The sequence below is a fragment of the Pelophylax lessonae genome (assembly GCF_965119305.1).
Source record: "Pelophylax lessonae genome assembly, chromosome: 6".
Lineage (NCBI taxonomy): Eukaryota > Metazoa > Chordata > Amphibia > Anura > Ranidae > Pelophylax > Pelophylax lessonae.
Window position 1 is genome coordinate 277,568,521 of NC_138773.1, and position 72,089 is coordinate 277,640,609.

A 72,089-nucleotide genomic window follows, 5' to 3' on the forward strand; every position below is an offset into this window, starting at 1 on the left:
ACCACCAAAAGAAAGCTCTATTTGTGGGGGGAAAATGACATAAATTTGGTGTAGGTACAGTGTTGCATGACCGCGCAATTGTCATACAAAATGCAACAGCGCTAAAAGGGGAAAATTGGCCTGGGCAGGAAGGGAGGAAAGTGCCCTGTATTGAAGTGGTTAGAGGAGTGAATTTCCCTATTAAGGTGTAGATTTCCTCTCCCTTCCTGTTGTCTCTCTCCGTTTGTAAGTAGGAGTTGTTTGTAAGTCGGATTTTTGAAACCCGGGGACCGCCTGTAAGTGGTGCAAGGTGACTTAGACCACATTCACACCTTCGCATTTTGGAAAAACACTTCTGCTTGCGTTCCCTGAAACATGCGAAAAAACATCAAAACGCGGATTGCGCTTATGGTGCCATTATTTCTTAATGGCACCTCAAATGTGGCTAGGAGATGCACATTTTGTTGCATGACAAAACATGCTAAAAATGCTGGTGCACTGCCAAAAAAAAAGGCGCAGAAGGTACTTTGGCACATTTACCGCATATAGGACAGCCTGTTCAAGTATATGTACTGCTCTATGTGATCGCAAATACGCAAAATAAAGTGACACGTCACGTGTCGGTGAATGAAGCCTAGGTGGCTAGCACTTCTTCCTTGAAGCACTGGAGTTACTGGTTTTGGATTCTGATCAGAAAACTGCATGGAGTTTGGTTGTTCTTCTTGTGCTTTTTTGGGTTTCCTGTAAAGACATGCTGGTAGGTAAATCTGCCCTAATGTATGCAGGTGAGATAGAAACCTTAGATCAAGGATCCTCAAACTACAGCCCTCCAGCTGTTGCAGAACTACACGTCCCATGAGGCATTGTAAAACTCTGACATTCACAGACATGACTGTAGTTCCTGAACAACTGCAGGGCCATAGTTTGAAGACCTCTGCCTTAGATTGTACGCTCCTGAGGACAGGGACTTGTGTAAATGAAGATACGTGAAGTGCTGTGTAAAGTCTTAGTGCTATACAAATACAGTACATAGGGGGGTAAATGACCAGAAAAACGCACACTGGGGTTGATTTACTAAGGGTCCAATGTACTTTTTTGGGGGTGTGAAGGTGTGCTGTCATCCTATCCAAAATAATTGAGTTATCTGAACACAACACACCTTAATGTATGGTAGCACATTGCATTAACTCAACCTAAAGTGGGGTCTCCAAACTATGGTCCTCCAGTTGTTCAGGAACTACAATTCCCATCATGCCTAGTCATGTCTGTGAATGTCAGAGTTTTACAATACCTCATGAGACGTGTAGTTCCACTCAGTGGCGGCCGGTCGCCCCTGAGGGGGGGGCCGCCCCCCCCCCCCCCCAATCAGAATCTGCAAAGGAAAAAAAAAATTCCATTTAACCACTTAAGCCCCGGAGGATTTGGCTGCTAAAGGACCAGGGGTTTTTTTGCGATTTTTTACTGCGTGACTTTAACGGACAATTGCGCGGTCGTGCGACGCTGTACCTAAACGAATTTGACGTCCTTTTTTTCCCACAAACAGAGCTTTCTTTTGGTGGTATTTGATCACCTGTGCGATTTTTTGATCACGCGCTATAAACAAAAAAAGAGCGTAAATTTTGCAAAAATAACAATATTTTTCACATTTTTTTATATGAAATTCCCCAAAAAAAAAAGTAAAAATCAAAATTTTTTAACATTTTTCGGCCAATTTGTTTTATGCTACCTATGTTTGGTAAAAAAAATCGCAAAAAGCGTATTTTGATTGGTTTGCGCAAAAGTTATCGCGTTTACTAACAAAGAGAAAGATTTTTGTCATTTTTGGTGTTTTTTTTTTTAACGCGTAATGGCGGCGATCTGCGATTTTTTTTTCGGTACTGCGACATTGCGGCGGACAGATCGGACCCTTGACTGACATTTTTGACACTTTTGGGGTTACCAGTGACATTACTGCAGTAATCAGTGCTATACATATGCACTGTTACTGCAAAAATGACACTGGCAGGGAAGGGGTTAACTTTATTGGACAGGGAGGGGTTAAGTGTGTCCTAGGGGCGTGCTTTCTACTGTGTAGGGACATGGCTATTGGTGTAAAAGCAAAGATCAACCGTTCTACATAGTAGAACGGTCAGATCTTTACTTTTACACAGGGAGAACTGACAGGCAGCTTGTTTACACAAGCTGCTCTGTCTTTCTCCCTTCACAGGAGCGATCGCAGTGTGACTGGCGGACATCGAGTCCGCCGGTCACACGCACTGACTTGCCTGTGAACGAGCCGCGGCGGGCGCGCGCCTCGGCAGGCGCGCGCCCGCTCGCTATAGGCTCGCAAGTCAGTGACAGGCGAGTGACGTACCGATACGTCACTCTGCCTGGCCGGGGCTGACCGCCGCAGTATATAGTCGTGCGGCGGTCGGCAACCGGTTAAAGCCCACTATGGGGCGCCGGACCTATTGCTGGCTATGGGGGGGGGGGGGGGGTTTGGCATCCCACGTGGTGCCAGGCAGAGGCGCCGATTGGCGGCCGTTCTAGGTGTCACCGGGGCGCATTGCTCTCCCCACTAGTCCTGTCCTGGCTGTGATTGGTCCAGACACCAGCCTGGACCAATCATTCAGGACATCCCGGTGACGTTGTCGTGGGGGCGGTGCGTGCGTCAGTCACCTTCCCCCCTGCCGTCAGAGCGAGGAGGAGCAGCGGGGTGCGTGGTGGTCAAGACGTCTCTCCAGTCCCGTCTTCAGCAGCACACAGCACAGCAGTTGAGTGAGATAGCCAGAGCCAGCCCAAGAGCAGGTAAGTGATGAAGCAGCCACATAGGGGGAGGAGAGGTTACGCTCACATAGGGGGAGGAGAGGGTGCTCTCACATAGGGGGGAGAGGGTGCACTCACATAGGGGAAGGAGAGGATGCGCTCACATAGGGGTAGGAGAGGATGTGCTCACATAGGGGGAGGAGAGGTTGCGCTCACATAGGGGGAGGAGAGGGTGCGCTCGCATAGGGGGAGGAGAGGGTGTGCTCACATAGGGGGAGGAGAGGGTGCACTCACATAGGGGGAGGAGAGGGTGCACTCACATAGGGGGAGGAGAGGGTGCGCTCACAGAGGCGGAGGAGAGGGTGCACTCACATAGGGGGAAGAGAGGGTGCGCTCACATAGGGGGAGTATGGGGTGTGCTCACATATGGGGAAGAGAGGGTGCACTTACATAGGGGGAGGAGAGGGTGCGCTCACATAGGGGGAGGAGAGAGTGCTCTCACATAGGGGGAGGAGAGGGTGCGCTCACATAAGGGGAGTATGGGGTGTGCTCACACAGGGGGAGGAGAGGGTGCGCTCACATAGGGGGAGGAGAGGGTGTGCTCACATAGGGGGAGGAGAGGGTGCGTTCACATAGGGGGAGGAGAGAATGCGCTCACATAGGGGGAGGAGAGGGTGCGCTCACGTAGGGAGATGAGAGGGTGCGCTCACGTAGGGAGATGAGAGGGTGCGCTCATGTAGGGGGAGGAGAGGGTGCGCTCACATAGGGGGAGAAGAGAGTGCTCTCACATAGGGGGAGGAGAGAGTGCTCTCACATAGGGGGAGGAGAGGGTGCGCCCACTCAAATAGGGGGAGGAGAGGGTGCGTTCATACAGGGGGAGGAGAGGGTGCGCTCACATATGGGGAGGAGAGGGTGCAATCACATAGGGGGAGGAGAGGGTGCGCTCACATAGGGGGAGGAGAGAGTGCTCTCACATAGGGGGAGGAGAGGGTGCGCCCACTCAAATAGGGGGAGGAGAGGGTGCGTTCATACAGGGGGAGGAGAGGGTGCGCTCACATATGGGGAGGAGAGGGTGCGCTCACGTAGGGGGAGGAGAGGGTGCGCTCACATAGGGGGAGGAGAGAGTGCTCTCACATAGAGGGAGGAGAGGGTGCGCCCACTCAAATAGGGGGAGGAGAGGGTGCGTTCATACAGGGGGAGGAGAGGGTGCGCTCACATATGGGGAGGAGAGGGTGCGCTCACGTAGGGGGAAGAGAGGGTGCGCTCACATAGGGGGAGGAGAGGGTGCGCTCACATAGGGGGAGGAGAGAGTGCTCTCAAATAGGGGGAGGAGAGGGTGCGCCCACTCAAATAGGGGGAGGAGAGGGTGCGTTCATACAGGGGGAGGAGAGGGTGCGCTCACATATGGGGAGGAGAGGGTGCGCTCACGTAGGGGGAGGAGAGGGTGCGCTCACATAGGGGGAGGAGAGGGTGCGCTCACATAGGGGGAGGAGAGAGTGCTCTCACATAGGGGGAGGAGAGGGTGCGCCCACTCAAATAGGGGGAGGAGAGGGTGCGTTCATACAGGGGGAGGAGAGGGTGCGCTCACATATGGGGAGGAGAGGGTGCGCTCACGTAGGGGGAGGAGAGGGTGCGCTCACATAGGGGGAGGAGAGAGTGCTCTCACATAGGGGGAGGAGAGGGTGCGCGCACTCAAATAGGGGGAGGAGAGGGTGCGTTCATACAGGGGGAAGAGAGGGTGCGCTCACATATGGGGAGGAGAGGGTGCGCTCACATATGGGGAGGAGAGGGTGCGCTCACATATGGGGAGGAGAGGGTGTGCTCACATGGGGGAGGAGAAGGTGCGCTCACATATGGGGAGGAGGGGGTGCGCTCACATGGGGGAGGAGAGGGTGCGCTCACATGGGGGAGGAGAGCGTGCGTGGTAACTGCAGACAGTCGATGGCCCAGTCATGTGACTTGATAACATAATTTCTCTGAGATGCTAAACGTACCATCCCCCCTCTGGCTGCTATGCAGTATGGCTACAATCAAAATGAGCGCAATATTTCCAAAATCTGGTTGGCCTACAACAGTGTTTCCCAACTTCATTCTTCAAGTACCCCTAATGGGCCATGCTTTGGGTATTTCTCTTGGATAAAATACACTATATTGTCAAAAGTATTGGGACGCCTGACTTTACACCCACATGAACTTTGATGGCATCCCAGTCTTAGTCCGTAGCGTTTACATTTTGAGTTGGCCCACACTTTGCAGCTATAACAGCTTCACCTCTTCTGGGAAGGCTGTCCACAAGGTTTAGGAGTGTCTATGGGAATGTTTGACCTTTCTTCCAGAATTGCATTTGTGAGGTCAGGCACTGATGTTGGACGAGAAGGCCTGGCTCACAGTCTCCGCTCAAATTCATCCCAAAGGTGTTCTATTGGGTTGAGGTCAAGAATCACCCCAAAATCGCTCATCCATGTCTTTATGGACATTGCTTTGTGCACTGGTCCAAATCCTTTGCTGGAGGGGGGATTATGGTGTGGTTTTTTTTTTTCAGAGTTTGGGCTTGGCCCCTTAGTTGTAGTAATGGGATCTCTCAAGGCGTCAGCATACCAAGACATTTTGGACAATTTCATGCTCCCAACTTTGTGGGAATGGTTTGGGGATGGCCCCTTCCTTTCTAACATGACTGCACACCACTGCACAAAGCAAGGTCCATAAGGACATGGAAGAGCAAGCTTGGGGTGGAGGAATTTGACTGGCCTGCACAGAGTCCTGACCTCAACCCGACAGAACACTGCGAGCCAGGCCTCCTCGTACAACATCAGTGCCTGACCTCACAAATGCGCTTCTGCAAGAATGATCAAACATTTCTATAGACACACTCCTAAACCTTGTGGACAGCCTTCCCAAAAGAATTGAAGCTGTTATAGCTGCAATGGATGGGCCAACTCAATACTGAACCCTACGGACTAAGACTGGGATGCCATTAAAGTTCATGTGCGTGTAAAGGCGTCCCAATACAATATAGTGTAGTTCTCATAAATACTGAGCCATAGACAATGATTTAAAGCCCAATTCCAGGCAAGAAAAAAAAAAAAAGATTCCCATGCGGTAGGGGTGAGGAGAAAGTTTATACTCACCAGATCCTTCATTCCACCGGAAAGTGGCACTCCCCCACGGTCCAGCAGTGGACTGTTCCGGGTCCGTGGAGCCCGCTCTGGGCATAATGACGTCAGAAACAGTCCACAACTCAAAAGCACTGGAGTGTGGGGGGGTGCTGGACCGGTCTTGTGCTGGGAGGATCGGAGGATCAGGTTGGTATATCTCCACTCTCCTCTCCCCTAGGCAAAAATGAGCAGTAAACCTGTGTGGTGCAAGCACGGCTCCACTGCATGGGGAAAACTTTTTTTGCCCAGAGTTGGGCTTTAAAGCACCTGTACCAAGTGAAGGAAATCCTGGAAACATGACCTGCTGGGGGTGTTTGAGGACAGGGGATGGGAAGCCCTGATCTCCAGGTATGTAGTGTGAGGGAAGCTGAATCTCTCTTCACTGCACAATCATTTCTAACCCTCTGGGGCTCCTAGACTGCTGTGTAATCTTTATTATAAAGGTGAACCACCCCTGTAAAATGCAGGTAGGTGCTCATAGGACATGAATGGATGTGAAGTGCATTTAGCAAACAGCTTTTCTATACCATGGAGGCGGGATCATCATGGGGGGGGGGGGGGGGTCGGGTGCTGTACATAGCTTCCTGAAAATATCACAGCCCCCCACCTCAGTACTCCTCTTAGGACCCCTCAGCCCCTGATGAAAGCAGTGGGCTGGCTCTCAGGTGGAGTTATGCAAATGTAACCACTTGCTGACCAGTCACGTTGACTGTCCTGCGGCAAAGTGGCTCGTTATCGTCTGGTGACGTAGACCTACGTCACCAGACATTCCCCTCTCTCGGCGGCGTGCGGGTGCCGCCGGAGGCTCGCTCCCGCTGTATTCAGTCACAGCGGGAGTCGGGCCAGGGGAGGATCGTCGGGGAATCGAGTCTGGAGATCCGCCCACTTGTGTAAACAAAGCAGGCGGATCTCCTAAGTGACAGACAGTGACAGATTCAGCATAGCTGCGATCTGTCCCTGTGTCACTCAGTCACCTCCCCCCACACATGTCAGTAAGCACCAGGCATACATTAACCCCTCCCTCTCCAATAAAAATTAAGCCCTTCCCTGCCAGTGTCATTTTTACAGTAACAGTGCATATGTATAGCACTGATTACTGTAGTAATGTCACCGGTACCCCCAAAAGTGTCAAAAATGTCAGTCAAGGGTCCGATCATTTTTTTTTGGGGGGGGGGAATTTTATATAAAAAAAATGTGAAAAATAGTGTTATTTTTTCAAAATTGTCGCTCTTTTTTTGTTTATAGCGCAAAAAGTAAAAATCGCACAGGTGATCACATACCACCAAAAGAAAGCTCTATTTGTGGGGAAAAAAGGACATCAATTTAATTTGGGTACAGCATTGCATGACTGCGCAATTGTCCGTTAAAATAACGCAGTGCCAAATCGCAAAATATGGCCTGGTCAGGAATGGGGTAAAACCTTCCGGTCTTAAAGCGGTTAAAAATACGCTCATTGAGAATTTTTTTGTCAAAGACCTGTAGCTAAATACATTTTGGCCTAAATATATGACAAAATTTGAATATATTGGATATTTTTTAACTGTCAAAGTAGAAAAATATTGTTATTTTTTCAAAATTGTCGCTTTTTTAAATTAATATCGCAAAAAAATGAAAATCGCACAGGTGATCAAATACCACCAAAAGAAAGTTCTGTTTGTGGGAAAAAAAGGACGTAAATTTCGTTTGGGTACGGCGTTGCATGACCGCGCAATTGTCAGTTAAAGTCGCACAGTGCAGAATCGCAAAAAGTGGCCCAGACGTACAGCAGGAAAATCCTCCGGTGGTAAAGTGGTTAAAAACTCTTGATTGGTGGGTGTCAGTCTAGAGGGCTGGGTGTTCCTAGGTAGGATATATTTGCATACAAACTCCCCTAGGTAACACCCACATGTGATGCTCCGCCTCCATAACTGAAATCAAATGAATAAAAGGGGGCGGGCCAAAGACAGTCAGGCTGAGGAGGAAAGGGCTATATAATGCTGGACACCCGCCAGCAAGGAAATAAAGCAGGCTTTATCTAACTTCCAATACACATTGTGACAAGCTCACAGACCCATTTCAGTCCAGGAGAGGATCCGTACAACTGTCCAGCACTGAAGGGAAGGCTGGAGGTTTAGCTTTAAAGTGGTTGTAAACGTTGTAAACACAAACATGTCATACTTGCCTGCTCTGTGTAATGGGTTTGCACAGAGCAGTCCCGATCCTCCTCTTCTGGGGTCCCCCACCGGAGCTCCAGCCCCCCCCCCCCCTCTTCATCGGTGTCCTCATGGAAAGCCGCTTTCCCTGGGTGCACTTATGTGTGCCCGCTCCCGAGTCCCGCGGCGTCCATTGACACAGATGGCAGGACTCGGCCCCACCCTGTCACAATTTTTGATTGACGGCAGTGGGACCCAATGGCTCCTGCTGCTATTAATCTGTCCAATGAGGAGAGAGACAGCGGCGGGAGTCACTGCGCTCTTGCACATTGCTGGATCGGATCAGGTTCAGGTAAGGAAAAGGGGGGTTGGGGGGGGGTGAAGCACAGAAGGCCCTAAAAAAAAGGGCACCTGAAGGCCTCATACATAGGGCGGCGGGTGCTGGAATGATTCCCGCGCCATAGTTATTTCGTCCTCCGTTGCCCCACACTGCTGTCCCTTCCTGCCATTGAAATGAATAGGCCAGTGCAAGGTAATGTGGTGCCCACTGAATGGCAGTATATCTATGGATGTGTCAGGTGGTGGACTGCCAACCAATCAGGTTTAATCAATTTAAATGCATTTGCTAAGTGGGGCCTGTGTGTATAAAGCCTTGCTTGTCAGTAAAGTTGTGGTAATTTGAAAACATTTCTATATATAAATAGGAGGTGTTCCTTGATTGGGGTATAACCGATGCCCACTCTCGATCTTACGTGTACCTACACCCCTTCTCTTAATTCTAAACAAAACACCACTGACAACCGACTTGGAGAAAATTGTGGCCTTGTAGGCCATTTTATTAACAAAACCAAAATACCAAAATAAACATTTTAAACATGAACCATAAATACTCCAGTATCATATCAAGAAAAGGGGTTGTTGGTCTTGGGAGGCACCAAAAATTCCAATTCAAAAACGGTATCAGTATCCAAAAATCCAACGGTCCCCAGCCGCAAAACACCAGCACGGGAACAAACACACTTCACCCCTGATACCACTTCTTTACCACTTCCCGGTTAATCCCCTACTAACCGGGATCCACTAGAGGGCTCCATACCTTGGATGGGTCACCCTATGCACTGACCAAAATCTGTTAACGCCTCCAAAGACCCCCAACCGCCACAGCACACAGGTGTGACACCTTACACCTGTGAGCGCCGCCACACTCGCAGAGCCCGTTGAACACCGTCTTGGATGCCGAGGGCCCACAAGTCGGTGCCCACCGCATTCAGGTGCACCCCATCGCTCCGCAGGTAACGCCACGTGTCAACCTCCAGCTCCCGGTGTCTAACCACCAAACCCCCATTACGGCAAACAAAACGGCCAACCGCCTTGTTCACCTTAATACGGGCCTTATGCAGACTCGCAGCTGACCTCGCAAAACGCCACGAGGTCCGGCCAACGATTTCCGACCAAACAACGACCATATCAGGAAAAGAGGTGCGCAGCCGCAGAAAATCAAACTTGATATCGCGGATCAGGTGGCGCATGGAACGGACACCCAAATCGTTGCCCCCAGCGTGCAGCACCAAGACGCCCGGTGCCCTGTCCAGCCGAGCAAAACGGTGCACTTCCGGCAGGACCTTGCACCAGATCAATCCCGGAACACCAATCCAACGAACAATGGCTTCCCCCCTGGAAAAACCCAATTGACGCCCGTTTGGACGAACCTCCGCCCGCCTAGCCCCCCAGAACACATAAGAATGCCCCAGGATCCACACAAGGCAGGCAGGTCCCTCTGTAAGGAAAACAGCAAGAAACATGACAAATAAAGCCACAGCACACAACACTCACAACAAATGAGGACGAACGTACAGCCTAAAACGGTTAGACTCCCACCTACCAATACGTTTCAGAACAGCGTCATCCACTCCCCACCTGGCGGCCTCAGTAGCCGCCCCGATGCGGAAGGAGTGCGGCGAGTATTCGCCAGGACTGTAACCCAAGGTAGACAAACACCCCCGGAGCACTGCCCGGAACTGAAACCTGGACAAGGACGTCCCGTCCAAATGCACCAGGAAGGAACCCCCAAACGGGGGGCGCGCCCCCAGAAACTCCCGCACCACCGACACGGGGCAAAGGGCAGACCCCTCCACCCGATACAGGCGAATATACTTACCCTTGCCCAACTGGTCGGTCTTGGACTACCTCAGAAAAATCGCCACCGAAGAGCCACAGCAACTCACCTCACCTGCCAAAAGGCCCCCAGGAACCCTCCGGTTGCAACTTACCAGCTCGCCTATACGGAACGCCCCAAAAAAGGCCAAAACAAAAGCCGTTTTGAACAGCAAAGCCTCATACGTGGACGAGCACGTGCAGCCCACCTGCCGCACCAACTCACCCAGCATGCCAAACGAGATCGGGCGACGGCCATCCGGCCGACACGAACCACTCCTATAACCTTTCAAGGCCTGTCGAATCACGAAATCCTTCGTAAAGTCGGGGAGACCCCCCACCTTGAACATAAAAGCTAAGCCCGCCAGCTTGCGGCCGATGGCCGAGGGCGACACCCTTTTTTCAAAATTCAGACACAAGAAATACAGTACCAGTGACGGATAGACCATACTCACCGCACCTGCACCAACCCGCTCCAGAAGGTCCGCCCATTCCCGCCACACCTTCGAATAGGCTGTCCACGTAGCATCACTCAGCGACCTTCTGAGCAGACTCGAGGCGATCCCAACGCAATGCGCCACAGTCCCGGCGGGCAAGGCTCCCCCCGCCGCTCCGCCTCTGGCGCCAGCTCCCGGAATCGGTCCAGCTGAAACCGAGACAAAGCATCAGCCACCGAGTTGTCCACACCGGGCAAGTGAACAGCATACAAGAAAATATTCAACTGTAAACAACGTAAAACCAAATGACGTAACAATCCGATCACCGGTGGAGACGAACCGGAGAGCCGATTGATAACGTGCACCACACCCATGTTGTCACAGTGCAGTCGCACCTTCTTGTCCCTGAACTCCGCCCCCCACAGTTCCACCGCAACCACCACAGGAAAAAGTTCTAACAGAACCAAATTCCGCAAGAATCCCGCCGCCTGCCATGCCGCTGGCCAACGCTCCGCACACCACCGACCTCCGAGGAAGGCGCCAAAACCCGTCGAGCCAGCCGCATCCGTGTACAACTCCAGATCGCGGCTGCTGACCGGGCCCCCTTGCCAGAGCGACCGACCGTTAAAGGACGACAGAAACACATGCCAGACCTGCAAATCCTCCACGTGATCCGCCGTCAGCGTAACAAAATGATGCGGCGACCGGACACCGGCCGTAGCAGCCGACAAACGCCGGCTGAAAACCCTACCCATGGGCAGGATACGACACGTGAAAGCGAGCTTGCCCAACAGAGACTGTAACCGCCGAAGCTGCACTTTCCTCCTCCCGACCAGCCAGCAGATTTCCGCCTGAATGTCCAGCAGCTTGTCCTCCGGAAAGCGACATTCCATGGCCACCGAGTCAATAATGATCCCCAAAAAACGAATCGCAGTCTTCGGGCCCTCAGTCTTGTCCGCCGCCAATGGAATGCCAAAGCGTTCCGCGACATGCTGAACCGTGGCCAACAGCGTGCCGCACAGAGTGGACGAAGGAGGGCCCACACATAGGAAATCATCCAAGTAGTGGATGACCGAATTCACCCCGGCCACGTCCCGCACGACCCATTCCACAAAGGAGCTGAACTGCTCAAAGAATGCGCACGAGATGGAACACCTCATGGGCAAACACAGATCCACATAGAAAGAGCCCAGCCACTGGCAGCCCAACAGCCGAAAACTCTGCGGATGGACGGGAAGCAACCGAAAGGCCGCCTCAATGTCCGTCTTCGCCAGCAGCGCACCCCGCCCGTACTGACGCACCCAAAATATGGCCGCATCAAAGGAAGTATAGGACACCGCACAGGCCTCAGGGTCAATGCCGTCATTGACCGACCCCCCTTTGGGAAAGGACAAGTGATGAATCAGCCGAAACTTACCCGATTCCTTCTTGGGCACCAATCCCAAAGGGGATACCACCAGGTCGACCAAAGGCGGCAGGGCGAAAGGCCCTGCCATGCGGCCCAATGCCACCTCCTTCACCAACTTGTCCGACACCACCCCCGGATTCAGTCGCGTCGACCGCAAGTTGTCCGCCACCGGGGGAACAGCGGTCATAACACACGGAATGACAAACCCCACCGAAAACCCAGATTCCAGCAAACGAGCAGCCGCCCGATCCGGATACCTACTTAGAAAAGGACGCATCCTTTCCACCATCACCGGCGTCTTCCCTCTTCTGCTGAGCGTCTCCGGAACGCGACTTACCTTGTTTAAAACAACGGGAGAGGGGGTGTGCGCCACCGAAGCAGGAGCACTCATGCTTGAAACGGCACGCGGACCCGAACTTGCACGCCCCTTCGTTAAACTGCCAGCAGAAACCCCTACGTTTTGTGGCCGGCTGTCCAGGGGAGTTCTGACCACCGGCCGTCCCTGGAAAAGGGGATGGCGAAGCCCTCGCCGACGTCATGAGGCGCATCCACAGGCTAATGTCCTTATGATCCCAGCGCAACGCAGGGCGAACCGCCTTACGTTGGCGGAATTGCTCGTCATACCGAAGCCAAGCAACCCCACCATACACCCTGTACGCCTCCCCAATCGCATCCAAGTAACAAAAAAAGGCGGAGCAATGCTCCGGCCGTTTCTCCCCCACCACGCTCGCAAAAATGGCGAAGGCCTGCAGCCAGTTACCAAAAGTGCGCGGAATCAACCTATAGCGCCGACGCTCCTCGTCCTCCTTCTTGGTCTCCTCCGGCTTCACCCGATCCAAATTGAACTTTTCCAAAGGAAGCAAAGTGAATATTTCGACATATTCATCCTTCCAAATCTTCTCCCTGACCTCGGGCTTAAGGTGCGCCCCCAAAGGGCCCTCAAAGCACACGTAAACCTCACACTTGGCCGCATCCGCGAGCCGAACAGTATCCGCATCCTTACCTGTAGTCTTGGGGTCCGCGGCCTTGTCCCCCGCCGTCTGCGCCGGCGGCGCCACCACAGCCACCGGAACAGCCGTCCCAGGAGCGGCAGCCACCGACCCAGTCCCAGCCGCGGCCACACTGTCCGCCGCCAGGCCGGGGGGCGGCACCTGGCCCCACGCCGCAGTAGGCGCACCGCCACCCGAGCCATCGAAGCGTTGCACCAAAGAGCGCAGCCCCGCCAGCAGATCCCCCAGTCCAGCCCCCCACTCCAGAAGCAGCGGGGCCTCGTTCCCCCACGGGCGCGGCAGCCGGAGCCCCCGACTCCCGAGGCACCCCCCCAGCCCCCCCGAGCCCATGTCCCGCCAGAGGAGGGGCAGCAGGAGCCCCCGACTCACAAGGCACCCCCATCGCCCCCCCGAACCCCCCCCGGCTAGGCCCCGCCCCCAACCCCCCAGACAGAGCCTGCAACACTGACAAAACAGAGGAAGTGACATGGAAAGACTCACCAAGCCGAGCGGGGCCAGGCCCCGCCGCCGCCGATCCGGCATCCCCCGCTGGCAAAGGATCAAGGACCGCATCGTCTTCAGAGCCCGACAGCTCCCCCTCAGAACGCTCCTCCAGCACCGCAGGCTCCTCCTCCGGACCGCTCCTGAAAGGCATCACGGGGTCAGGCCGACTGCCCTCCCCCCCCTGCCGCCGACCGGCCGCCGCTCCACCGTCTCCTCTTCTGGGCCTCTTCTGGCTAGGCCCCGCACAGCCATCCACCGCCGCTCCCTCCGACCTCTCCAACGCACCGGGCGTGCGCCGATCGGAGCCTCCGGCCGCTCCCTCCGATAGGCCGGCGCCCGCTGGAAGCCGCCTCCCACGCTGAGCCGTCCCGGCCGCACGATCCACACCGGCCGGGACGGCCGAAGATCCGGAAGCCATCCGACGAGCAGGCGGGGTCTGCAAGGATGTGCAAGCGGGACCCCGCCCGGCCGAGCTCCGCCGCTGCAGGGGATTCCTCCCAGAGGCCCCGCCGGCCCCAGCAGGAGAACGCTGGACCGGCGAGCCTGGAGGGTCCACGTGTGGGCTCCCAAGATGGCGCACAGCTCGGGGGGACACAGGAGGGCTGTAACGCTCCGGCGGCCGTGACCGCCGAGCGCGGGAACGCCCGTCCCCCACCGCAGCAGGCTCTCCTTCGAGCAGAGAGGAGACCTGAGCCCGCAACCAGTCAGGCCCCTTCGAGGCGGCCGCCTCCCTGAGCCTGCCCAACAATACATCAAAGTCCTCCATGAAAAGGAACAGCAGGGAACAGCAATGCAGCCGCAGGGGGATTCTTCTTCCTTCCAACGATCCCACGAGGCACTGCTGCAGATTCCAAGCCCCCCCCCCCAGTGATACCAGGCCATTGCCCCACCCCACCTTTTGCTAGCCAATGGCCACCCTTGACCACCGGCCACAGCCCCACCATTAACCCCTCCATTGCCGTGTCCCCTGTTCACCCCCTCATGAGGCCCTACGCCTATTTTTTTTTTTTTTTTTGCTCCGGGCCTGTCTGTATGTGAGCTGCTCCTGCGGTCCCTCCTCACCTCTTACATATAGAGGCGTCATCACAGGTGCCCCTCACAGCCTCCTCCACGGTGTCACTATGCCCAGACATGTCTACTCAGCCACCGCCTCTCACCACAACACTCCGCACCTTGGTGACCTTCTACAGCCTCACACGCCATTGGCAGGCTGGTTTCCATAGCGGGCGCTCCCATTGGTCTCGTCTTTCACAACACCCGCGTTCACCTCATGTCATGCAATGATATTGGATACGCAGCCTAGAGGGCAGTGATGGCGGCGGCCATATTTAGTGAGGGAAAGCAAAAATGCAGTCACATTCTGTGGAGCTGTTATTTACGTTAAAAAAAAAAAAAAGGACACCAATTGATATTAATAAATAGAAGAAAACTTGCACAATGTCAGGTGGTGTACTGCTCACTGCACTAACATGACACTACTTACTGTCCTGCTAGTTTATACCGCCCTGCACCGTTTCCATATATTACACTCATAAAATAAAAACTGTCACTTCATCTCCGGAAGGTTCTCCCCCTTCCTGAGCAAGCCATTTTTTGTGATATGCCACTGCATTGTTTTAACCACTTAAGGACCAGGCCTATTTCTGACACTTGTTTACAAGTTAATATCAGTATTTTTTGCTAGAAAATGACCTAGAACCCCCAAACATTGTATATATTTTTTTAGCAAAGACTCTGGAGAATAAAATGGCGGTCATTGCTATATTTCTTGTCATGCGGTATTTGCGCAGCAGGCTTTCAAACGCATATTTTTTGGAAAAAATATATTTAACTGCATTTAAAAAAAAATACAGTTAAGTTAGCCCAAATTTTTTCTTTAATGTGAAAGATAATGTTACGCCGAGTAAATAGATACCCAACATATAATGCTTTAAAATTGCGGACGCTCATGGAATGGCGACAAACATTGGCACTTAATCACTTTACCACCGGAGGATTTTCCTGCTGTACATCCAGGCCACTTTTTGCGATTCGGCACTGTGCGAATTTAACTGACAATTGCGCGGTCATGCAACGTCGTACCCAAACGAAATTCACAGCCTTTTTTTTCCCACAAACAGAGCTTTCTTTTGCTGGTATTTGATCACCTCTACGCTTTTCTTTTTTTGCGATATTAATAAAAAAATGCGACAATTTAGAAAAAATAACAATATTTTTCTACTTTGACAGTTAAAAAATATCCAATATATTCAATATTTGTCATATATTTAGGCCAAAATGTATTTAGCTACATGTCTTTGACAAAAAAATTCTCAATGAGCGTATTTTTAACCGCTTTAAGACTGGAAGATTTTACCCCATTCCTGACCAGGCCATATTTTGCAATTCGGCACTGCGTTATTTTAACGGACAATTGCGCGGTCGTGCGATGCTGTACCCAAATTAAATGTATGTCCTTTTTTCCCCCACAAATAGAGCATTCTTTTGGTGGTATTTAATGACATGTGCGATTTTTACTTTTTGCGCTATATACAAAAAAAGAGCGACAATTTTGAAAAAAAAATAACAATATTTTTCACATTTTTTTTTATATGAAATTCCCCCCCCCCCCCCCCCCCAAAAAAATGTAAAAATCAAACTTTTTTAACATTTTAGGCCAATTTGTTTTCTGCTACATATTTTTGGTAAAAAAAAATCGCAATAAGCGTATTTTGATTGGTTTGCGCAAAAGTTATCGCAGCTACTAACTACGGGAAATTTATGTAATTTTTATTGCTTTTTTTTTAACTAGTAATGGCGGCGATCTGCGATTTTTTTTTTTGCAGGACTGCGACATTGCGGCAGACAGATCGGACCCTTGACTGACATGTTCGACACTTTTGGGGGTACCAGTGACATTACTACAGTAATCAGTGCTATAAATATGCACTGTTACTGTAAAAATGACACTGGCAGGGAAGGGGTTAACTTTTATTGGTGATCAAGGGGTTAATGTATGCCTGGTGCTTACTAACGTGTGTGGGGGGAGGGGACTGTGTGACACAGGGACAGATCGCAGGTTCAGCTATGCAGAATGGCGATCTGCCTTGTTTACATAGGAAGACTGACGCTCTACCTCTCTCGGAACGATCGCCGGGTTTCTGGTGCTCATCGGAGCCCACTGATTGGCTCCCGCTGTTTTCAAACACAGTGGGAGCGGGGCTCCAGCAGCACGCATGATGTCCCAGAACTGAAGAAAAAAAAACACGTACACGTACGTGATTTTGCACCTAAGGGCCACCCTGCTGCAGTATATGTAGGTGGGGCGGTTCTTAAGCGGTTAATTAAAACAAAAAAACAAATCTTCTGCTACCATAATAGATCTGTATACTGAGAGTACAGGCAGAATTCACAAAGCTAACAAACCAGGACAGGGTCCCTTTACCCCCTTAAGGATAAGGCCTATTTCTGACACTTGTTTACAAGTTAAAATCAGTATTTTTTGCTATAAAATTACTTAGAACCCCCAAACATTATATATATATATATATATATATATATATATATATATATATATATATATATATTAGCAGAGACCCTAAAGAATAAAATGGAGATAATTGCAATACTTTATATCACACCGTATTTGCCCCACAGTCTTACAAGCACAATTTTTTGGGAAAAAATACACTTTTTTGAATAAAAAAATATAAAGACGGTAAAGTTAGCTCAATTGTTTTCTATAATGTGAAAGATAATGTTACGCCGAGTAAATTGATACCTAACATGTCATGCTTTAAAATTACACACGTTCGTGGAATGGCGACACATACCTAAAAATCTAAAAACCTAAAAAGGCGACGATTTAAACATTTATACAGGTTACCAGTTTAGAGTTACAGAGGAGGTCCAGTACCAGAATTATTGCTCTCACTCTAACAATTGTGGCGATACCTCACATGTGTGGTTTGAACACGGTTTACATATGTCGGGGCGACTTGTGTATGCATTTGTTTCTGCACGCGAGCTTGGAGGGACAGGGCGCTTTAAAAAAATTTGTAATTTTTTTTTTACTTTTTAATTTTACACTGTCCCTTTAAAAAAAAAGTTTTAATCACTTTTATTCCTACTCCAAGGAATGTAAACATCCCTTGTAATAGAAAAAAGGAAGGCCATCTTTAATGTGAGATCTGGGGTCATAAAGACCTCAGATCTAACATTTACACTTAAAAGCAATATAAAAAAAAAAATATTAAAAAAAAAAAAATTGGCCCTTTAAGGACACTGGGTGGAAGCGATGTTTGACGTTGCTCCGGTCCTCCAAGGGCATAGAGTTGAATGGGAAGTGGTGGGAGGGCACCTCTCCTGCCTCCCATAAAAGGGATCCTGTGGCAAATCTGCAGCTGGGACCACTTTTATGTTAAAGCGGACCACTTGCTGTGTAAAAAAACACCAGGGTTATGGCAGTTATCTGCTGCCTAAATGCCAGTATTTAACAGCAAAGTAGCGACGTAAATACAAGGCGGGTGATCCGGAAGTGGTTAAGAAAAAATGGCAGTTATTTTTTTCTGAGTATAGGAAGAATTAAAAAAATAAATAAATAAATTCTCTAAGTGTATTGCATCTGTATACTGAGTGTAAAGCCAGAATTAAAAAAGATAAAGAAAAAACATCAGTTTTTTTCTTGCTGAGTACCAGGATATTAAAAAAAAAACAAAAAAAACTAACTTCTGCTAGCGTATTGGATCTGTATACTGAGTTTACAGGAAGAACTTACAAAGCTCACAAATAAGGACAGGGTCCCTTTAAGAAAAAACGTCAGTTATTTTTTGCTGAGTCATGGGTGGGAGGAGCCTAGGAGCCTATATAAGCCAGTTCTGGGAAGGATCCTGGCAGAAACAGAGCGCTCACTGTACTTGTACAGACCTGTTTCTACTCTGGCGATTGTGTTATTGCAATTCTATTCTAGCAATTTCATTCACATTGATTTCTTAGCGATTTCATTGTGACAATCTCAGAGCCTTCATTATTCTACATAATGAAGTTATTTCAGCGCAAACGAGTTGTTTATCATATGAACACCAATGATAAACAGACACATATGGAAGGGGAGATCATTGAACAGCTGGCAGATCCCCCAACCAAGATGCCCACAAAACTGAAGAGTTTTCGGGCTTTCCTACGCGGCTGCATTAGAGCGGCTGCTGGATGTTTTTACGGATTTGGACCAAATCAGACAGAAGACTCTATGGGTAAGTATTGTGGATATTTATAGATACATGGTGGCTGAAACCCTTTCATGGTATTCTTTGTTCTCATGTATGACGAGTCACATTCAGGCAGAATTCACAAAGCTAACAAACCAAGACAAATTGTCAGTTATTTTCTTACTGAGTACAAGGAGATTTTAAAAAAAAATCCTGTTATTGTATAATATCTGTATACGGAGTGTACAAGCAGAATTCACAAAGCTAACAAACCAGGACAGGTTCCTTTATAACAAAATGTCAGTTATTTTTTGCTGAGTACAAGGAGATTAAAAAAAAAGAAAAGAAAACATTCTTTAACTGTATTGGATCTGTATACTGAGTGTACAGCCAGAATTTAAAAAGCTAACAAAGAAAAAACAACAATTATTTTTTTGCTGAGTACAAGGAGATTAAAAAAATACTTCTGCTAGCGTATTGGATCTGTATACTGATTGTACAGGCAGAATTCTCAAAGCTCACAAATAAGGACAGGGTCCCTTTAAGAAAAAACGTCAGTTATTTTTTGCTGAGTCATGGGTGGGAGGAGCCTAGGAGCCTATATAAGCCAGTTCTGGGAAGGATCCTGGCAGAAACAGAGCGCTCACTGTACTTGTACAGACCTGTTTCTACTCTGGCGATTGTGTTATTGCAATTCTATTCTAGCAATTTCATTCACATTGATTTCTTTGCGATTTCATTGTGACAATCTCAGAGCCTTCATTATTCTACATAATGAAGTTATTTCAGCGCAAACGAGTTGTTTATCATATGAACACCAATGATAAACAGACACATATGGAAGGGGAGATCATTGAACAGCTGGCAGATCCCCCAAGCAAGATGCCCACAAAACTGAAGAGTTTTCGGGCTTTCCTACGCGGCTGCATTAGAGCGGCTGCTGGATGTTTTTACGGATTTGGACCAAATCAGACAGAAGACTCTATGGGTAAGTATTGTGGATATTTATAGATACATGGTGGCTGAAACCCTTTCATGGTATCCTTTGTTCTCATGTATGACGAGTCACATTCAGGCAGAATTCACAAAGCTAACAAACCAAGACAAATTGTCAGTTATTTTCTTACTGAGTACAAGGAGATTTTAAAAAAAAAATCCTGTTATTGTATAATATCTGTATACGGAGTGTACAAGCAGAATTCACAAAGCTAACAAACCAGGACAGGTTCCTTTATAACAAAATGTCAGTTATTTTTTGCTGAGTACAAGGAGATTAAAAAAAAAAAAAAAAAAAGAAAACATTCTTTAACTGTATTGGATCTGTATACTGAGTGTACAGCCAGAATTTAAAAAGCTAACAAAGAAAAAACAACAATTATTTTTTTGCTGAGTACAAGGAGATTAAAAAAATACTTCTGCTAGCGTATTGGATCTGTATACTGATTGTACAGGCAGAATTCTCAAAGCTCACAAATAAGGACAGGGTCCCTTTAAGAAAAAACGTCAGTTATTTTTTGCTGAGTCATGGGTGGGTGGAGCCTAGGAGCCTATATAAGCCAGTTCTGGGAAGGATCCTGGCAGAAACAGAGCGCTCACTGTACTTGTACAGACCTGTTTCTACTCTGGCGATTGTGTTATTGCAATTCTATTCTAGCAATTTCATTCACATTGATTTCTTTGCGATTTCATTGTGACAATCTCAGAGCCTTCATTATTCTACATAATGAAGTTATTTCAGCGCAAACGAGTTGTTTATCATATGAACACCAATGATAAACAGACACATATGGAAGGGGAGATCATTGAACAGCTGGCAGATCCCCCAAGCAAGATGCCCACAAAACTGAAGAGTTTTCGGGCTTTCCTACGCGGCTGCATTAGAGCGGCTGCTGGATGTTTTTACGGATTTGGACCAAATCAGACAGAAGACTCTATGGGTAAGTATTGTGGATATTTATAGATACATGGTGGCTGAAACCCTTTCATGGTATCCTTTGTTCTCATGTATGACGAGTCACATTCAGGCAGAATTCACAAAGCTAACAAACCAAGACAAATTGTCAGTTATTTTTTTACTGAGTACAAGGAGATTTAAAAAAAAATCCTGTTATTGTATAATATCTGTATACGGAGTGTACAAGCAGAATTCACAAAGCTAGCAAACCAGGACAGGTTCCTTTATAACAAAATGTCAGTTATTTTTTGCTGAGTACAAGGAGATTAAAAAAAAAAAAAAAAAAGAAAACATTCTTTAACTGTATTGGATCTGTATACTGAGTGTACAGCCAGAATTTAAAAAGCTAACAAAGAAAAAACAACAATTATTTTTTTGCTGAGTACAAGGAGATTAAAAAAATACTTCTGCTAGCGTATTGGATCTGTATACTGATTGTACAGGCAGAATTCTCAAAGCTCACAAATAAGGACAGGGTCCCTTTAAGAAAAAACGTCAGTTATTTTTTGCTGAGTCATGGGTGGGAGGAGCCTAGGAGCCTATATAAGCCAGTTCTGGGAAGGATCCTGGCAGAAACAGAGCGCTCACTGTACTTGTACAGACCTGTTTCTACTCTGGCGATTGTGTTATTGCAATTCTATTCTAGCAATTTCATTCACATTGATTTCTTTGCGATTTCATTGTGACAATCTCAGAGCCTTCATTATTCTACATAATGAAGTTATTTCAGCGCAAACGAGTTGTTTATCATATGAACACCAATGATAAACAGACACATATGGAAGGGGAGATCATTGAACAGCTGGCAGATCCCCCAACCAAGATGCCCACAAAACTGAAGAGTTTTCGGGCTTTCCTACGCGGCTGCATTAGAGCGGCTGCTGGATGTTTTTACGGATTTGGACCAAATCAGACAGAAGACTCTATGGGTAAGTATTGTGGATATTTATAGATACATGGTGGCTGAAACCCTTTCATGGTATCCTTTGTTCTCATGTATGACGAGTCACATTCAGGCAGAATTCACAAAGCTAACAAACCAAGACAGGGTCCCTTTGAGAAAAAATGTCAGTTATTTTTTTACTGAGTACAGGGAGATTTAAAATAAAATCCTGTTATTGTATAATATCTGTATACGGAGTGTACAAGCAGAATTCACAAAGCTAATAAAACAGGTCAGGTTCCTTTATAACAAAATGTCAGTTATTTTTTGCTGAGTACAAGGAGATTAAAAAAAAAAAGAAAACATTATTTAACTGTATTGGATCTGTATACTGAGTGTACAGCCAAAATTTAAAAAGCTAACAAAGAAAAAACAACAGTTATTTTTTTGCTGAGTACAAGGAGATTAAAAAAATACTTCTGCTAGCGTATTGGATCTGTATACTGATTATACAGGCAGAATTCTCAAAGCTCACAAATAAGGACAGGGTCCCTTTAAGAAAAAACGTCAGTTATTTTTTGCTGAGTCATGGGTGGGAGGAGCCTAGGAGCCTATATAAGCCAGTTCTGGGAAGGATCCTGGCAGAAACAGAGCGCTCACTGTACTTGTACAGACCTGTTTCTACTCTGGCGATTGTGTTATTGCAATTCTATTCTAGCAATTTCATTCACATTGATTTCTTTGCGATTTCATTGTGACAATCTCAGAGCCTTCATTATTCTACATAATGAAGTTATTTCAGCGCAAACGAGTTGTTTATCATATGAACACCAATGATAAACAGACACATATGGAAGGGGAGATCATTGAACAGCTGGCAGATCCCCCAAGCAAGATGCCCACAAAACTGAAGAGTTTTCGGGCTTTCCTACGCGGCTGCATTAGAGCGGCTGCTGGATGTTTTTACAGATTTGGACCAAATCAGACAGAAGACTCTATGGGTAAGTATTGTGGATATTTATAGATACATGGTAGCTGAAACCCTTTCATGGTATCCTTTGTTCTCATGTATGACGAGTCACATTCAGGCAGAATTCACAAAGCTAACAAACCAAGACAAATTGTCAGTTATTTTTTTACTGAGTACAAGGAGATTTAAAAAAAAATCCTGTTATTGTATAATATCTGTATACGGAGTGTACAAGCAGAATTCACAAAGCTAGCAAACCAGGACAGGTTCCTTTATAACAAAATGTCAGTTATTTTTTGCTGAGTACAAGGAGATTAAAAAAAAAAAAAAAAAAAGAAAACATTCTTTAACTGTATTGGATCTGTATACTGAGTTTACAGCCAGAATTTAAAAAGCTAACAAAGAAAAAACAACAATTATTTTTTTGCTGAGTACAAGGAGATTAAAAAAATACTTCTGCTAGCGTATTGGATCTGTATACTGATTGTACAGGCAGAATTCTCAAAGCTCACAAATAAGGACAGGGTCCCTTTAAGAAAAAACGTCAGTTATTTTTTGCTGAGTCATGGGTGGGAGGAGCCTAGGAGCCTATATAAGCCAGTTCTGGGAAGGATCCTGGCAGAAACAGAGCGCTCACTGTACTTGTACAGACCTGTTTCTACTCTGGCGATTGTGTTATTGCAATTCTATTCTAGCAATTTCATTCACATTGATTTCTTTGCGATTTCATTGTGACAATCTCAGAGCCTTCATTATTCTACATAATGAAGTTATTTCAGCGCAAACGAGTTGTTTATCATATGAACACCAATGATAAACAGACACATATGGAAGGGGAGATCATTGAACAGCTGGCAGATCCCCCAACCAAGATGCCCACAAAACTGAAGAGTTTTCGGGCTTTCCTACGTGGCTGCATTAGAGCGGCTGCTGGATGTTTTTACAGATTTGGACCAAATCAGACAGAAGACTCTATGGGTAAGTATTGTGGATATTTATAGATACATGGTGGCTGAAACCCTTTCATGGTATCCTTTATTCTCATGTATGAGGAGTCACATTCAGGCAGAATTCACAAAGCTAACAAACCAAGACAGGGTCCCTTTGAGAAAAAATGTCAGTTATTTTTTTACTGAGTACAGGGAGATTTAAAATAAAATCCTGTTATTGTATAATATCTGTATACGGAGTGTACAAGCTGAATTCACAAAGCTAATAAAACAGGTCAGGTTCCTTTATAACAAAATGTCAGTTATTTTTTGCTGAGTACAAGGAGATTAAAAAAAAAAAAGAAAACATTATTTAACTGTATTGGATCTGTATACTGAGTGTACAGCCAAAATTTAAAAAGCTAACAAAGAAAAAACAACAGTTATTTTTTTGCTGAGTACAAGGAGATTAAAAAAATACTTCTGCTAGCGTATTGGATCTGTATACTGATTATACAGGCAGAATTCTCAAAGCTCACAAATAAGGACAGGGTCCCTTTAAGAAAAAACGTCAGTTATTTTTTGCTGAGTCATGGGTGGGAGGAGCCTAGGAGCCTATATAAGCCAGTTCTGGGAAGGATCCTGGCAGAAACAGAGCGCTCACTGTACTTGTACAGACCTGTTTCTACTCTGGCGATTGTGTTATTGCAATTCTATTCTAGCAATTTCATTCACATTGATTTCTTTGCGATTTCATTGTGACAATCTCAGAGCCTTCATTATTCTACATAATGAAGTTATTTCAGCGCAAACGAGTTGTTTATCATATGAACACCAATGATAAACAGACACATATGGAAGGGGAGATCATTGAACAGCTGGAAGATCCCCCAACCAAGATGCCCACAAAACTGAAGAGTTTTCGGGCTTTCCTACGCGGCTGCATTAGAGCGGCTGCTGGATGTTTTTACGGATTTGGACCAAATCAGACAGAAGACTCTATGGGTAAGTATTGTGGATATTTATAGATACATGACGGCTGAAACCCTTTCATGGTATTCTTTGTTCTCATGTATGACGGGTCACATTCAGGCAGAATTCACAAAGCTAACAAACCAAGACAGGGTCCCTTTGAGAACAAGGAGATTTAAAAAAAAATCCTGTTATTGTACAATATCTGTATACGAAGTGTACAAGCAGAATTCACAAAGCTAGCAAACCAGGACAGGTTCCTTTATAACAAAATGTCAGTTATTTTTTGCTGAGTACAAGGAGATTAAAAAAAAAAAAAAAAACATTTTTTAACTGTATTGGATCTGTATACTGAGTGTACAGCCAGAATTTAAAAAGCTAACAAAGAAAAAACAATCTCCTTGCTGAGTACAAGGAGATTAAAAAATACTTCTGCTAGCGTATTGGATCTGTATACTGATTATACAAGCAGAATTTTCAAAGCTCACAAATAAGGACAGGGTCCCTTTAAGAAAAAACGTCAGTTATTTTTTGCTGAGTCATGGGTGGGAGGAGCCTAGGGGCCTATATAAGCCTCTGAAAGGCAATCCTCCAGATCGCTACCGCAAATGTGAAAGAAACCTAAACGCTGACTTACATCATCCATTTCACACTCACCACTACCCAGAACACCGCTTCCCAGCCACTTCCCATGTTACCCCTTCCAACTTATATCACTGACCAACCATTTCCCAACCCACAGATATCATTCATCAGCCAATTCCCACCCCCCAGCATACATACATACCACAGGCCTCTCCATACCTTCTGCTGACAGGCATCACTCCTAGCTACTTCCTACCCCCAGCTGACAGACATTATTCTATAGGCTCCTTTCACACGGACGTTCCAATCTGCTCCGCTGTTTTTCACGTGGACCCAATATGAACCTCCATTCTTCTCTATGGAGCGGCGGGTGTAAACGGATGGGGATCCAGTCACACTTTCTGAGCAGCATTGCCAGTTGACAAAGCCCTTGCTTTTGTACTCAAATATACATGTATTTGTCATTTGTCTTAGTCGGTCTGATGATTCACAATAGGGATCGACCGATTATCGGCAAAGCTGATTATCGGAGGGCCGGTATTCACTTTTGCCAATATATATCGATATCGGCCCCGGAATGGCCGATATTCCAAATATTGCTCATATAAGGTTAAAATGATGTCACATAGCATAATTCCATTTAGAATTGTTATTAAATATGCCACTCACATAATGTACAAAAGATATAAGCAATACCACATTAGCAGATCTGCATCTCTCACCCACTTGCCGTAAGTGATACCGCTCCGTTCGGCATCCACTCAGTACCGCTCCGTCCCTCACCCGCTACATCTCCCACCCTCCTGATATCGAACCCAATGTGGAATTGCTTATATCTTTTGTATATTATGTGAGTGGCATATTCAATAACATTTCTAAACAGAATTATGCTATGTGACATCATTTTACCCCTACATGAGCATCGCCACCTAATGCTTGGAGGGGGAGAAGACTAGTCTCGGACCCTGATATAGGATGTACAAAATATCGGCCCATATTGGCCGATACCGATACGTTGTGACCAATATATCGGTATCAGTATTGGCCCTGAAAAAAACATATCAGTCTATCCCTAATTCACAAACCCCTGCCACAATGCACAACCAGGGAGGTGACATCACTACTTCCTGATGCAACTATGCAACTTCCTTTTTGATTGGCCCACTCATTTAACAATGAAAGGTCTGAAAATACTTGTTGGTGGCTTCTTGACTTCTGACTTTGAGAAACTATCACAATCAGTGGATTGGGATAAGTGCCAGGCAAACCAGCATTTTTTTATGAACAATAGCTGCCCCTGTGATTATCAAAATATATGGAGTGGCGCTGAATCTGTTTCAATTTGCAACCAAAATAGGGTGCTCAAATATACATATAGAAATGAATATACATATAACAATGGAATAGCTGCCCCTATGTCCCTGTCGTGTCGGGTTTATTTCTTGTCCCTGGCACTGGAGTTTTCAACTTATCTCTCTATAATTTGATGTTGTATAAAGAAAAATAGATCAAATGAAGGTTAAGGTGCTAAATCCAAATCCTCTTTTTTATTGCAGATATGTACGGAATTTACGACAGACACAGCTCACACGGCAGGCTTGCCGCAGTGATCGAGTCTGAATGTAAACTCCCCATCGAGACTTCACCAACATGTGATGTTCACATTGAGCATTCACCAGAGAGTGGGATTGGGATATCAGCCACAAGTGATATTCCCATTGAGATTTTACCAAGAAGTGACATTGAGATTGAGACTTCACCAAAAAGTGACATTGAGATTGAGACTTCACCAAAAAGTGACATTGAGACTTCACCAAAAAGTGACATTGAGATTGAGACTTCACCAAAAAATGACATTGAGATTGAGACTTCAACAAAAAGTGACATTGAGATTGAGACACCCCTCAGCACTGGGGAGATTGTCCCAATGACATTGGATGGCTTCAGATTCCATCGCTTCCTCGGAGCCGGTAGTTTTGGAAAGGTAAGTGGTCAGATCTTTTCCCTGATTTAAAATGTTCAGATAGAGTGGGTCGGGTTTTATCACTGTCTGGGGCTCCGTTGGAGAAATTTCCCCTCACTTCCTGTCCTGCTGATGATGATTTCACCAGATAGGAAGAATCTGAAATAAGGGTACAGACAGAAATCCCCTCCCCCCTACTCCACTGCAGAAAAGTATTTTTTATTTCTGTGTATGTGGCTGCTGCAGACCTGGGCATACACTTTAGTCCCGGTTCACACTATAGCGATGACAGACATATGATTCGGAGCGCACTGCTCTTAAAATCACATGCGATGTCTGTGCGATGTGAATTCAGCCATACAGATTGTATGGATGAATTTGCATCAGATTCGGACACAACATGCTCAGGACCTTTTTTGGGTCCGCAGTAGAATCAGATTGAATGGTGGTTCACACCAATGCGATCCGATTCATGTCCGAACTGACAGTTTGCACTGCTATATGCAAACTGATCTGTAGGTGTCGTTAACTTTGTATTGACACCCCCAGCAATTGACATACGGCAGTGTGAACTGCCTGCGATTTAAATGCGATGAGGGAACCCGTAATAGATTCGCAGGGTTCCCGCATAGCATGTGTGAACCGGCACTAAAAGCCCAATTCATATTTTTATTTAACTCTAAGGGTCCTTTCACACGGTCCGCCTCCGTAGGCGGATCTGTGTTGCTCAGCTGGGATCGATCCGCGATCCCCGCTGAGCCGGGCGGATGACAGCTCCGTCTCCGCTCGCAGAGCGGAGAGGGAGGTGTCTCAGCACCCGCTGCCCTCTATGGGGGATCGGAGGAGAGCGGACCGCTTGTCCGCTCTCATCAGATCCGCTCCGCTCCGATTACTGAACGGATGGAAAAATAGGGTTTCCATCCGTCCAGATTTCAGCACAGGATCGGATGCGGATGGCAGCGGGTGTCAGCGGAGGTGTCTCCGCTGACACCCGCTGCCCCATAGAGCTGCATGGAGGATCCGATCAGATCCGCCTAAAAAACTGACAGGCGGATCTGATCGGACCGCCCGTGTGAAAGAGTCCTAACTCTAAACACATTCCAGGTGCATCAAAATAAAAGGTTTTACAGTTACTTTTTTTTATAAAGCAGCTAAAGCCAAAGTAGAAAAGCCTGTCCTCTGCTAACATGCAGCAGAGTGGGGTATTTGCTCTTTGTTGGGAAGCAGTGATCCCTCTACAGTGGTTTAACACGCCCCCTGATAAGTCCAGGCTAGAGTTCTCCAATCAGCAAAGCTCATGTTCCATACTGGGGGGGGGGGGGTGCACCCATAGATGAAATATTAACCACTTAAGCCCCGGAGGATTTGGCTGCTCAAAGACCAGGCCCTATTTTGCGATTCGGCACTGCGTGATTTTAACAGGCAATTGCACGGTCGTGCGACGCTGTACCCAAATTAAATTGACGTCCTTTTTTTCCCACAAACAGAGCTTTCTTTTGGTGGTATTTGATCACCTGTGCAATTTTAATTTTTTGCGCTATAAACAAAAAAAGAGCGACAATTTAGAAAAAAATATTTTTCACATTTTTTTATATGAAATTCTCAAAAAAAATGTAAAAATCAAATTTTTTTAACATTTTAGGGCAATTTGTTTTCTGCTACATATTCTTGGTAAAAAAAATCACAAAAGCGTATTTTTATTGGTTTGCGCAAAAGTTATTGCGTTTACTATCTACGGGAAAGATTTATGTCATTTTTATTGTTTTTTTTTTTTTTTTTACTAGTAATGGCGGCGATCTGCGATTTTTTTTGCGGGACTGTGACATTGTGGCGGACAGATCGGACCCCTGACTGACATTTTTGACACTTTTGGGGGTACCAGTGACATTACTACAGTAATCAGTGCTATAAATATGCACTGTTGCTGTAAAAATGACACTGGCAGGGAAGGGGTTAACTTTATTGGTGATCAAGGGGTTAAGTGTGTCCCTAGGGGCGTGATTCTAACTGTTAGGGGGCGTGGCTAGTGAAGTAATAACAGAGACATACGATCCTACATAGCAGGATTGCATAGCCTCTGTCATTACTTCAAGGAGAATAACAGACGGCTGTGTTTCTCCCTCTCCTGTGGGAGATCGCGAGTGGCCGGCAGACATCGGAGCCGCCGATCACACACGCTGGCTGGGCAGGGAACGAGCGGGGGGGGGGGGGTGGCGCGCCACTGGCGACGTGCGTTTGCCCCCTACAGGCTCGTGGGCGAGCGACGTAGTATTACGTCACTATGCCCAGGAGAGGCTGACAGCCGCAGTAAATAGTCGTGCGGCAGTCGGCAAGTGGTTAAACAATGTTAATGAACTTCTGTACTTGTCAGCTATAATTCTCTAATTCTCTCTCCTTCTGTCTATTCTAGGTGGTTTTGGCATCACACACTTCCACCGATGAACTGCTGGCTCTCAAAATCATGACCAAGGACAACTATTACGTCAAGGAGATCCTCAATGAGAGCCGAATTCTGCAGGAAGTTCATACCAGCCGATTCTGCATCAATGTATATGGTGCCTTCCAGACAGAGGTAAGTGACTCCTTCTACTTATTTTGTGGGAGAGGTCGGTGTGAAATGGTTAGCCTCTCAAATTACTGCTACTGGAGGACACCTACCTTTCTCACAACCTACCCAAGATTGCAGAGGGATTCCAGAGCAAATCATTTCTAACTTTGATATTTCTTTCTTCTGTGCAGGACAATGTATTCTTCGCCATGGAATACCTGAGTGGTGGAGACCTGATGGGATTCTTATTGGAAAGAGCACCACTAGATATCGCAACAACAAGGTAAGACAATGGATACCATAATAACAGGGATGGAGGTAGAACATGGTACTCTGGAAAGATCACATTAAAGTGTAGGCTTGTCCTAGATATGAAATAGATAAGATAATGGGGTACCATGATAACAGGGATGAAGGTAAAACATAGTACTAGAGATAGATCAAATCAACGTGTAGGCTTTTCCTAGATATGAGATAAGTAAGACAATAGGGTACCATGATAATAGGGATGGAGGTAGAACATAGTACTTACATAGATCACATTAAAGTGTAGGCTTGTCCTAAATATGAGATCACAGAGAGAAGGTAGAAAGTAGGTCTAATAGGTCCTTGCATAACATCATTTTTATTAAAGTTAGTTTGTTAATGTAAAACATTTTTTGTAATTTTGGATGGAGCGGGGAAGCTTTTTTGTATTGCTTCCTGTTTTGGCCTTACATAAGCTGGCCATAGATGGATTCAAATTCAGCCAGTTGAGCAGGGAACAACTGAATTTCCATCCATCTTTGGGCAGGCTGGTTGTACTGAAGTTGAATGACTCCTGTACAACCAGCCTGTCGGGTTTTTTTCATGCTATAGTCACCGGCAGTGATCATTGTATTCTGACTGCTGGGAAACCTCCCGCTGTCAAAATACAGAAGCTCCACAGAAGGAATTCATCAACACTGACTGTGCTGATGAGGGAATTGAGCAATTTTTTCCCCTACAAAATTGCTTAATGTATGGCCGGCTATACAAGTTAAAAGAAACTGTACAATCACATTCAATTATATTTGGACATTTTTACTATCACGAAAAACAATTTATGAGAATTTAGCACGTGTATTTGCTACAAATTCATCAGTGATTTTAAATATTCATATAAACCACTTCTGTGTAGTGTGATAAATTCTGCTGTTATTGGCAGAATTTCAACATGATTTGGTTATAGCACGCATACATGACTGTTACTGACAATTGAAGCGTTAGGGTAAATTTTTTGTTATTTTTTGGCTTAGATTACCATACATAATGCTTACCATCAATCTTTTCTGTCTCCCCATCAGATTCCTCACTGCAGAGATCATTTGTGGCCTGCAGTTCCTTCATGGTCGTGGGATTGTACACCGCGATCTCAAACCAGATAACATTTTGATGGATAGCGTTGGACACGTGAGAATCGGCGACTTTGGCTTATCAGCAATAGGTGTGAGCCCTATTTACAAGGCCCTTTATGACTCGGTCGGCACTCCAAGGTACAGGGCACCAGAGGTAAGTATTGATTGGATCGTTTTGGTTTTTCTTTCTTCTTATCAGTAAAATAATCACTAACCACTTGCCGACCAGCTGCCGCAGTTATACGGTGGCAGGTCAGCAGGTTTCCACGAATGACCGTAAGGTGGTCTGCGGGAGCCATCGTGGGCGCCCACTCACCACCGGGGAAGCCAATCCATGGGGCCAGGGGCCACTATTGTCGCCGGGCACCCGTAATCGCTTCCCGTAAAGAGAGAACAGCGATCTGCTCTTGTAAACACAGCAGATCGTTGTTCTCTCTGGTATCAATGCAGAGCTCCAGTGTTCCTCCTATTTTGGAACACAGGTCTCTGTATTGATTCAATTAACCCCCCCACAGGTGGAAAACACCCCATAGGCTCAAACTTAACCCTTTGATTGCCCCTGGGTTAACCCCTTCCCTGCCAGTGCCATTATTACAGTAACAATGCATTATTTTTGCACTGATTGCTGTAGTAATGCCACTGGTCCCCCCAAAAGTGTAAAAAATGTCAGTTAGGGGTCTGATCTGTCCTCCACAGTGTCACAGTCCCGCTAAAAATTGCTGATCACTGCCATTACTAGGAAAAAAAATAAAATAAATAAAAATGACAAAAATCTTTCCTCTAGTTTGTAGACGCGATAACCTTTGCGCAATACAATCGCAATTGGCCTAAAATTATGAGAATAGTTATATAGCAGAATGTGAAGAATATTAGTTTTTTTTTTTTAGAATTGTCACTCTTTTTTTTGTTTATAGCGCATAAAAAAAAAATTGTGCAGAAGAAAGCTCTATTTGTGGGAAAAAAAGGACATCAATTTTATTTGGGTAAAGCGGCGCATGACCGCGCAATTTTCCATTAAAAATATACCACAGTGCCGAATCACAAAAAATGGCCTGGTTATTAACCACTTTAGCCCCGGAAGATTTGGCTGCTCAAAGACCAGGCCCTATTTTGCGATTCGGCACTGCCTGACTTTAACGGACAATTGCGCGGTCGTGCGACACTGTACCCAAACAAAATTGACGTCCTTATTTTCCCCACAAACAGAGCTTTCTTTTGGGGGTATTTGATCACCTCTGCGATTTTTATTTTTTGAGCTATAAACAAAAAAATGCGACAATTTTGAAAAAATATTAATATTTTTCACATTTTTTATATGAAATTCTCAAAAAAAAATTTAAAAATCTAAATTTTTTAACATTTTAGGCCAATTTGTTTTCTGCTACATATTTTTGGTTATAAAAAAATCGCAATAATCATATTTTGATTGGTTTGCGCAAAAGTTATTGCGTTTACTAACTACGGGAAAGATTTATGTAATTTTTGTTGTTTTTATTTTAACTAGTAATGGCGACGATCTGCGATTTTTTTCTGCTGGACTGCGACATTGCGGCTGACAGATCGGACCCTTGACTGACATTTTTGACACTTTTGGGAGTACCAATGACATTACTACAGTAATCAGTGCTATAAATATGCACTGTTACTGTAAAAATGACACTGGCAGGGACGGACTTAAGGGGTTAAGTGTGTCCCTAGGGGCGTGATTCTAACTGTGGGGGGGGGCGTGGCTTGTGATGTAATCACAAGAGACATGCGATCCTACATAGCAGGATTGCATAGCCTCTGTGATTACTTTAGTCAGAATGACAGATGGCTGTGTTTACATCAGCCATCTGTCCTTCTCTCACTGCAGCGGAAGATCGCGAGTGGCCAGTGATCGTCCCCTAGCTCCTCCCAGGCTAGCGCCGTACATGTACGGCACTTTGCCTGGGAGCCCCAGACTGCCACCGTACAACTGCGGCGGGCGGTCGGCAAGCAGTTAAGGGAGAAAATCTTCCAGTCCAGAAGTGGTTAATGACCGTTCTATTCTTTTTGATATTTCCACAGATCTATTTGGAGCAACCATATGGATATCCCGCTGACTATTTCTCCCTGGGAGTTATAGTCTATATGATGGCGACTGGAAATTACCCATTTATGGGCTTAGACAAGAACATGCTTGCATGCTCCATCCTCAACAACCGTCCACATTTCCCTGAAGATTTTGATATGGATCTCAAGAACCTCATAGGCAACATAGTAAGTAAACATCATCTGTAGCCAGCAAAAAAATGGCTATTCCATTATTATTTTAAAAAACAGAATTGCAGAGTTATTTTCTATTTACCATTAATAACCTATTTTTTTTTTGTTGTTACAGCTCCTATGTGAATGGCAAGCTATGAGAGCAATGCTTTGTGAAAATCTGCGAAGCCACCCATTCTTTATGACCATAGACTGGGTGGAACTGGAGGCTGGGGAAGTAAGCCCGCCATTTACTATGAAGATGGTAAGTATAGGAACCACATATGGGTCCTTGGCAGTGCACTGTCCAATGTTCTGCATTCTATATTCTCCCAGCACCTGAGTGTGCATAACCATTTCAAATAGAAAGGCCATCATTGTACATATTCCAATACTAATGTTTCTTCTCTTTACAGTGCCCACCAATTGACCTAACGACAGAGATGGAAATGGAGGGAATAATTTCTCCTCCCAAAGAACAAAAGGAGCCTGAACTTACAGAAGAAGATCCGGAGCTTTATTGTGGATTCTCTTTCACCAACAGCAAGTGGGGGGAAGTACAAAGACCATAGGTGTCATCAGTTTCCCCTGCAGAAGAACCCCTGATCATCAAAAGCCAACATTGAAAAGACAGTTAAGGTAGGTTTTTAACTTACTGACTGAGGACTGAATTTTGCACACTTGATTCATATACATATATACCTAGAAGAATCCTAGAAGAAGCACCTTTATCTGTTGCAGTAGGATATTATGTCTCTAGGAGCCGACTTTTGTCCCTTCATAAAATCATATTTTGGGAACAGTGTACCAGCTTATCGTAACATATTCTTAGCGTTCATGAACATCCACACAGATTTGTAAATGGCAGCTTTGTAAACATTTCTACCTTTCTCTCTTCTCTTTAATAGATCTGCATTAGAGGATCTCTTTGTCATATCCTCACTGGAGCGTCCTCTACATCTTTACTTTACTGAAGGAGTCCCATCAGCACCTGTCTCCAAGAGAGCAATGCCACACAAATCTGCATTAGAGGATCTCTTTGGCAAATCATCACTGGAGTGTCCTCTACATCTTTACTTTACTGAAGGAGTATCATCAGCACCTGTCTCTAAGAGAGCAATGCCACATATCTGCATTAGAGAATCTCTTTGTCAAATCATCACTGGAGCATCCTCTACATCTTTACTTTACCGAAGGAGTCTCATCAGCACCTGTCTCCAAGAGAGCAATGCCACAAGCTCTCTTCTTACAGGATTGTCACAATTTCTTTCTGCAGGTGTGTGTTGGACCGGCTATAAGGGGAGGTTGGAGGCCGGTAGACTTTTTTTCCCGCAGGTGTGTGTTGGACCGGCTATAAGGGGAGGTTGGAGGCCGGTAGACCTTTTTTCCCGCAGGTGTGTGTTGGACCGGCTATAAGGGGAGGTTGGAGGCTGGTAGACTCTTTTTACCCGCAGGTGTGTGTTGGACCGGCTATAAGGGGAGGTTGGAGGCCAGTAGACTTTCCTTTCCCATAGGTGTGTGTTGGACCGGCTATAAGGGGAGGTTGGAGGCCGGTGGACTTTTCTTTCCCACAGGTGTGTGTTGGATCAGCTATAAGGGGAGGTTGGAGGCTGATAGACTCTTTTTACCCGCAGGTGTGTGTTGGACCGGCTATAAGGGGAGGATGGAGGCCGGTGGACTTTTCTTTCCCATAGGTGTGTGTTGGACCGGCTATAAGGGGAGGTTGGAGGCCGGTAGACTTTTCTTTCCCATAGGTGTGTGTTGGACCGGCTATAAGGGGAGGTTGGAGGCCGGTAGGCTTTTCTTTCCCACAGGTGTGTGTTGGATCGGCTATAAGGGGAGGTTGGAGGCCAGTTTTTATTTTATTTTTTGGCTAGATGGGTGTGGAGCCAGCAAAAAAACACTGACTTGAATATTGTTCCAAGTTGGGAGTGCTATGTGGCTTTACATACGATTGCAAATATATGAAACCAAAACCTCTGTTTTTTTAACAAATGTTTAAAAATAGTTTAGACTTTCAGCTTATTTGTTGCTTGTGTCACAATTTAGAAACAATGTTAGAGTAGAGTTAGGGACCGCACTTTGCAGGGGGGCCTTGACGTGGCAGTGCGGCTTCACATATATTTGAAAATATGCACAACGTTAACCTAACACAAATTTTGGAAACAGTTTAGACTTTTTCCTTATTTTGCTGGCTAGCTGGTAAGTATGCTGGAGGATTTTATGTATTGGATTGTTCTGTAAACTGCCCTGCCCATGTCCACCTTACTTCAAAGGATAAGTCCAGGCAAAACCTAACGCTAAACCTGCTCTGTGCCACATTCTAACCCTAAACTATCTAACCCTGTAAAGCAAAAATCATTGTACTTACCTATTCTGCACCCGATCCGGTCTGGTCTCCAGCGACTGAAGCTGTGTGCAGGAGAGGATCGACAACGGCTGTGAAATGAATGGTAAGTGACGTCACCCATAGACTTACTATAGGGCTTCAGTTGTCGAGTACCCTCTCCTGCACCCGCCTCCACACTGAAACCGCTGCTGACAGTTCAGCGTGGGACCGGACCGGATCGGGTGCAGAATAGTTAAGTAAATGGATTTTTGCTTTACAGAGTTAGATAGATTAGGTTGAGAATGTGGCACAGAGCAGGTTTAGAGTTAGTTAGGCTTTGCCTGGACTTATCCTTTAAGCACCCAATCACACTTTTGTGCTTTACTGCAATGTAGGCTGACACAAGTTACATGCGTTATCGTGTTGCAGTGCCCTCCACTGTCATTGGTACCCCAACACACTTCTGCCACATATGCATTGTGGTATACCACATTGCACATCCATTGTGCTGTGCTGAGTCAGAAGAAATGGTGCGTGTCTAATTTTTTGTCTATTCTGGTGTGTTGGCAGCCCATTCAATTCAATACAATGCACCAGAACAAGCAGTTGCAAATCCAGTCTTGTAGCTAGTAAAAAATTGTTCAGAGGTGCAACTCTGGCAGCTCTTAGGTTACAGAAGACATTCATTCACAGTGACTGGAGTGACAGGAGGGTGAAAAGGAAGATAAGTCGACAGGTTGTTTTGCCCTACATGGTGAAGTCACAGAAAAACAGTAAAGAAGATTGTATGGGATTTTTCGTTTTTCCCCATTTTCCCCAAACTTACCTAGGTGGATGCAGCATCTGTCCCCCAGCGCCTCCACAATGAGAAATGAGTGATCGAACACAACCGATTGCTCGGTTCTCACAGCTCCTCAAGCAGAGAGCTGCTGACTGTCATTCAGCAGCACTCTGCTCTGCCCCCTCCTCGCTCATTGGAGCGCTGGGCTGTGAAGAGGCAGGGAAGGCTGGCTCAGGCTCTCAGCAGCATCGCTAAAAGACTGACCTGGGTGTCAGTCCAGGCACCTGGCATTCCATGCATTAAGATGAAAAGCCTTCTCGGTGCAGCAGCCCCCCCCCCCAATACTTACCTGAGCCCCACCTCGATCCAGTGATGTTGCACGAGATGCTGCCCAATGACAACTTCGGCTGCCCAACGACATTTTCGGCCTTTGTGTCTCAGCCAATCCCTCCTGATTGGCTGAGACACAGCAGCCGGTGCAATTGGCTCCTGCTGCTGTCTATCAAAGTCAGTGAGCTAATGAGGAGAGAAAGGAGGCGGAGTTGAGCCATGGCTCCATGTCTGAATGGGCACACAGAGCTGCGGCTGGGGATCGGGTGCCGCCACAGCAAACTGCTTGCTGTGGGGGCACTCGGCAAGAGGGAGGGGCCAGAAGCACTGGTGAGAAACCAAAGAGGAAGGCTCTGGGATACTCTGCAAAACCACTGCACTGAGCAGGTAAGTATGACATGTTTGTTATTTAATAAACAAAAAAAAAACAAGACTTTAACCACTTAAAGACCAGTCGCCGCATATATACTGCGGCAGGCTGGCTCTCCTGTGCAAACCAACGTATGGGTACGTCAGCTCGCAGGAACGGGTCTCATCGCCCGCCCGCTCTCTAGCCCTGGAGCGAAGCAACGGGTCCGGCAGGCGTGATGGCCACCGGGAACCCGGCGCTCGCTGCAGGGACTGACAGAAGGTGGTGTGCCGTTGTAAAAACGGCACACTGCTCATCTGTCACTGATTGAAACAGGGCTCCTGTGTTCCTGTTATTTCCATCCACCAAGTCTGGCCCCCACACAGTTAGAATCACCCCCTTGGTACACATTTAACCCTTTGATCGCCCCTGGTGTTAACCCCTTCCCTGCCAGTGTCATTATTATAGTAACAGTGCATATTTTTAGCACTGATTACTGTAGTAATGTCACTGGTCCCCCAAAAAGTGTCAAAAATGTCAGTTAGGGGGCCGATCTGTCCACTGCAATGTTGCTGCCATTACTAGTAAAAAATAAATAAATAAAAATGACATAAATCATTCCCCTAGTTTGTAGATGCGCAAACCAATAAAAATACACTTAATGGGATTTTTTTTTACAAAAAATTGGTGGAAAAATACACATTAGCCAAAAAATGATGAAAAAAATTAGATTTTTAAATTTTTTTTATTGCGAATGTTATATAGCAGAAAGTGAAAAATACATTTTTTTTTTCAAAATCGCCGCTCTTTTTTTGTTTATAGCGCATTATCAAAAAAATGCGGATGTGATCAAATACCACCAAAAGAAAGCTGTTTGTGGGGAAAAAAAGGACATCAATTTTATCTTGGTACAGCGTCGCACGACCGCGCAGTTATCAGTTAAAGTAACGCAGTGCCGAATCGCAAAAAATGGCCTGGTCATTAAAGAGGTTGTAAACCCACTTGTATAACTTTTACCTATAGGTAAGCCTATATTAAGGCTTACCTATAGGTGCTATAAATATCTCCCAAACCTCAAACTTGCACCGTTTAGGAGATATTTACAGTGCAAACTGCCGATGACGTCATCGGCGCAGGCGCTCTGAGGGAACGGCCACCCATGCCGTTCCTTCAGAGCTCAGTGCCGTGAACGGCGGCTCCCGCGCGCAGGCGCGGGAGTGATGTAATCGCGCCTCCGGCCGATCAGATGGCCGGAGGATGCAAACCCGGAAGCAGGACGGCAGGACATGTCGCCGTCCTGTCGCTGAGGTGGCGGCACGGCGGGGACTTCGTTTTAAGGTAAGTACTACATAATGAGCTAGTATGCGATGCATACTAGCTCATTATGCCTTTCTCTTTACAGGGCTTTTTTTTTCTCGTTTTTTTTTTCGACTTTACTTCCTCTTTAAGGGGGCAAATCCTTCCAGTCCAGAAGTGGTTAATATCTCTTTAAGGGTACATTCACATTGGAGGTGGGTTTGAAATCGTGGAATGAGATATACACTATGAGGTATATATCCTCGCGCCTCTGGAAGGTGTAGGATATAAAATGATAATAAATAAATAGATTTACACACCTGTACTCTATCGGTGTCCACCATCAAGTGGATATAGGAGGAGTCCCCTGTAGTGCATTTGCACATCTTTCCCAGCAAGGAGTGTTGTCTCCAAGGGTTAGAAAGGCTGGATTCATCTCTTTTTCATGGATAGTGTAGGACCCACTGATAATGGGGTACTTTGACGCAGTAGTGGGCTTGAGCACGATATGGCCATATGGTGGGACCAAATCCCCATTTTTATTTATGGATTGTCTTCAGATTTGGTAGTAATTTCTTTTGCATTTGCGCGCTATTCTTTTTTAATATACATGTCTTTTGGTTCATAGCTGCAGCAGCTTTAGAAATACATGGGTATGCTCCCCCAAATTTTTTGCCTGTTTATTATGTATTCGGTCTGACCAGACTATCGAGGTTAAGCAGCCCTCCCCACCCCCCCACACACACCTGTACTCAATCAGTGTCCACCATCAAGTGGATATAGGAGGAGTCCCCTGTAGTGCATTTGCACATCTTTCCCAGCAAGGAGTATTATCTCCAAGGGTTAGAAAGGCTGGATTCATCTCTTTTTCATGGATAGTGTAGGACCCACTGATAATGGGGTACTTTGACGCAGTAGTGGGCTTGAGCACGATATGGCCATATGGTGGGACCAAATCCCCATTTTTATTTATGGATTGTCTTCAGATTTGGTAGTAATTTCTTTTGCATTTGCGCGCTATTCTTTTTTAATATACATGTCTTTTGGTTCATAGCTGCAGCAGCTTTAGAAATACATGGGTATGCTCCCCCAAATTTTTTGCCTGTTTATTATATATATATTTATGTATTGAGGTCGGCAAGGGGCTATAAGGCAGCCTTGTTCAGCCTCTTTAGGGAGAAACCCCTAAATAGAGCCAGATTTAGACTTTATGGGGCACAGGGAACTTCAGGTTCTGGGGGCCCCTCATACACAGAGTCGGTTTACATTCTCAATGACAGTCACACAGTTTAAAAATGCATGACACAACATAATTTTGAGGTCATGTATGCAAACACACAGTCAATGCACTCCATCTGTGGTTCTCTTGAGCTGCCAAAATTCCTTTTTAAAATGATACGATATACCAGTCCAGTTTACAGATGATAGGCGACAAAATATCAATTCCCAAGATGCATTAAATAAAATAAAGTGATTTTTATTATGATGTATGTTATATCATTTTTTATAATCTGTTATATTGTTTTATACTAGGAGCCAGAAGAGGACCCCTTCTGTCAGGAGGTCCAGGACAGGTGCCCCCACTTATAAATCCAGCACTTCCCCTAAACAAATGTCTTAGGGAGCCCTTACCTAATCCTTTTCATTGGAGGGTCAGTTGGAAAAATGTTCCTTACATTGGTGGTCAGTAGGAAGAATGCAACCCTACAGTGGTGTTCAAAATGCGACCCTTGCGGAGAGTGAAAATGATAATTGTTTTTTTGCCACTGGCTTTGCCAAGTGTCAATGGTCCTGCATCTATGCTGGAACCATCAAATGGGAGGTCATTCAGCCACAGCTCAATGAATCCCCCAAAAATCTCTGGAGGAACCCTGGTACAGAATGGTTGCTATAGGGTGTCACTTGAGTGACAAATCAGGTTTGCTTGGGCTGCTGACATCACATCCAATATGTTGGTGTCCAGCAGTCTCAGGGCTTTCTAAACAAGGAAGGCTTTTACAGGTAAATACCATCTTTATCATTATATAAACATACATATAATCTTATGGAAAGATTTGTCTACGTTAAGGACGGTTCTACTTAGTTACTATACATCTCTGCATGTACATACTGGCTGGTAGACTATGCTGGGATTTGTAGTTCCACATCAACTACAAATTCATTGCTTGGAAAAGGCAGATTCAAACATTTAGGTTCCCCCAAATGCAGTATTATTACACTACATTGCTTACCTTTACAAGTATTTTCTTTTGTTTTTTTGTAAGTAAATCTCCACGTTTATTGTTGAATATAATTGTCACCCAAGCCATTTCATAATTAGCTTACTTCATTCTCTGTGACAGTGGTGGCCCTCTTCAATATTTCACAGAACTCTGTCTGTTAATCAGGACAAACTTGGGACAGGCTCATTGAAATATTGTTAAAAAAAAAACCTTTCAGCCAGCCTTGACACCTCCTCTTGAGGAACATCTAAAAGATAAGAAATACTTAAAATATCTTGAGCACAAATAACAAAAAAAACATATAGTGGGGTTTTCTCGAATTGATCGGAAATACGCTTTAAAGCGTAACTCCACTTTTGTTGAGAAAAAAACATTCCCCTCTGGGTGATCTCTGTACATTATTACAAGGATTTTAACAAACTTTGTTGCAGATTCCTACCTTTTGTTATTTTGAAGAAATCATTGTTTGTTCCTCTGTTCTCCTGTGCTAAATGGGTCTAATGGGAGTGGTTTCATAATTATCATTCAGCTGTGGCAGCTGCAGGGCTCTAATGAGAAAAGCTGCTGGACCTACATCTCTTTAGACGTGTTCCTATTGGGAGTATCTCACCAAAAATGTAATTTCTGTTGCAGGGGATGCCACAAATCTGACTTGTATCTTAGGCAGACTTCTGGGAAAATTGGTGAGCCAATCACACAGGCAGGAAATTATGTTTCTGGGGTGTGGTCAGTATACATTCTGTGTACAGAACAGTTCCAGGTAGCCATATTGTATTGCATTTTCAGAAAATTACAACAGCTGCAGATTGAAAAGTAAAGGTCATTGTTAATAACATTCAATTACAATGTGATTTGTGTCGCAATTGTATACGTTATAAATTTTTTCCCCATGAAAGTGGAGTTACCCTTTAACCACTTACCGCATATCGACGTACCCATACGTCAGGTAACTTTGCGGGGTTATACCAGGATGATGCCTCTAGCTAGAGGCATCATCCCGGTACCATGGTTTCAAGCCGACGGTCGGCTTTCCGTCAGTAACGACCGATGTGGCTCGGGAGCCGCTCGATCGTTACCTGGGTGAGCGGGAGGGGACGTCCCCCCCCCCTCCCGCCACCTTCCGTGGCTTTGCTCGGGGCTCCCGTCCACCGGCTGGATGGAGTCCCGATGAATGCCGGAAATGGCATCGATCGGGTCTCCAATGACGTAACCTGGAGGCGGCGTCCATGACGTCACTTCCGGGTTACTGTGCTGCAAAAGGCGGCAAATTTGAAATGTGATTTTTCTAATTTTTTCCAAAAAAATGGCGTTTTAAAGACCGCTGCGCAAATACCGCGTGACAAAAAATTTTGCAATGACTGACATTTTATTCTCCAGAGTCTTTGCTAAAAATATATATATAATGTTTGGGGGTTCTAAGTAGTTTTCTAGGAAAAAATACTGGTTTTAACTTGTAAACAAAAAGTGTCCGAAATAGGGCTGGGGCTTAAGTGGTTAAGCTGCAAAGGCAGCAAAGGGGGGTTTACATACTTAATGCTGTGGCCACGATGCTTTTCATTGTGGTACACCAAAAATCCACCCTGCTGTCGTGTTTGGTGGGCTGCAACACCCCCTGAACTCAACCTTTTAAATTGAATGAGGGCGTCCTGCAACTGCATGCAGTGCACACAGTTATGACACTTAGAAGTTAATCTTTTACATAAAATAGATTAAATGTAACATTTTTTGCAGGTAAAAAAATGTGCATTCAAAACATGAGCCTGGAAAGCACTGCACCCGCAATCAGCAGATCACAGGTACAACGTCAGGCTCCGGCACACACTGCCTACTGTAAGTGCAGAGCTGTAGGCGAGTGAATGAACCACGGGTGTGCTGGGAAGCTCATCCACAGCTCATTTAAACTACAAGTATGTCTGCCACAGTGACTGATGGTACTTGTCATTTATTCATTCACAGGAAACTATGAATGAATGATGTAGCGGTGTGGGCGGAGTCCCACACAGCCACGCTACTTTTAAAAAGTGACAGCGAGTGGTGCGGGTAGAGTAACCCCCTCACACTGCCAAAGGGAGGGGGGAGTCGGGGGTGGGGGGGGGGTGCAGGAGCTGAAACATGTTACATGTTCCGCCCTAAAAGCACGTGGAAAATGTAACATGTTCCATAGGTGTTATTACTTAATCAATACATATATTGCTTTTTTAAGGGCTAACAAGCCCTGCATTTGGTGTTATTGTCATGCAAAAGTGGACAAAAAATATAATAAAACTAACAAAAACTCACCTTTTTTACTTTAATTAATGTTAGTTTAATTCAAATGGTGTTACTATACAGTAGATAAAACGTATAATACTTTTTCATAGTGTATCCTGTTTAAAATGACACTGACGTAATGATTCTGGTGTAAAGCATTACAAAATGGTTTACAAACAACCCCCGTCTCCCCGCGCCAACCCCCCCCCCCCCCCCCGTCCCCCCTTCTTTTTTTTTTTTGTTATAAAATTTAAAGTATTAAACTCAAAAGCAAGTTATTTTATTGCAGCTTGCCATTTCTTAGATGTGATGGCTGCATTCGTTTTTCTATTTTCATCTGATGATTCAGCCAGTAAATCTGTTGGTTTTCAAAAGAACAGAAATGAGACAGACCATTTAACACTGAGAGGGGTGCTTACAATGATCAGCTCTTATTTATTTATGTAAAACCTTTATCCCAAAAGTAGAAAAAAAAAACAGCTGTAACTACCTAAATTTGCTAGTGTTTTTAAATCTACTGGTAAATCTAACACTTCCCTCCTCCCAGACTGAGACAGATTAGGGCAAACTAAAAGCTAATTAGGAGTTAAACAGAATCAAATTGAAAAACACAATGTTTTTCTTGACATGTTGATTTAAGTTACATTGTGTACTAATGAAAGCGCATTCCTCTGCAAATAAATAAAACAGTATAAACACAAAAGTAACATTAACATTGTTATCTCCTTCATCAGAGCAGTGTTTATAAACACTGCATTACAGGGTCTGTTTTTTTTTTTTTTTTGTTAAAAGCAGCAGCAGCTATTACAGCTGTGTTAACCCAGCAAGTCCTGGCTGTCACTTTGACAGCTAAGACTTGCTGACAAATGTGCAGAGGTAATCGTACTGGGGCAAAAGGACAGAGTATACTACACCTACCCAGCAAACTTTTATTAACCACTTGAGGACCGGAAGGTTTTGCCCCCTTAATGACCAGGCCATTTTTGCGATTCAGCATTCTGTTATTTTAACTGACAATTGGTTGTGCAACACTATACCCTAACAAAATTGATGTCCTTTTTCCCCCACAAATAGAGCTTTTCTTTTGGTTGTATTTGATCACCTGTGCAATTTTCATTTATTGCGCCATAAGCAAAAAAAGAGCGACAATTCTAAAAAATATATATATATATATATATATATATATATATATTTAACTTTCTGCCATATAACATTCCCAAAAAAAAAAAAATTGAAAATCTAATTTTTTCATCCTTTTAGACCAATTTGTATTCTGCCGGCATATTTTTGGTAAAAAAAAATCGCAATGAGCGTATTTTGATTGGTTTGCACAGAAGTTATCGTGTCCACAAACTAGAGGAAAGATTTATATAATTTTCATTTATTTATTATTTTTTACTAGTAATAATGATCTGTGATTTTTAGTGGGACCGCGACATTGTGGCGGATAGGTCGGACCCCTAACTGACATTTTTGAAACTTTTGGGGGGGACCAGTGACATTACTACAGTAATCAGTGTTAAAAATATGCACTGTCATTGTAATAATGACACTGGCAGGGAAGGGGTTAACCCAGGGGCCATCAAAAGGTTAAGTGTGAGCCTAGGGGAGTGTTTTATAACTGTGAGGTGGAGGGATTTGGGGAATCAACACAGAGACCTGTGATCCTAAATAGGAGGATCACAGGCGCTATGTGTTCATTCCAGAGAGAACAATGGTCTGCTGTATTTACAACAGCAAACTATCGTTCTCTCTCCATGGGGAGTGATCGCGGGTGCCCGGTGGCAATCATGGCCGCCGCCCCCCCTGGATCGGCTTCCCCGCTGCCTAATGGGGGCGGGCACGCACCCCCAGGAGCGCTCCCTCGAACTGCCATACAGGTACAGCGGTTCGCACAGCCGAGCCAGCCTGTGCAGTATATTGTGCCGGGCGGTCGACAAGTGATTTTAAAGGTTATTTATTTTAAAGAATAAACATGTTATGCTTAACTGCTCTGTGCAATAGTTTTGCACATAGCATCCCCAATCCTCCTCTTCTTCTCTGTGTGCCACCAAAGGAAGTTCCTTCCTATGGTGGCACGCTTTCCGGCTCAATCCTGACCCGCATTGTGTGTGTGTGTGTCTATTAACATACACAGTGAGGCTTGGCTCCACCACTGAGCCCTCATCACTGGATTTTATTGACAGAAACGGGAACCAACAGCAGGAGAGAGTAGAGCCTCTGATTTTGGGCACTGTGCTGGATCAGGATCGGGCTCAGGTAAGTATTTAGGGGGTACAAAGAGCAAATGACTCCTGCGCTTGAGGGGTGGCCTTGCGACGGTATCCTGAAAATGCGATTAGGTTGAATTGTAGTAAATTCACGCTGTGCTGCCACTCTCAATGGGTCGTGGTAACCCAAAGCAGATACTAGAAAAGAGAATGGACAGAGGGCGCACCAGCCTAGCGCATTATCTTTAAAATAATTTATTGTAATAGACATGTATACACATTATACTCACAAAAGGATTATGAAACATGGGCAATAATCAATGAGGGACGACCAGGGGTCTCTACTGTGCATCCTCAGCTGCCGCAGGCCATGGAAGGATGTGGACCTCAAAAATAATTTTTACGCGTTTCGGGGTGTTCCCCCTTCATCAGAGCTCTTTTTTCCCCCCTTCATCAGAGCATTTTTTTGGAGGTCTACATCCTTCCATGGCCTGCGGCAGCTGAGGATGCCCAGTAGAGACCCCTGGTGGTCCCTCATTGCTTATTGCCCGCGTTTCATAATCCTTTTGTGAGTATAATGTGTATACATGTCTATTACAATAAATTGTTTTAAAGATAATGCGCTAGGCTGGTGCGCCCTCTGTCCATTTCTCTTTTCAAGTATTTAGGGGGGGCTTGGGAGGAGCTGCACATCAAATGATGTTTTACCTTAATGCAGAGAATTAGGTAAGGTAAAAATAACATAAAGCCTTTTTTGCAGTGTTGCGTGCCCAGTGTACACAATTGGTTAAAAATATTTGTTTGTGCTTCCCAGATGGTCAGCAGTGTCTATAGCATATGAGATTAACTTACCAGAAAGTCTACAAATAAAAGAACAATCATATATAAACATAGAAAAGATTCTAAAGAATTGCAATTTCATTTACATCAGTTTATTTTCATTACTGCACCAGCTTTTCATCATGTGCCCTTCTGCTAATAAAAGCAATAAACTCTTCCTTTTTGGGTCATCTCAAATAAATTTCTGAGGAACACGCATCAAAAAAATCAATGACTATTGATTTTGGTGAAACAGACAAATTGGTGTACTATTATCCTCATCTAACATTTCTGACAATCAAACCAGTCATCATCATGAAGCTGTGCTCATCAGCCTCTCCAATGTCTTTTATTTTGTTAGTAAAATGACTGTTATTTAATGTGTTATTGAATTAAAACACAATTTTCAAACAGGACTAATCTATCATTAAATGGAAAAACTGTGTGCATTTTTTTTTTTTTTTTACAGTACAGCCTAAGTCTCTTTACAGTATGTGGGTTATATTTTGGAAGTGATTTATATGTTGTTTGAGCAATCCTTTGGAATATTTTAAGCACAGGCTCAGAGGAATGTTCTATTTTTTTTTTCTTTTATATTTTCTTTTAAAAGGAAGACCAATTTATTAATTGGGTTGGCACAAGTTATAACAATTTCTAGCATGCATTACTTGCCAAAATGACTCTATTCAGAGGTATCCTTTTCCGTTGAAATAATTAGTACATAATTCAGCTGAGAGTCTTAAAGGGTAACTCCAGTTTTGTGGAAAAAATATAGAAAATAAAAAAATCAAATAAATAAATAAATACCAGCAAATGCAGTTGCTACATAAGCTATTTTGTAATTTACTGTAATGTTACCTTTCCTTATTAATCTGGGGCCGCCGTAATCTGAAAAATTAAATGCAATATGTCAGCCGGGAAGCGCTCTCTACATCACTTTCTACTGATTTTTCTGGAAGTCTTCTCTAAGTTCTCTTACACACGGATTGGCCAATCAGGTAGACAGTCCAAGGTATTTAGTAAGAGGTATGGTTTGATGGTCATTTTTTTTGTCATCATGCATTTCCTTTCATATTACCCATGCACTCTCCTGTGTGCCTCCCTGGTTTTTTCTATTGGGTGCCATGGTCCCTTCCACCATTCCTGGATCAGACATCAAGCAGTGGTCACCAATTGGAGATGCAATCTCAGATCGAATCTCAAGCTGATCTTTTACAGATCACAAGTTGTTTGGCACCCACTCCTGAGGAAGTGAATTTTATTCACGAAACGCGTTGAGATAAGGGATGCCTTTTTTTGCAATACAAACAATCTGGCTTTGTATAGGAGGAACTATGTCAGCCTATATATTATATCAGCTTATGTATATGTTATATTGTCTGTAATATATGCTGTTATGCACGTTGACTGGCTTGAGAACAATTTGTTATATGTATGTGTTAAGGTCAAACCAATATCATCCATGTATCATGCCTCATATAAAGTCCCATGGTAAAAAAATTTTCCTGATCGGGGCTGTCAGTTTTTCAGAAGGACCTGATCGGATTATCCATTGCTCTCTAAAGACATGTGTCAATTGACACCCCCAACATCCAATCTGAAAAGAGACAGATGGGAATCCATTCCCCATCCATCTGGCAGATCAGATGACAGTCATATGGAAATACACAGGTGGTCCGTTTCCATCTGACAGCCCATAGAGTACAGTGGGCCAATACAGAACGGACACAAACCTGTCATCTGCCTGCTCAACGGGTATCAGCAGAGAGATCCCCTGCTGAGAAAGTGAATCCGCAGCAGACTCCGCCAGTATGAAAGGCGGCCTAAGATACAACTAAAATTTTAGGCATCCTCAGCAATAGAAATTTCATTTTTAGTATGATGATAATCCCCAACGGTTTATTAGTCCTAAAGGGATGCAGATACTGCAACTGTTCTCATCAGAACCCTGAGAGTGCATCAGGAGGTTATAACGAACCAGTCACTTCTATTCAGAATCAGCATCCAAAGGACGTGGTGAAACAGTTATTTCTTCTTCTGAGCAGAAACAGGTGTGAGTCTGCTACTGAGTTTGTTAAAATCCTTGAAAAGTACATTTATCACCCAGAGGGGATTGTTGTTTCTCAACAAAAGTGGATTTACTCAATAAAGAGACACTGTCACATACTCAAATGCTTTATGCAAAGGATCTGCTGGCAAAGACATAGAATGCTTACCTCTCCTGCCGATCAGTGCTGTTTAGGTAAACTGTAGAGAACTGGTCCCTCAAAGTCTGTTGAAACCAAAGTTTCCTGGATTATCGTTCTCCAAGGTCCCCCTGCAGCACTCACTGGTTTATCCTGCTGATGTCACATCACTACTCCCTTTCTGCAGTAACCCTAGGTTCACATTTCTGCGTGTGGCTGCGGGTGCAAGAATCACAGTGATTCCCACACCCGCAACCACCCACAGTGAAAACATACTGCTCTGCGGAAATGCATGGGGTTGCCATTTATTCTGAATGGTACCCCTACACATGTAAAATTGCAGTGCAATCGCAGAACCATGAGGAAATTGCATGGTCAAAAAGACCATGCAATTTCCCTGCCCCCACATTTTTGAAAAGGTGCATACACCTTTTTTTTTTATGGAAAATGAAGCATGAAAGCCCATTAAAATGAATAGGATGATGTGAACCTGGGATAACGCTCAGTTCACACTTATGCAGAAACTCACTACAGTTCATTTAACAGGGTTTTCTATGGGACATGTTCATATCTATGCTTTTCTCAGCCACTGCGTTTTCGGAAAGGGGCAGGGACTTTTTTAGATGCAAAACGGTGCTTTTTTTTGCTTTTTTTGTTTCAATAGACTTCAATGGAGAAGGTGCAAAAAAGCATACGGTGCTTCAAATCAAATTGGCCAAAAACAAAACTATAACAACTGCAAAACGCAAACCTCACAGCAAAAAACACTGCAGAATCAAATCAAAAGCAAATTGCATAGGTGTGAACTGAGCCAAACACAAGGTCAAAAGGAGAAACCAGCGGTAGGAGACCCCGTAGATCAAAAATCCCGTAAGTGTTGGTTATTTGGTTAACTTTGGGGGACTAGTTCTGTGCAATGGTAGAATGTTGAGCAGCATTGAGTTGTCCCAGTGCCAAGAAAGGAACATATCTTGTCTTTAAAGTAATGAACTCTTTAACCCCCTATGGACCCCCCCCCGCAGATATACTGCAGAAGGGCAGCCCTCCTGCTCAAAATCGTGTACCTGAGCGTGATTTCGTGCACAGGTTATGGGGTGTGGGCTCACCCTGCTGGCGACCTGCTCTCACTGTGATTGGACACAGTGGGAGCCAATCAGTGGATCTAGTGGTCGCGATGTCCCCCAGGACCAGCCGATCATTCACAAGAGAGGCAGAATGGCGCTCTGCCTATGTAAACAAGGCAGACCACCATACTGTCAGAGAGGAACACTTAACCCTTTGATTGCCCCTGATGTTATCCTTATCATTAGTACAGTGATTGTACATTTTTTTTAGCAGTGAACACTGTATTGGTGTCACTGGTCCATAAAAAAAAGTATCAGTTAGTTGTCCAATTTGTCCGCCGCAATGTTGCAGTCCTGCTAAAAATCACCAATCACCGCCATTACTAGAAAAAATAAATAAATAAATAAAAATTCCATAAAAATATCTCATAGTTTGTAGACGTGATAACTTTTGTGCAAATGTTATGCTAATAAAAAAACATTTGCGCAAACCAATCAATATACACTTATTGTAATTTTTTTTTTTTTTTACCAAAAATATGTAGCAGAATACATATTGGCCTAAATCTATGAATACATTAGATCTTTTAAATTTTTTTTAATGGGTATGTTTTATAGCATAAAATAAAAAATATATATATATATTTTATTTTTAAATTGTCGGGTTTTTTGTTTATAGCGCAAAATATAAAAACTGCAGAGGTGATCAAACACCACCAAAAGAAAGCTCTATTTGTGGAAATAAAAGGACATACATTTGGGTACAGCGTCGCATTTTCGCGCAATTGTCAGTTAAATTAATGCAGTGCTGTATCGCAAAAAATGACCTGGTCTGGTTCTTGGGTGGAAGTGGTTAGGCTGTTTATTTTAAACTGGATTATTCTGTACAGTTACAACTCTGCATGAATAAATTACTGACATGTCACAATACACAGCAACAGTATACAGTATTTGTAAAAAAAATAAACTGTACCTTTTATTAAATAAATAATTAATTCAGTAAAACTGAATAAACATAATTATTCAACAATCTCAATGACTCTGGTGTGGCTGCTCATGAGAAGCAAGGCTTCCCTTCTGTGGGTATTCAGAATGTGACTCAATGCTTAAAGTGGAAGTTAACCCTAATACTAAAATCTCTAAATCTACAGGCATCAACAATCTAAGTCTAACCTATCTAGCCCTGTAAAGAAGAAATCAGTATATATACCTTTTATGAAGCCACTCCGGTCTGGTCTCCAGTGGCAGTAGCTCTGTGCAGGACACAGCCTACAGTGGCTAGGAAATGCCAGGGAAGTGATTTTACCCATAGAGTTACTATGGGGCTTCCATTGTCGGTTGTATCTCTTGCACCCACCTCCACAGAGAAGCCACCGCTGACAGCTCAGCGTAGGACCAGAACGGAGCGGCTTCAGAAAAAGGTATGTATACTGATTTCTTCTTTACAGGACTAGATAGGTTAGTCTTAGATTGTTAATGCCAGTAGATTTAGAGATTTTAGTATTAAGGTGAACTTCTACTTTAAAAACACAACACGAGTGCCAGGCCAAATGGTGAAAGAGCCTAAGCCACTTTCATGACTGATCATATAAGCACATAAGAGGGCCGATGCATTTCAGCAGCCATTGAACTCTCCCTTCATCAGGACCTGAATATGTTTTTAGGGCTTAAAGTATAAGAAAGTTAATTTGGATAGAGTGGAGAGGTCTAAGAAAAGAGGTCTATGCTAAGAAAAAACTAGCTTTTATTGCTGCCTGTGTGTGTGTTTCCCCTTACTTCCTGGCCTAGGTGGTACCAATACCCGAGCAGTATATAAGGAGAAATCTCTTCCAAACAGGAAATTTAAAGGATACTAGAGGGTCTAACTTTTCCCACCTCTGTTTAAAAATAAACCAGAAAAAGGGAATACTTCTCCTTTAAAGATCTCCTAATTCTCCACTCCTTTTCTGCACCATGCCAGATTCTAATGACTGTTAAAATAGACTTAAAATCAAAGAAATACAGAAAAGAGCACCAGATCAAAACCACAGTGGCGTCACTAGGGTTGCTTGTCACCCAGTGCGGTAAAACATGGTGCCACAACCCCAAAAAAATGTTTTCCTGTTCTCTAAAAAGTGCACCAAAGATGTAGCATGCAGGATTGTTGGTGCGGCTTAACAAAATGAAAAAAAAAGAGCAACCTAATAGAAATCTATAGGACTGCAGCAATAACTTCAGGTAGGAAAACCCCCTTTACATTACACAGCCCTGCACCTCTGGCTCCCTTTACATTGTACAGCCCCACATCTCTGGCTCCCTTTACATAACACAGCCTCGCACCTTTGGCTCCCTTTCCATTACACAGCCCCACACCTCTGGCTCTGTTTACATTACACAGCCTCGCACCTCTGGCTCCCTCTACATTACACACCCCACACCTCTGGCTCCCTTTACTTTACACAGACCCACACCTCTGGTTCCCTTTACATTACACATCCCTGTACCTCATAGTCCTGCATCTCTTTCTCACTTTAAATTACCCAGCCCCGCACCTCTGGTTCCCTTTTCATTACACAGACCTGCACCTCTGGCTCGTTTTACATTACAAAGCCCCGCACCTCTGGCTCTCTTTATATTACACAGCCCTGCACCTCTGGTTCCCTTTTCATTACACAGCCCACACCTTTGGCTCCCTTTACATTACACAGCCCCTGCATCTCTGGACCCCTTTACATTACATAGTCCTGCACCTCTGGTTCCTTTTACATTACACCAGTGGTTCTTAACCTTGTTGGAGGTGCTGAACCCCACCAGTTTCATATGCGCATTCACCGAACCCTTCTTAATTGAAAAAATAAAATATGATTTTTTCAAATTCAAAACATAGGTATATATTTAGATATATATTTATACATAGGTGCACAATATGAACAAAACCATTAAAAAACAAAACCATAAAAAAAAAAAAAAAAAAAAAAAAAGGCTCCATAGCTCAGGGGTTAGAGCACTGGTCTTGTAAACCAGGGGTCGCGAGTTCAAATCTCGCTGGGGCCTCCCTGCAAGTGTTGGCGACTGTATCTCAAAAAACAAAACCATTAAGAACAAAGAACAAAACCATTAAAACATGGGGTGTCAGGAGGGCACACACTGGGTTGGGAGGGCATACCATGGGGTGTCAGGAGAGAACACACTGAGGGGGGAGGTGTTGGGAGGGCATACTATGGGGTATCAGGAGGGCACACACTGGGGGGGGGGGCTGGGAGGACATACCATGGGGTGTCAGGAGGGAACACACTGGGGGGAGGTGTTGGGAGGGCATTCCATGGGGTATCAGGAGGACATACACTGGGGGGGGGGTTTTGGGAGGGCATACCATGGGGTATCAGGAGGGCACACACTGGGGGGGTTGGGAGGACATAGCATGGGGTGTCAAGAGGGAACACACTTTGGGGAGGTGTTTGGAGGGCATACCATGGGGTGTTAGGAGGGCACACATTGGGGGGAGGTGTTGGGAGAGCATTCCATGGGGTATCAGGAGGGCACACACCAGGGGGTATTCACAATGCTTTATTGAGCTAAATGAAAAGGACATGCATTTCCATCTGTCAGCTAACAGCACCTCTATGCTAAGCTGCAGTAACTCAGCAAACGTAGCATAGAGGTGCTTGTAAACGAATCCACCATGTACAGCTAGCTGAGCCTACCTCCAGGAACATTCACTCGGCTCCCTCTGCTCAGCTGCTCACACTTCCCTCTTCCAGGCAGGCGCGATCTCCGTGGTCAGGTACATCCCCATCCCGCCCACTCACGCAGCAAGCAGCCTGCAGGAGATAGGCTGGAAACCTGCTGGGGGAGGTACAGGGGGCGGAGTGTCAAGTGTCTATGTGTAATGGCTGTGAGTTGTCCCGACCGCAGCTCTGATTTCCCGAGGTGCGCTTGGCCTCACAATCAGTAATATTTTCTCGGGGGGAGCAATTGCCCCTTTGTCCCCCCCCCCCACCGAACCCCGGAGACTGACTCACCGAACCCCTGGGGTTCGATCGAACCCAGGTTAAGAACCACTGCATTACACAGTCCCGTACCTCTGGTTCCCTCTACATTACATAGACCTGCACCTCTGGCTCCCTTTACATTACACAGCCCCGCACCTTGGGTTCCCTTTACATTACACAGCTCTGCACTTTTGGCTCCCTTTACATTACACAACCCCTGCATCTCTGGAACCATTTACATTACACAGCCCCTTGCACATTACACAGCCCCCACACCTCTGAACCCCTTTACATTACACAGCCAACTGCAACTCTGGACCCCTTTACATTACACAGCCTCCTGCACCTCTGGACCCCTTTGCATTACAAAGTCTGCGCAGCTCTGGATCCCTTTATATTACACAGCCCACACATCTCTGGATCCCTTTACATTACACAGCTCCTGCAGCTCTGGACCGCTGCACATTACACAGCCCCACAGCTCTGGACCCCACCTAATTACACAGCTCCCTCCCCCGCAGCTCTGCATCCCTGCACATTACCCAGCCCCCCTGCAGCTTTGGACCCCTTTACATTACACATCCTCTGTAGCTCTGGACCCCTGCACATTACACAGCTCCCTCCCCATGCAGCTCTGGTCCCCTGCACATTACACAGTCCCCCCTGCAGCTCTGGACCCCTTTACATTACACAGCCCCCTGTAGCTTTGGACCCCTGCACATTACACAGCCCCCCTGCAGCTCTGGACACCTGCACATTACACAGCCCCCCCCCACAGATCTGAAATCCCCTGCCCATCACATAGCCCCCCCCCCCCCCAAAGCTCTGGACCCCTGCACATTGCACAGCACCCTGCACATTACACAGCCCCCTCACAGCTCTGAATCCCTATACATTACACAGCCCCCGCAGCTCTGGACCCCTACACATTACACAACCCCCCTGCAGTTCTGCCCCTTCATACCTTATTCAGGTATGCAGAGTGGAAGACAGAGCAGCGCTAAACAGAGGGCAGGAGCTGCTGGAGTTAATTTTTTATACTAACAAGCTAATGATGGGTTGCTAGGACTGCTTAGCAACCAATCACCTGCTGGTGAACTTAGAAAGTTAACTCCTGCAGTTCCTGTACTCCATTGAGCACTGCTCTATCTCTCTCCCCTGCTGTACAGGAGGGTTTTCATTTTCATGCTCTGCTCTGCTGTGTTAGTGAGCAGCGGTGGCAATCCAGCAGCTGGACCTTGGTGTCACCCCTCTGCTGGGTGCAGTCCGCACCCCCATCGTCAACACCGTATCTTGGCCTAGGCCAACAAGTCCCAGGCCTAGGGTAGGTGGGGGGGCGACAAAAAAAGCCACCCCCGCATGAAAAAAACAGCCTCCTCCTGACTCCTGCATGAAAAGAGTCCCCACCACTTGTGCTACACTTGCGCATGAAAAAAGCAGCCTCCTCACGGCTCCTGCACGAATAGAGTCACCACCGCTTTCGCTACACTTTTACAGTTACATACTGTAGTTACATAGTTAGTCAGGTTGAAAAAAGACACAAGTCCATCTAGCTCAACCAATAAAAAAAAAAAAACAGTAATGAAAACCCAACCATACAATCCCATATACACAATCTTATACCCGCAGTTAATCCAGAGGAAGGCGATAAAACCCCAGCAAAGCATTATCCGATTTGCTACAGCAGGGGAAAAAAAATTCCTTCCTGATCCCCTGAGAGGCAATCGGACATTCCCTGGATCAACTTTATCTAAAAATATTAGTACCCACTTATATTAAGTACACCCAGGAAAGAATCCAGGCCTTTTTTAAAGCAATCTAGTGAGCTAGCTGGAACCACCTCTGGAGGGAGTCTATTCCAAATTTTCACAGCTTTCACAGAAGAAACCTTTTCGTATTTGGAGACGAAATCTGTTTTCCTCTAGACGTAAAAATTCCCCCCTGTCCTCTGTATTCACTACAGACCCCTTATGTGTTTATACATGTTGATCATATCCCCCCTTAATCTCCTCTTCTCAAGAGAGAATAAATTCAGTTCCTCTAATCTTTTCTCATAGCTGAACCCGTCCATGCCTCTTATCAGTTTGGGTGCCCTTCTCTGCACTTGCTCCAGTTCCCCGATATCCTTTTTAAGAACTGGTGCCCAAAACTGAACTGCATATTCCAGATGAGGTCTTAAAAATGATTTGTACAGGAGTAAAATGATATCTCTCTCTCTGGAGTCCATGCCTCTGTTAATACAAGAATGGACACACGTTTGTTCACTGGGCACGAAAAAGAGCTGCACACCGGTGTTATACTGAAAATTTGTCTTTTGATATTGATCATTTGCATATATTTTGGAAAGGAGTGAGAGGTCTGAGTTGGGTTAATTTGTGTGACTTGATTTATAGATTAAAAGAAGTTTGGCCAGCCCCATCCGTATTGATATTCCACTTGGGAGGGAATGATGTGGGAGTTTTGAAGTCATTAGATTTATTATTCAAGATTAAAAAGGATCTATATAATTTCAAGTTAATTTTTCCGAATTGTACAATGGTGTTTTCGGAAATTGTTCCTCGTTTGAAATGGTTGTCTTCAATGGAATTTAAGCCCTTGGAGAGGACCAGGAGGAGAGTAAATCATGCAATGGCAAAATTTATGCCATTGGTTGGTGGTTTTGCTTTCCGACACGTGGACCTTGAAGGTGGTTTCCCTGGCCTTTACAGGCAGGATGGAATCCATTTATCTGATATAGGTCTAGATATACTCAATTTAGGGTTTCAAAATAGCATAGAAATGGCCGCGGTGGTGGGGGGGCCGGCACAAGTTTGCAACTAGTCCCGGCGTTTGGGGGACTTTGGTGGTTTTAAATATGTTTATTTTCGCTCGAGTTCTGGGACTGAGCGATACAGATTTATGTTTTATAATTTTGTTGGAATTGAAAATTATTTGATGGAATTTTGAATAAATAATTATTTAATTTTTCCTGACAGACTCCATGGCAGCACACGTATGGGTAGGCTCCGCCTCCTCTCCTACCCTATAGGACCCCACTCCCATAAATTTTTGCTCCAAGCCAGGAGCCGTGTTCCTTTTTTGTCCTCCTTCCGCAAGAGAAGTCTTACCTTATAGGATGCGTTTTCTTACATACCTGGTGGCGTGTGGCTTTCCTGGATGATGCCTTTCTACCTTAGTCCAGCAATCTCAGTACTACTGGGTGGACCCGGGCAATTTGAAATGATGCCGGAAGATGCCATAAATCCTGAATGAGAGGTGGGCTGCATCGCTTGGCCAAACGTCCTTGCTACTAGCGGGAGGCCCTTATGCCCTGACGCACACGCTAGTCTCCGGTTGAGGAGCGTTCCAGGTCCTTCTGTCGGTATTGGTGGTAATGTATTGCTTACTTTATACTTTATATCATTTTGCTTCCTGGTTAGTATGGCGGCTGGAGCGCTCCTGCGTTCCAGGCCGTCGCTCTCGGCTCCTCCCCCTGCCTCCTGATTCCCAGTTGGGTGTTCATTGTGAGGCTTGGTTCCTAAGTGGTCTGCGCTTGTGCGCACGCCACTTCCGGTCCTCCATGACGCGGTGGCGTCGGGGGGGGCGTGGCTTTACGGCTCCCGGGAAATTTAAACAGCTGATGGAGCTGTCATTCTTGGGATGTCTGTGGGCTTTTGCGGCGGCCTCCCCACGCTGTGTCTCTGCCTGTGTTTGGTAAGTCCTGTGCTGGGTCAGTCCTGCTTGAATGGGGGAGGGGAAAGGCGGCTATGGGAAGGTAAGATTGAGTTCTTACATCCTTCCTATTGCAGCTTATCTCGCTGTGATTTGCAATGGATGCCTCACCGCCCCCCGGTGGCCAGTCCCTGCGCAACAGGTGAGCTTTAGCTTTTAACTCTCGCTTGTCTGCCAGCTGGCTTACTGTAGCCTGAGCTTTTCTTTCCTTTGTTTTCAGCCCTTTTAGGTCTGACCAACGTCCTGCATCGGGATCAAAGGATAGATCACCTTCAGGCCATCACCATGCATCATCCAAATCCAGGCACCATAGATCCAGATCTAGGTCTAGGCGCCATGATGATTGTCCAAGCCGGTCTTCCCGACATGCTGACCGCCCCGCACACAAATCTTGCTGGGGTTGTAGGGCTGTAGTCCCTGAGGATAGATCCTTGTGTGATGCCTGCTATTCTCGGGCAATCAAGGAAAAACAAGTCCCAGATCCACCAGTGGAAACCCTGGTCAGGCGGATCGTGCAAGAATCCTTAAGGGGTTGGGATTCCAACCGGCTGTCTGGGCATACAACTGATACTCCAGTTCTCCCTCAGAGGGAAGACGTAGAGCCAGGCACTTCCCAGCCGAGTCGCTTCTCGGATTCCTCTGAAAGTGAGGATGACCTAGAAGACCAAAGTTCAGGTTTTGATTTTGCCATGATCTCTCCGCTAGTAAGAGCGGTAAAAGAGGCGTTAAAATGGGAAGAGCCAGCAGACTCCCCAGCAAAACAGAAGAAATACTTTAAACATCTCAAGAAAGAACGGGATCATTTCCCTTTTCTGAATGAGCTGGGGGAAATCATTACAGACGAATGGCATGGAGTTGAAAGAAAGAATTCCTTATCGTCCAAATTTTCCAGGTTATATCCTTTTAAGACCGACAAAGTGAAGCATCTTGATTCTGCACCTACAATAGACGCAGCCTTGATGAGGCTAGTCAAACACGTTACCCTACCTTTGGAAGATTCCGTCTCATTTAAAGATGGTCTGGATAGACGAATTGATACGGATCTCAAAAAGATCTATCTGTTAGCTGGTATGACCTGCAAGCCAGCCCTAGCCCTTGCAGCCACATCCAAAGCTATGGAGGCTTGGGTAGATAACGTGGAGACCACACTGAAAGGTGTCTCAGAAGAAGCAGCCAGAAGCTCGGCTGTGTATGAACTAAGGTTAGCAACGGCCTTTTTGGGAGAGGCTTCCATTGATATCATTCGCCTGGTGGCGCGGGTCATGCTCTCTTCTGTCACGGCCAAACGTGCTTTATGGTTAAGTCCCTGGCTGGCCGATCCTGCTTCCAAACAAGCCTGGTGCAGGATTCCGTTTGAGGGTGCGTCCCTTTTTGGCAACAAGCTGGACAGTGCCATTACCCGTGCCACTGGTGGTAAATCAGGTTTCCTCCCTCAGGATCGCCGTTTGTTTGACCGCAGAAGATTTCAGCACAAACCAAGTTCGGATCGATCCAGAGAAGCTCGATCTTACAGGCCTGGACGTGAGTTCAGAAAGAATTGGAAAAGATCTCAACCTACAGGTCAGAAGTTCAACAAGGGAACACCTTCTAGTGGTCGGGAGACCACAAAGTCTTTTTGATATCAGGCCTGCTCAAGCGTTGCGAGTAGGCGCTCGTCTACGTCAGTTTGCGCACGTTTGGGCAGCCTCGATTACGGACCAGTGGACCGTCAAGACTGTGTCTCATGGTCACGTTTGGTCTTTCAAAGAAACTCCAATTCTGCGGTTCATCCCTACGGCTCTACCTCGTGTGGAAGAAAAGAAGTCAATTCTTCTGTCATACGTAGATTCCCTGATCTCTCAAGGTGCTGTCATCCCAGTTCCGGCCGAAGAAAGGTTTCAAGGCCTTTATTCACCTCTATTCATGGTGCTAAAGAAAAACGGTTCTTGGAGACCGGTCATAGACCTGACTCATCTGAACTCTTTCATAAAGAAAGAGAGGTTCAGGATGGAGACACTCTTCTCTATCCGCCAAGTGGTGCAACCAGAAGATTGGATGATCTCCATAGATCTAAAAGATGCCTATTTCCATGTCCCAGTGGCAGCAGAACTACAAAAGTTTCTTCGCTTTGCTGTGGGTCAAGTGCATCTCCAGTTTACCTGTCTCCCTTTCGGGCTTACCACCTCACCTCGAGTCTTTTCAAAGGTCTTACTGGCTATTGTAGCTCTGATCAGATCGAAAGGGATCCGACTGTTTCACTACTTAGACGATCTGCTTCTTCTTTCTCAAGACCAAGCACAGATTCTGCAACACAGATCTCAGGTAATCTCCACCCTTCAAGAATTCGGGTGGCTCTTGAATCTGGAGAAAAGCCATCTGGATCCGTCAAAATCCTTGATCTTCCTGGGGGCACTCTTCAACACCTCCAGAGGCACCATCTCTCTTCCAGTGGAGAAGATTCCGGTGATCCGCAGCAGAATACAACCGGCAATGTCAACTCCTTATCTTCGGGCATCACAGTGTCTGAAAATAATAGGGACCATGGTCTCCACGGCCCCCATGGTCAAGTGGGCACAGTGGAGGATGAGGCCCTTTCAAATCGGTTTCCTCCGCCAATGGAGCTCTGGGAATCCAGACACTCCTGTACGGATAACATCCTCTATGAGGACGAGTCTGTCTTGGTGGCTACAACGGGAAAATCTCCTGAATTGTCATTCGATCGTTCCCGTTCCTTGGATCGTTGTGACATCGGATGCCAGCCAGACGGGCTGGGGTGCGCACTGCCTGTCAGAGGTGGCCCAGGGCAGGTGGGACTTTCCCACCCTCGGGTTGGTCTCAAATGTCCTGGAGCTTCGGGCAGCTTTTCGTGCCATCATGGCTTTCCGTCACTTGGTGAAAGGGTCCTCGGTCCTTCTACGGCTAGACAATACGACGGCAGTCGCATATATCAAGAGGCAAGGGGGCACCCGCAGTTCCTCCCTTCTGGAAGAAGTGAAACCGATCATGGCATGGGCCCAACGGAATCTTGCCAATCTATCAGCTGCTTATCTTCCAGGAGTCCAGAACGTTCAGGCAGATTTTCTGTCAAGAACCAATCTAGACAACAACGAATGGTCTCTTCATCCAGAAACCTTCAAGTGGGTCATCTCTCTGGGGATTCTTCCGGAAGTAGACCTGTTTGCCTCTCCAAACAATGCCAAACTGACGAAATTCTACTCGAGATGGCGTTATCCCCAAGCCTACGGGGTAGATGCTCTGACGGACCACTGGAAGTTCCACAAAGCATATGCTTTTCCCCCGGTCCCAGTGATATTCAAGTTCCTGCAGAGACTCAGGAGAGAGAGGGTAGAAATCATAGCAATTCTTCCGTTTTGGCCAAGGAGGCCCTGGTTTCCTCTGCTGCTCCAACTGAGCTTTCGGGATCCTGTTCCCCTGCCATTCAGGTCGGACCTTCTATCTCAGGGTCCAGTGCTGCATCTATGCCCAGCGCAGTTACATCTCATGGCATGGTCCTTGAGAGGGAAAGACTAAAAGCTCTTGGCTGTCCAAGTGCGGCAATGTCCACAATGATGAGTGCCAGGAGACCGGGCACCAACAAAGTCTACGAGAGGATCTGGTCTAAGTTTGAGGATTACATGTCTAATGAGTCCGATTTCATCACTAATCCTAAGATCCATCACATTCTGGGGTTCCTCCAGACAGGCTTAGACCTATCTCTGGCTGTTGGCTCTCTCAGAGTACAGATCTCAGCAATCTCTGCCTTCACGGGGACCTCATGGGCAAAACATCCTCTGGTCCGGCAGTTTTTCAGAGGTGCGTCAAGAAAGAGACCTCCCAGGAAACCCAGGTTCCCCAAATGGGACCTTCCACTAGTCCTTGAGTTTCTCTCAACAACAGTTTTGGAACATGGAGATTCCTTCTTCCTTAAGAATCTGTCTATGAAGACGGCCTTTTTAGTAGCCATCACATCGGCTAAACGTGTCTCTGAAATTAGTGATCTAGGTTGCAAAGAACCTTTTCTGACATTTTTTCCTGATCGGGTTGTCCTGGTCCCTATGCTAGGGTCCAATCCGAAGGTAAATTCAGTTTTTCATGTCAACCAAGAGATTGTTTTACCTACATTCAAGTCTCAAGATGACCAGAGTACCCATCCGTTGGATGTGGGCGAAGTCCTTCAAACATACTTGAAGTTCACAGCTTCCTTTCGCAAGTCAGACTATCTATTTGTTCTCTTTTATGGAAAGAACAGAGGCAAGAGGGCTTCTTCCAGAACAATTTCTAGCTGGATAGTTCAGACCATCCAGTGGGCATATAGAGCCAAGGGACTGGCTCCTCCGGAAGTGGTGACGGCTCATTCCACCAGAGGGATTTCTACGTCTTGGGCGGCTTCCCTTCATGTTGCACCAGATGTCATTTGCAGAGCGGCCTCATGGTCCTCAATTAACACTTTCCTGTCACACTATTGTGTTGAACCTGCTTCTTTATCCTCAGTTGATTTTGGTTTAAAGATTTTGTCTGTTGACGGTGCAAATTAAACCTATTTCTGTTTGACCAGCAGTTGCCCACCCGGGTGTGTATGGCTAGTTATTTCCCATACGTGTGCTGCCATGGAGTCTGTCAGGAAAACGGAAAATTTATATCAATACTTACCGTAATTTTCCTTTCCTGATAGAACTCCATGGCAGCAGGAGTTCCCTCCCATCTGCTGGAGTAGTCTATATATGGAACACGGCTCCTGGCTTGGAGCAAAAATTTATGGGAGTGGGGTCCTATAGGGTAGGAGAGGAGGCGGAGCCTACCCATACGTGTGCTGCCATGGAGTTCTATCAGGAAAGGAAAATTACGGTAAGTATTGATATAAATTTTCCGTTATTTATAACCAATAAAGTGCCGCGGCCATTTATTTATGCCAAAAAATTAATTTGTGTTTGTTTTTATTTATAGTATTAGTTTAGTTATATTATAGAAAAATACATCCTCCTGGCCCATGGTAAGAGGGCACAAGTAATAGGTGCCCTCGCACATGGGACAGGGGATGTTTAAAAAAAAAAAAAAAAAAATTTTGTGTCAGAATTTATTTAATTTATAAGACACTGTCCCTTTAAATGTAATGAGCATGGTTTTGGCGGGCTGCACAGCAGCGCGCTCCCCTCTAGAAGGTTCTGACCCAAGGCTTTATTAAGGGGTCTCTGAGGTAATCCCCCTCAGTTAGGAAGTGACTGCCTGGCGAGCTCCCCTCCCCCCCACCCGTCGCTGGCACTTTATGTGGTAGAGTCACCCTTGGATCTAAGGGGGGACTTTGGTGGTTTTAAATATGTTTATTTTCGCTCGAGTTCTGGGACTGAGCGATACAGATTTATGTTTTATAATTTTGTTGGAATTGAAAATTATTTGATGGAATTTTGAATAAATAATTATTTAATTTATTTATAACCAATAAAGTGCCGCGGCCATTTATTTATGCCAAAAAATTAATTTGTGTTTGTTTTTATTTATAGTATTAGTTTAGTTATATTATAGAAAAATACATCCTCCTGGCCCATGGTCTGTCCCGGAATCATTGAACAGAGAAGAGAGAGAAGTACCGGGGGGGGGGGGGTGGTGTACGATGTTAGTTCACCTTTTCACTTTTTCTATAAAGGTGAACGATCATTTTAAATGTTTGCTGCCATTGCTGAGCAGTCTGTAGTGCAAAACCTCTAGCTGTGTCACAGAAAGCCATGGATGGTTCTAAGCTCAGTTTAGTAATACTTGATCCAGGATGCTAAAGCTGGCCATACACTACATACATCGTGGCCTGGTTTCTGATGAACTGGTTTTTATTTGCACAGTGGGTAGCCCTGAGTGCCCCTTACCTCCCGGCATCCCTCGATTGAAAAGTTGCAGGAGACAGGTGGAAAAGCGGAGGTCGTAGACCTCTTACATTCGGTCGAATGCCGGTACTGTTCAGGTACTTTGACAGTTGGTAGGGCCGGCTGTCATAATACAGTAGATATAGCGCAGATCTGTAGACCGAACAAAATATAAAACTATCAGTGTATGAACCAGCTTAATCGTTTCACTGCTGTCCAATGTACAGTGATCAATATGGTGACATATTCCCTGAAAGCTTAAGCTGGCCATGCACTAGCCGAAAAGTCGTTTGAACACATTTTTCGAAAAACCAAAAATCGGCCGTGAGAGCAGATGATTGTGCCATCATGTAATGACCGAATTTTGAATGATAACTCGTTCAATGGACGTTTTCCGTTCAGTTTGTCACATATGCCGAGTGCAAACAGTTTGGCCAAGAAACACAATAACCTTTCAATTTATCGTTCGTTCAGCAGAATTTTACAAACTGTTCCTTCGATTCTTCAGCTCTAAAAAGTTAAAAACGATTTTCTATTTGTGCCTATTAACTGGACAAAAAACTAACGATCGGACCAAATGACAGATTTTCAAACGATTTTTCGGTTAGTATATGGCCAGCATAAGACTGGACAAATCCCAAGAGCCAAGTAGCCAATTCTCCTTAAAGTGTTACTAAACCCACAATAGTAAAATCAGTCTGTATATGCAGTAAAGCATGCTTGGTATACTCACTGTGGATCCTAAGGAGTTAATCCTCTACATTGTGTTAAAAAAGGCTGTTTGATCCTGTCTTCTTTGATCCTCCCCTTCTTCCACTGTCCCCAATCCATTTCCTGATAGAACAGAGCCCTAGGAGGCACATTTTCAGTTTGGTGTGTATTGCTAGAGTTTTTTTTTTTTTTTTCTTGGGAGGGTGCATGTGATCAACACAGGGCCAATCAGCACTGTCTAGACAGAGGTTTACAGGTCCTGCAGCCTCATAGGACAATCAAAGGAGAATGAAAACTTTTCCTACAAGCTTTAACCAGATACTGATAGAAGTTACAAGACTGCTTTGTACTGCAGTTTATATTTACTAAAATAATTGCATTTCCATGTTCTGTGTACTGAGGGAGACCAGATATAGTGAATGCAGGCTCCTGGGTTTACTAACACTTTAAAAATGACAGCTTGCACCCACCTTTGGAGGATTTCTCGAGTTGTTGCTGGCAGAGCTGGCTATTAAACTAAATCCTGCAGAATCTTGTATTGGACAGACTGGATGCTGAATTCTCTATTTATTTGTCCACCCATGCTAAGCACATTTATACCTTGCTGGTTGGTGTGCAGGATTTTATTATTAGACAGAAACATCCTTTTTCTAAGTCTGTCTGTCTCTAAGGGCTCATGCACACAGGGCGTTTAGTGTACTCCTGGCAGGAAAAAGCAGCTTGCAAAAACACACCTAATGCCATGTTTTGTACACATATTTATGCATTAGTGAGGTTTGGCATTAATGCATTCTTTTGGACAGAATATTAATTTATTTGGGCCATTAGAATGTAAGAACGCGCCTAAATGCATGTAACCTTTATGCACGTTTCATGTTTTTTTTCTTCTCAAAAGCTCCTATCCTGAAAGCATTGGTGATGTGGTTTTGCTTTGTTTATTCCGCCTGTAAAACTCTCCTTTTCTAATAGGCCTGTAAATGCCTATGTGTGCATAAACTCCTAAGCTAACATAAGAGGTGCATTTACAGGAAGGAAAAATAAAACTTCAAACACCTGTAAAAGTGGCTTTTCACAGGAAATATGTCCAAATAAAATGAGTTGTTTTGAAAATGCTCCAAAGCTGTTGTCCTGATCCAGAGTCCTATACGGGCGGTCCCCGGGTTACAAACAAGATAGGGACTGTGGGTTTGTTCTTAAGTTAAATTTGTTTGTTATGGGCCATACACACTATAAGATTTTCTGAAGACTTTTTCCTTCAGATTTACCTTTTCTATGTAGTGCAAGGGCCTGCCAGATTGCATATAATTTGAAAGTGTTTAGGTTTGACCTCATATTATCTGGTTTTGGTAAGTCTGAAGGAAAAAGTCTTCAGAAAATCTTATAGTGTGTATGGCCCTTAAGTCGGAACAGGTAAATTTTTTAGTGTAGCTCCAGCCAAAAGAATATTTTTTACGTTTTTTTGGATAGCATAGGGAAGGGTTAACACTCCTGTAACATTTTTTCTTTTGCTGTCTGTACCCCTGTTCAGAAGATTTCACCTCACTTTCTATCCCTATGACTATTGGATTTTGAAAATTTTGTGTTGTTGTGGAAACAAGGATTGGTGATAAAGCTTCAGTGGAGAGACCTATTTCCTATGATAATGCTTAACCACTTCCCGCCCGCCCTATAGGCAATTGACGGCAGGAATGTGGTTGTATTATCCTGACCGGACGTCATATGAAGGCGGCAGGATAATACAGCTCTGGGCTCCCCCCGGGGGCGCGCAGAGCGGCGATCGGTGATGCGAGGTGTCAGCCTGACACCCTGCATCTCCGATCTCGGTAAAGAGACTACTGACGTAGCTCTTTACCATGTGATCAGCCGTGTCCAATCACGGCTGGTCACATTGTAAACAGGAACAGCCGTTGATCGGCTTTCCTTAGTTCGTGCCTGACAGGCACGAGTAAAGGAGCGCCGATCGGCGGCTCCCCTGACAGGGGGGGGTCGGCACTGGTAATCAGATCATTGATTACCAGTGCAGACCCTCGGGGGGGGATGCCACTAGAACCACCAGGGATGCCCACTATGACCCCAGGGATGCCCACTATGGCCACCAGGGATGGCAATCAGGGCTCAGGGAGCCCCCCATTGCCCTCCCCATCAGTGCTGCCCACCAGTGCCCTCCCTATCAGTGCTGCCCACAAGTGCCCATCATTGCCATCCTTTAGTGTCGCCCACCAGTGCCCATTATTGCCCACCAGTGCCGCCTATCAGTGCCCATTAGTGCCCATCTGTGCCGCCTGTCAGTGCCGATCAGTGCTGCCCATCAGTGCCCACCAGTGCCACCTATCAGTGCCCATTAGTGCCCGTCAGTGCCAACTATCAGTGCTTGTCAGTGCCACCTATCAGTGCCCATCAATGCCGCCTATCAGTGCCCAGCAGTGCCGCCTATCAGTGCCCACCAATGCTGCATATCTGTGCTACCTATCAGTGCCACATATCAGTGCCTATCAGTGCCGCATATTAGTGATGCCTATCAGTGCCGCCTATCAGTGCCACCCCATCAGTGCTTCCTCATCAGTGCCTGTCAGTGCAGTCTCATCAGTGCTCATCAGTGCAGGAAAAAACTTATTTATTTACAAAATTGTATAACATAAACAAAAAAACTTTTTTTTTTTTTCAAACTTTTCGGTCTTTTTTTATTTATTTAGCAAAAGGAAAAAACCCAGAGGTGATCAAATACCACCAAAAGAAAGCTCTATTTGTGGGGGGAAAATGACATAAATTTGGTGTAGGTAAAGTGTTGCATGACCGCGCAATTGTCATTCAAAATGCAACAGCGCTAAAAGGGGAAAATTGGCCTGGGCAGGAAGGGAGGAAAGTGCCCTGTATTGAAGTGGTTAGAGGAGTGAATTTCCCTATTAAGGTGTAGATTTCCTCTCCCTTCCTGTTGTCTCTCTCCGTTTGTAAGTAGGAGTTGTTTGTAAGTCGGATTTTTGAAACCCGGGGACCGCCTGTAAGTGGTGCAAGGTGACTTAGACCACATTCACACCTTTGCATTTTGGAAAAACACTTCTGCTTGCGTTCCCTGAAACATGCGAAAAAACATCAAAACGCGGATTGCGCTTATGGTGCCATTATTTCTTAATGGCACCTCAAATGTGGCTAGGAGATGCACGTTTTGTTGCATGACAAAACATGCTAAAAATGCTGGTGCACTGCCAAAAAAAAAGGCGCAGAAGGTACTTTGGCACATTTACCGCATATAGGACAGCCTGTTCAAGTATATGTACTGCTCTATGCGATCGCAAATACGCAAAATAAAGTGACACGTCACGTGTCTGTGAATGAAGCCTAGGTGGCTAGCACTTCTTCCTTGAAGCACCGGAGTTACTGGTTTTGGATTCTGATCAGAAAACTGCATGGAGTTTGGTTGTTCTTCTTGTGCTTCTATGGGTTTCCTGTAAAGACATGCTGGTAGGTAAATCTGCCCTAATGTATGCAGGTGAGATAGAAACCTTAGATCAAGGATCCTCAAACTACAGCCCTCCAGCTGTTGCAGAACTACACGTCCCATGAGGCATTGTAAAACTCTGACATTCACAGACATGACTGTAGTTCCTGAACAACTGCAGGGCCATAGTTTGAAGACCTCTGCCTTAGATTGCACGCTCCTGAGGACAGGGACTTGTGTAAATGAAGATACGTGAAGTGCTGTGTAAAGTCTTAGTGCTATACAAATACAGTACAAAGGGGGGTAAATGACCAGAAAAACGCACACTGTGGTTGATTTACTAAGGGTCCAATGTACTTTTTGGGGGTGTGAAGGTGTGCTGTCATCCTATCCAAAATAATTGGGTTATCTGAACACAACACACCTTAATGTATGGTAGCACATTGCATTAACTCAACCTAAAGTGGGGTCTCCAAACTATGGTCCTCCAGTTGTTCAGGAACTACAATTCCCATCATGCCTAGTCATGTCTGTGAATGTCAGAGTTTTACAATACCTCATGAGACGTGTAGTTCCACTCAGTGGCGGCCGGTCGCCGCTGAGGGGGGGGGGGGGCGCCCCCCCCCTCCCGCCCCCAATCAGCATCTGCAAAGGAAAAAAAAAATTCCATTTAAAGCCCACTATGGGGCGCCGGACCTATTGCTGGCTATGGGGGGGGGGGGGTTTGGCATCCCACGTGGTGCCAGGCAGAGGCGCCGATTGGCGGCCGTTCTAGGTGTCACCGGGGCGCATTGCTCTCCCCACTAGTCCTGTCCTGGCTGTGATTGGTCCAGACACCAGCCTGGACCAATCATTCAGGACATCCCGGTGACGTTGTCGTGGGGGCGGTGCGTGCGTCAGTCACCTTCCCCCCTGCCGTCAGAGCGAGGAGGAGCAGCGGGGTGCGTGGTGGTCAAGACGTCTCTCCAGTCCCGTCTTCAGCAGCACACAGCACAGCAGTTGAGTGAGTTAGCCAGAGCCAGCCCAAGAGCAGGTAAGTGATGAAGCAGCCACATAGGGGGAGGAGAGGTTGCGCTCACATAGGGGGAGGAGAGGGTGCTCTCACATAGGGGGGAGAGGGTGCACTCACATAGGGGAAGGAGAGGATGCGCTCACATAGGGGTAGGAGAGGATGTGCTCACATAGGGGGAGGAGAGGTTGCGCTCACATAGGGGGAGGAGAGGGTGCTCTCACATAGGGGGGAGAGGGTGCACTCACATAGGGGAAGGAGAGGATGCGCTCACATAGGGGTAGGAGAGGATGTGCTCACATAGGGGGAGGAGAGGTTGCGCTCACATAGGGGGAGGAGAGGGTGCTCTCACATAGGGGGGAGAGGGTGCACTCACATAGGGGAAGGAGAGGATGCGCTCACATAGGGGTAGGAGAGGATGTGCTCACATAGGGGGAGGAGAGGTTGCGCTCACATAGGGGGAGGAGAGGGTGCGCTCGCATAGGGGGAGGAGAGGGTGTGCTCACATAGGGGGAGGAGAGGGTGCACTCACATAGGGGGAGGAGAGGGTGCGCTCACAGAGGCGGAGGAGAGGGTGCACTCACATAGGGGGAAGAGAGGGTGCGCTCACATAGGGGGAGTATGGGGTGTGCTCACATATGGGGAAGAGAGGGTGCACTCACATAGGGGGAGGAGAGGGTGCGCTCACATAGGGGGAGGAGAGAGTGCTCTCACATAGGGGGAGGAGAGGGTGCGCTCACATAAGGGGAGTATGGGGTGTGCTCACACAGGGGGAGGAGAGGGTGCGCTCACATAGGGGGAGGAGAGGGTGTGCTCACATAGGGGGAGGAGAGGGTGCGTTCACATAGGGGGAGGAGAGAATGCGCTCACATAGGGGGAGGAGAGGGTGCGCTCACGTAGGGAGATGAGAGGGTGCGCTCACGTAGGGAGATGAGAGGGTGCGCTCATGTAGGGGGAGGAGAGGGTGCGCTCACATAGGGGGAGGAGAGAGTGCTCTCACATAGGGGGAGGAGAGGGTGCGCCCACTCAAATAGGGGGAGGAGAGGGTGCGTTCATACAGGGGGAGGAGAGGGTGCGCTCACATATGGGGAGGAGAGGGTGCAATCACATAGGGGGAGGAGAGGGTGCGCTCACATAGGGGGAGGAGAGAGTGCTCTCACATAGGGGGAGGAGAGGGTGCGCCCACTCAAATAGGGGGAGGAGAGGGTGCGTTCATACAGGGGGAGGAGAGGGTGCGCTCACATATGGGGAGGAGAGGGTGCGCTCACGTAGGGGGAGGAGAGGGTGCGCTCACATAGGGGGAGGAGAGAGTGCTCTCACATAGGGGGAGGAGAGAGTGCTCTCACATAGAGGGAGGAGAGGGTGCGCCCACTCAAATAGGGGGAGGAGAGGGTGCGTTCATACAGGGGGAGGAGAGGGTGCGCTCACATATGGGGAGGAGAGGGTGCGCTCACGTAGGGGGAAGAGAGGGTGCGCTCACATAGGGGGAGGAGAGGGTGCGCTCACATAGGGGGAGGAGAGAGTGCTCTCAAATAGGGGGAGGAGAGAGTGCGCCCACTCAAATAGGGGGAGGAGAGGGTGCGTTCATACAGGGGGAGGAGAGGGTGCGCTCACATATGGGGAGGAGAGGGTGCGCTCACGTAGGGGGAGGAGAGGGTGCGCTCACATAGGGGGAGGAGAGGGTGCGCTCACATAGGGGGAGGAGAGAGTGCTCTCACATAGGGGGAGGAGAGAGTGCGCCCACTCAAATAGGGGGAGGAGAGGGTGCGTTCATACAGGGGGAGGAGAGGGTGCGCTCACATATGGGGAGGAGAGGGTGCGCTCACGTAGGGGGAGGAGAGGGTGCGCTCACATAGGGGGAGGAGAGAGTGCTCTCACATAGGGGGAGGAGAGGGTGCGCGCACTCAAATAGGGGGAGGAGAGGGTGCGTTCATACAGGGGGAAGAGAGGGTGCGCTCACATATGGGGAAGAGAGGGTGCGCTCACATAGGGGGAGGAGAGGGTGCGCTCACATATGGGGAGGAGAGGGTGTGCTCACATGGGGGAGGAGAAGGTGCGCTCACATATGGGGAGGAGAGGGTGTGCTCACATGGGGGAGGAGAGGATGTGCTCACATGGGGGAGGAGAGGGTGTGCTCACATGGGGGAGGAGAAGGTGCGCTCACATATGGGGAGGAGAGGGTGTGCTCACATGGGGGAGGAGAAGGTGCGCTCACATATGGGGAGGAGAGGGTGCGCTCACATGGGGGAGGAGAGGGTGCGCTCACATGGGGGAGGAGAGCGCGCGTGGTAACTGCAGACAGTCGATGGCCCAGTCATGTGACTTGATAACATAATTTCTCTGAGATGCTAAACGTACCATCCCCCCTCTGGCTGCTATGCAGTATGGCTACAATCAAAATGAGCGCAATATTTCCAAAATCTGGTTGGCCTACAACAGTGTTTCCCAACTTCATTCTTCAAGTACCCCTAATGGGCCATGCTTTGGGTATTTCTCTTGGATAAAATACACTATATTGTCAAAAGTATTGGGACGCCTGACTTTACACCCACATGAACTTTGATGGCATCCCAGTCTTAGTCCGTAGCGTTTACATTTTGAGTTGGCCCACACTTTGCAGCTATAACAGCTTCACCTCTTCTGGGAAGGCTGTCCACAAGGTTTAGGAGTGTCTATGGGAATGTTTGACCTTTCTTCCAGAATTGCATTTGTGAGGTCAGGCACTGATGTTGGACGAGAAGGCCTGGCTCACAGTCTCCGCTCAAATTCATCCCAAAGGTGTTCTATTGGGTTGAGGTCAAGAATCACCCCAAAATCGCTCATCCATGTCTTTATGGACATTGCTTTGTGCACTGGTCCAAATCCTTTGCTGGAGGGGGGATTATGGTGTGGGTTTTTTTTTTTCAGAGTTTGGGCTTGGCCCCTTAGTTGTAGTAATGGGATCTCTCAAGGCGTCAGCATACCAAGACATTTTGGACAATTTCATGCTCCCAACTTTGTGGGAATGGTTTGGGGATGGCCCCTTCCTTTCTAACATGACTGCACACCAGTGCACAAAGCAAGGACCATAAGGACATGGAAGAGCGAGTTTGGGGTGGAGGAATTTGACTGGCCTGCACAGAGTCCTGACCTCAACCCGACAGAACACTGCGAGCCAGGCCTCCTGGTACAACATCAGTGCCTGACCTCACAAATGCGCTTCTGCAAGAATGATCAAACATTTCTATAGACACTCCTAAACCTTGTGGACAGCCTTCCCAAAAGAATTGAAGCTGTTATAGCTGCAATGGATGGGCCAACTCAATATTGAACCCTACGGACTAAGACTGGGATGCCATTAAAGTTCATGTGCGTGTAAAGGCAGGTGTCCCAATACAATATAGTGTAGTTCTAATAAATACTGAGCCATAGACAATGATTTAAAGCCCAATTCCAGGCAAAAAAAAAAAAAAGATTCCCATGCGGTAGGGGTGAGGAGAAAGTTTATACTCACCAGATCCTTCATTCCACCGGAAAGTGGCACTCCCCCACGGTCCAGCAGTGGACTGTTCCGGGTCCGCGGAGCCCGCTCTGGGCATAATGACGTCAGAAACAGTCCACAACTCAAAAGCACTGGAGTGTGGGGGGGTGCTGGACCGGTCTTGTGCTGGGAGGATCGGAGGATCAGGTTGGTATATCTCCACTCTCCTCTCCCCTAGGCAAAAATGAGCAGTAAACCTGTGTGGTGCAAGCACGGCTCCACTACATGGGGAAAACTTTTTTTGCCCAGAGTTGGGCTTTAAAGCACCTGTACCAAGTGAAGGAAATCCTGGAAACATGGCCTGCTGGGGGTGTTTGAGGACAGGGGATGGGAAGCCCTGATCTCCAGGTATGTAGAGTGAGGGAAGCTGAATCTCTCTTCACTGCACAATCATTTCTAACCCTCTGGGGCTCCTAGACTGCTGTAATCTTTATTATAAAGGTGAACCACCCCTGTAAAATTCAGGTAGGTGCTCATAGGACATGAATGGATGTGAAGTGCATTTAGCAAACAGCTTTTCTATACCATGGAGGCGGGATCATCATGGGGGGGGGGGGGGGGGGTCGGGTGCTGTACATAGCTTCCTGAAAATATCACAGCCCCCCGCCTCAGTACTCCTCTTAGGACCCCTCAGCCCCTGATGAAAGCAGTGGGCTGGCTCTCAGGTGGAGTTATGCAAATGTAACCACTTGCTGACCAGTCACGTTGACTGTCCTGCGGCAAAGTGGCTCGTTATCGTCTGGTGACGTAGACCTACGTCACCAGACATTCCCCTCTCTCGGCGGCGTGTGGGTGCCACCGGAGGCTCGCTCCCGCTGTATTCAGTCACAGCGGGAGTCGGGCCAGGGGAGGATCGTCGGGGAATCGAGTCTGGAGATCCGCCCACTTGTGTAAACAAAGCAGGCGGATCTCCTAAGTGACAGACAGTGACAGATTCAGCATAGCTGCGATCTGTCCCTGTGTCACTCA